The following is a 72,089-nucleotide window of genomic DNA, read 5'->3' on the forward strand; positions in this document are numbered from 1 at the left end:
TCATGATTTAAAAATCTCGTAAGAAATTGTCGTTTTAAACTTTCAGGCAAATTCTCAGGATATTAAAAATCTCGCTAGATTTTGTTAATTACAGAGGTTGGAACTAGCGTGTCATAAATCTTCATATTTGGGGCGAGAATGGATTTGTCGAGGGATGGATGATTCTTGAATCTAACCTAGTCGAGGGCTGGATGATCTAATTTGAATAGAAACTTTAAGCAAAGCATCTGGACCAATATCCAGAATGGCTTGAGATATGATTAATAGACTGGAATCTACAACCAAATTTTATTGGAATGAGAAAAAAACGCAAACATAGTGTGTGGGATATATTTTTGCTATATTGTTAGGATCTCACAATACACATCCATTTTGACTCAATCCAACCCTACAGATGAATTCAGTACGGTTGATTTAGTGGAAATCAATCTTTAAATAATGTTTGTTTCATCGTTTAAAAACCTGTTGACTCAGCCCGAATCGCACAGTCACTAAGTCAAAAATGAGTACAAACTTATTTGAACAAAACCTTGCCGAGTCATCTAGTTGACCCGACCGAGTCATGGATGAGTCAACCGAATCATGGGGCAGATGGAAGAATCATATATATATATATCATATATATTATATATAATATATTGCTAAAAAAATTTATAAAAGATACATATTTTTATATATTTTATATGAAATATAAAGTTAACATGACCCAGCAGAGTCACCGAGTTGACCTGGCCGAGTCACGGGTCATTAAGGACCAGTCAACGAGTTTTAAAACCACGGTTTGTTCAATGAAAAAATTATGTTTTCTTAGTTGGAAAAAACATGGTTCCTTTGCGTATGTCTATTTTTGCATTACATATGTCATATTACAGTCGTTCAAAAGAAGTCTCCTATTAAGCAGAGCATGTAGATCACATTTATGAGGTTATAAGATTTAACAAAAAAAGGTTTAATTATTTTATTGTAAGCACTAATATATATATATATATATAAGACTCAACCATCAAATAGTGGTCAAACACAAGCTTATGATGTGGGTTCGCTCGCTGTATAAAAACAAAAAAGTATCTTTAGGCATGTTTGGAAGTGGGAAAGATGTAGGAAAAGTGATACAAAGTAAAAATAATAATAATTGGCATGATTTTTTCAACCCTTTCAAACAAGAGAAATTTTTTCTTTGAGAAAGTTTTTTTAAAAGTACACTTTTTGATAGATAACACTCTTCCAAGGGGTGGATGAATGTTTCCAAGAATTTTTTGTAGGCCCTCTCCAGGTAGAAGTAAAGGAACTCTCTTCCTCTCCTACTATGTTTGAGACTCTCTTTGAAACCATCATCATCATCCACAACCATTCATTTTTAATTGTTGGGGGCACTAGACGGCAATGCTCGTCACAAACATCATCACCCTTTCCCTCTTTTCCTTCAACAACCCCTTCTGCTAGAATGCCTCCCTCTCAAGGGCAAAGGAGGAGATCTCCAGGCTACGCTCTGACATTCGATCAGCAAACTCTACCTCAGGGAAGGTCTTGAAAGAGATGTCTTGTCTCTCCTCCTGCCTCTTTGGTGACACCGCCACCACCACCTCGTTCCCGCTTCCCCTCTTCAACGAGAGTCCCAACCTCCCTAAGGAGTACCTTGAGTTTGTCTCAGCCCACATGCTCCCCCTGGACCACAACCCCAACATTGGCTCCAATCGCATCCTCCCGCCGATCGTGCCTACAATCAATTCATCAGCGATATCCTCACCCGCTGCATGGCACTAGGAGAAACACAAGGGAAAAGGAGATGGGTGGTTTCCATTTTATTTTTCTCATGCACATAAACAAGTGAAAATTTTTCATTTAAAAAAATTGTCATATCAAAACTTTTCATAAGCAAAATTTTCTTTTTCTATGAGAAATTTTCTTGCTTTCAAACTTAGGGCATGTTTGAAAGCAAGAAAGATGTAAGAAAAGTGATACAAGGTGGAAAAATCTTACAGTTTTTTTTATCCTTCTAAACTTGGGATACTTTTTCTCTAAAAGAGTTTTTCTAAAAAGTATCTTTTTTATAGAAAACATTCTTCTAGGTCGATGGAAAAATGTTTCTTAATAAGAGAAAATGGTGATTTACACTCTCCACCTGTCATCTTATAATATTTTTACCACCACCCACCATCTCATTATCACCACCACACCCACCTCTTGAAAAACTACCCTTCCCACGGTGATTTTTCACCATTCATCATCACCACCACCACTACCACCCATCATTGCCCATCTTTCGAAAAAATACGCAAGAAAATCTCCACCACCACCACCCATGATGATTTTCCACCACAACCAACCTCTCAAAAAACTACCCAATGCACCATCTATCACCACACATCATCACCCACCACCCCAAAAACAGTGCCGAAGAATCTCCACCACCACCCGCCATCACCCACATCTTAAAAAAACACCTTCTCCACCATCCATCACCACCCACCATCACCATCACCCACCTCTCAGAAAATGGTGCCAGAGAAGCTCCACCACCACCCACCTCTTGGAAAAGTGCATCGGAGAAGCTCTACACCACCCCCCTCCCCTCTCTCATTTTTTTAAGATTTTTTATTTTATTTTTCTCATGCTATTCAAACAAGTGAAAATTTTTCATTTTTAGAAAAATTAGCATATCAAAACTTCTCATATGAGACATTTTTTTCCTATGAGAGTTATCTTGCTTCCAAACGTACCCTTAGTGATGCAATGCACAAAAGCGCCAGTAAAGTTTGGGTCCTTTAGTGGCACTTTTTGCATGCCACTAATTGACCATTAGTGGTGCACAACAAGTGCCACTAAAGCCTCTAAACCTTTAGTGTTCCTTTTGCCTCCCACTAAAACTCTTTTTTTTAACTTGCAGGTCTCATTGATCGCACGCACGAGTTTGATGTTACACCCTTCATATATATATATATATATATATTATGACGAGAACCCTCACCAAAGGCCGAATCACTTAAGGAGCCTGCTCCTGCGAGGTAAACCCTGGGTGGGGTCACCACACATCCAACCAAAAGAAGGTTCAACATCTACAAACAACGTCTAGTTTTTCAAGGTTTTGAAAACGTCTAATTTTTTTTGTCTGAGGAGCAAGTTTTTATGAAGAAGAATCAGGAGGCTGAATTGATGAAGAGATTTCACCAAAACAGAAAAAGTTTACATCAGATCGGGGATCAGACAGTTTTAATCATTTAACTTCTGAAGGTGCCAGGAAAGGCCCAAGCCAGGTAAGATCCTCCTTTGCGCATTGCAGTTTAGCCTCGTGCCAACAAAATCGATTGGATAGTGGTCTCTAAACACTATTAGTTCCCGCCACCACGCATAGATCAGCCACTAAATATCAAACTTTCCTTCATTTTCTAGATGTTATCTAGTCTTCTTGTAAAGCATATTTCTCGCTAAGTAACTTATAAGAACAAATGTATATACTCTAATGGATAAAACACTTATAAATTGGAAAAGGAGAGCTATCCGATCATAGATTTTGGACCTTCTTTTGGTTGAACTCTCTCTCTCTCTCTCTCTCTCTCTCTATATATATATATATATATATATATATAGAGAGAGAGAGAGAGAGAGAGTCACGAGAATATGAGAACTGAAAATATGAGGACTAATGTGTGCACCGTGATTTTCATGGATTTTTTTTGTTCTTTTCTCTAGAATTTAACTGTATGTATGTAATCTACATGCTTGGTTTTATAAGAACAGGCTCTTGAATCATCCAATTTTGATGCATAAATGAGATTTTTTTAAGGTTTTAAAATCAATGGCTCATAATCTTCATAAATATTCAAGCATTAAAAAATCATACTTTTTTCATCAAAAATACATGATCCAATGGTTGATTCCTTTCAAATTCACCATGCCAAGCACATCCACACGGTTGGATTTGCAAAAAAAAGTGTTGAACTAATTCTCATATTCTAGTCTCTCTCTCTCTCTCTCTCTCTCTCTCTCTCTATATATATATATATATATATATATATATAATATGAGAACTAATGTATGAACCATGATTTCGTAAATTTTTGTTTCTTTTCTCTTGAATCTAACCATATAGATGTGATCTACATGCTTGGTTTTATAAAAACTTGTTATTGAATCATCCGATTTGGTTGCATAAACGAGAATTTTTTAAGGCTTTAAAATCAATGGCTCATAATCTTCATAAATATCCAAGCATTCAAAAATCATATTTTTTCATTGAAAATACAAGCACATCCACACGGTTGGATTTGCAAAAAAAAGTGTTGGAAATTTTCATATTTTCAGTTATCATATTTTGGTTCTCATATTTCAGTGATTATATATATATATATAATCGATAGAATATGAGAACTAATATGAGCATTTTCAAAATTTTTTTGTAAATCCAACTATGTGGATATGCTTGGCATAGTGAATTTGCTAAAAATCAACTATTGGATCATGTATTAAAAATGTGATTTTTGAATGCTTGAATATTTATGATGATTATGAGTCATTGATTTTATGGCCTTAAAAAAAATCTTGTTTATGCATCATAATCAGATGATTCAAGAGGTGGTTCTTATAAAACCAAGTATATAGATCACAACAGTACGTTTAGATTCAAGAGAAAAGAACAAAAAATCTATTAAAATCGCTATTCACATATTAATTCTCATATGGTAGTGACACAGTCTATATATATAGTCATTAGAATATGAAAACTAAAATATGAGAACTAGAATATGATAACTAAAAATATGGGCATTTCCAGCACTTTTTTTTTTGCAATTCTAACCTTGTGGATGTGCTTGTCATGATGAATTTGCTAGGAATCAACCATTAGATAGTGTATTTTTGATGAAAAATGTGATTTTTGAATGCTTGAATATTTATGAAAAATATGAGTCATTGATTTTAAAGCTTTAAAAAAATCTCATTTATGCATCAAAATCTGATGATTCAAGAGAGTGTTCTTATAAAATCAAGCATGTAGATAACATCTCCATGGTTAGATTGATGAGAAAAGAATAAAAAACTCATGAAAATTATGGTTCACACATCCGTTCTCATATTCTAGTGACTATATATAGAGAGTGTGTATGTGGTAGCTGCAAAATTCTTAGGTGTGTATGCAACTTTAAGGGCCCTTATAGTCATTAGAATATGAAAACTAAAATATGAGAAGTAGAATATGATAACTAAAAATATGGGCATTTCCGACACCTTTTTTTTTGCAATTCTAACCATGTGGATGTGCTTGGCATGAAGAATCTGCTAGGAATCAACCATTGGATAGTATAGTTTTGATGGAAAAATATGATTTTTGAATGCTTGAATATTCATGAAGAATATGAGCCATTGATTTTAAAGCTTTAAAAAAATCTCAATTATGCATCAAAATCCGATGATTCAAGAGAGTGTTTTTTATAAAAACCGAGCATGTAGATAACATCCACATGGTTAGATTCATGAGAAAAGAACAAAAAAAACATGAAAATTATGGTTCACACATCTGTTCTCATATTCTAGTGACTATATATATATATAGTGTGTGTGTGTGGTAGTTGCACAATCCTCCTGTGCAACTCTAAGGGCCATTCATCACGCTTGTGATGGACAGCCATAAAAAAAAGGAAAAAAATGCACAAAATCGCATGTTTTTCTGCTTTTTTACTTTTAGCATAGGTCAAAAGTCTGTCGCTAAAGGCCCCAACAAAAAAATGGAGGCTTTAGTGACAGATTTTTTTACCGTGGCTCAAGTTTTTGGAACTTTAGCAGTGACAAAAAAACTTCACAAAAACAGTTGTTTTTGCACATTTTTACTCAATTTTGTGCTGACCATACATCAAGGCCGTGATAGACGGCACATATAGTTGCATTGGTAGCTGCACAACTAGCACTTTTTTTCTCCCTCTAATGGAAAAACCCTCCCAAACCTCTACAATGGACGTTTTATTTAATTTTTGGTGTTTTTTTTTTAAATTTTGTTCATACAGATGTGATCTATATGCTTGTTTTTATAAGGATTAGTTGATGAAGCATTTGATTTAGATGTATTTTATAAGTTTCAAAATTAACGGTGTACAATTTTCATAAATTTTTGAGGCTCCAAATATCATTTTTTTAATCCAAAATTCATGTCAATTTATAGTAAATCAATCATGCTGTATGGTCAGAATTTTAAAAAAACATAAAAAAATTTATTGAAAAGGTTTGGGAGGGTTTTCATTCCCCCCCCCCACACACACACACACACATATATATATATATATATATATATATATATATATATATATATATATATATATATATATATATATATATATATATATATATATATATATATATATATATATATATATATATATATATATATATATATATATATAAGAATGGATAAGATACAACTGACATGATGTCTGCTAGTTTGATCTATGATGGCCAGGCTCAACAAAACAAGTCTACACCCCAAAATATAAGGGCACCTGGTTTATGCATTTAGGGATATGAGAGAGAGAGAGAGAGAGCATCCAAACGCCCCCCCTCTCTCCACTTGTAAATCCAGCCAAAGCAGTCTGTCCCATTCCGTTCATTGACGTTCCTTGTTATCACATGCCTATATGTTGGGATAAGGTGATATTCCCGGAACCAAATACGGTCATGCTTAGCATCATACCCCACTGTAGGGGTGGCAAAATCTGACACGACCTGCCAACCCGCTTCTTAGGCGGGTTCGGGTTTGGCTTAAACGGGTTCGTGTCGTAAACAGGTTGACCCGCCTAACCCGTTTATTAAACGGGTCGGGTCCGTGTTAGGGGTATGCCAACCCGCCAACCTGGCTGACCCGTTTAATAAACGGGTTAGGCGGGTGGGTCAACCCGTTTACCCGAACTTGACCTGCCAACCCGTTTACCCGACCCGCCCATCAACCCGTTTATCCGTTTACCCGACCTGACCCGTTTATTAAATGGGTTAACCGTGTTGTGTCGGGTTACCCGTTTAATAAAAGGTCAGGTTCGTGTTGAGGTATGCTAACCCACCGACACGACCCGCCAACCCGACCCGATTGCCACCCCTACCCTATTGTCAAACCCACCCCAAAAATCTCATTGTTTGGTTAAATCTGACCTTATTGGCTGATTTGATAGGAATTGACTTTAAAACATATTTTGTCCATGAAAAACTTCAATTTTCATATCATCAAAATTTGACAATTTTTATAGCTGTTGATTGTTGAATGGTCAGAAAATCCTCCATGTGTTGATTTAAATGTCAAACTTTACTAATTTTTACTAATTTCACCCTGTAGATCACATATTTGATGGGAACAACGTGCAACAATGAAATCTCAAGGTCGGTAATATCGTTAGGCATAAGGTGATTGACGACTGGATCCCGTCTCCATATTCTGCCTGGCTAGGGAGCAGCCGTGAGAGTCCGGTAGCTCCAGTAGTCTCATGATCAAATCCCAGTGAAGCGTCTCAATTTTAGAGCTTCGCACAAAAAAAAAAAAAGATATTTCCAATAATCTTGAATTGGGGTTACCTGGTTGGCAAATCTGTAGCTGGTGAGGCCCATATATAAGGGCTTCGCTTATCTAGTAGGGGCAGTCGATGGGAGTCTCAAGTTTAAAACCCATGGGTGGCGTCAAGGTCAAAACTGGGTGTAGTCATTTATCTAATTAGTTGCATTAATTTTATGACAACTATAAAGATAATTAGTTGGCCACATTAAAACTTGTTAATTTATTAATTTTATTAAAAAATAATTTATTAACTTAAAAAAATGGTATTCTAAAAATTAATTTATTAATTTTATTAAAAATAACTTACAAATGGGTTTGGGCAAGGGGGGGGGGGGGGGGGGGGTCCTGGCCCGCTTCACATTGGCTCATTGGGTCAATCAGCCGGGTCATGGGCTGCTCTTCAAACCCGAGCCAGTTATGAACCGGGTCAAAGTCTGGCTCGTTAGTAAACAGGTTCTCCGCGACAGGCTGCACTTAAAGACTGGTGGGCGGAGCTCTAAACGGGGCCGGGCCGGGCCCGGGCCGGCCTGTCCGATGCCCACCCCTACTTTTAGCTAAATAATGGTTTTCAGCATTCCGATTTTAAAAAGAATGTCTAAAGGTCGTCAACCTAACCTAACCTAACACATTCATGCATGTTTGACTAAATGAATTAATAATGTATTCTACTAAATAAAAATAATGAAACTTTAGGGACTATAAAAAATATTTACTTTATCATGGCTCTAAACTCAAATGCTGTCGTTGAACTGCTTTTTAAAGATACGAAGGAGGGACATTGGTGAGCAAAGTATCTTCTTTATAAGCTTTTTAAAAATGACACTGAGGTCATGTAAGGTTGAAGTGTCTTTTTAAAGTTGTTAAAATATCTGCCTATCAAAAACAACAACAACAACAACAACTACTCCTTCATCCCAAAACAATTGGGGTCAGCGATATGAACCAAAAAAGAAATTCATTTTGGGTCTTCCACATGAATCCTTTTCCTCCAATCATTTCTATCCAACGCCATGTCCTCGGTGAGGTTCAAAGCATTCATATCCTTTCCTATCATCTCCATCCAAGTCTTCCTAGGCCTACCCCTACCTCTTTTAACTAATATATTTTCCCATTTCTCCAACCTTCTAACTGGAGCATCATTAGGCCTTCGCCGAATATGTCCAAACCACCGTAAACGATTCTCTTGCATCTTATTCTCAATGGGTGCAACACCTACCTTCTTACGTATCTCTTCGTTCCGAATCTTATCTTTTATTTTATTTCCACACATCCATCTAAGCATCCGCATCTCAGCTACACTCATTTTTTGAATATGATGTCTCTTGGCAGCCCAACATTCCGTACCATATAGTAAAGCGGGTCTAATAGTCGTCCTATAAAATTTTCCCTTCAACCGCAATGGCATTCTACGATCGCACAGCACTCCAGTAGCACTTTTCCATTTCATCCACCCAACCTTTATCCTATGATTTACATCTCCCTCAATTTCTCCATACTTTTGAATGATGGATCCCAAATATTTGAAATAATCATTCACCGGTATATCTTGCTCACCAAGCTTCACTACACTCCCATCACTACTTCGTTGCTTACTAAACCGACATTCCATATATTCAGTCTTACTCTTACTCAACTTAAAACCTCTAGCTTCCAATGTCTGTCTCCATAATTCTAACTTAGCATTAACCCCAGCTCTAGACTCATCAATCAAAACAATATCATCAGCAAACAACATACACCACGGTACATTTTCTTGAATTGATCTCGTAAGCTCATCCATCACTATCGCAAATAGGAAAGGGCTTAAAGCAGATCCTTGATGTAACCCAACCGTTATCGGAAAATTGGTTGTCACCCCTCCACAAGTGCGGACATTGGTTACTACTCTTTCATACATATCTTTAATTATACTAATGTACTTGAGAGAAACACCTTTCTTCATCATTGTCCACCAGAGAACGTCCCTAGGTACTCTATCGTATGCCTTCTCTAAATCAATAAAAACCATATGCAAATCTTTGTTCCTCTCTCTATATCTTTCAATAAGTTGTCTAAGAAGATGTATAGCTTCCATAGTTGATCTTCCAGACATAAAACCAAATTGATTCTCCGATATCATGACAACCTTCCTCAACCTAGACTCAATCACCCTCTCCCAAAGTTTCATAGTATGACTCATGAGTTTTATACCACGATAGTTTGTGCAATCTTGTATATCACCCTTATTCTTATATAAAGGCACCAAAGTACTCTTCCTCCACTCATTAGGCATCTTATTTGTTCGCCAAATCAAGTTAAAAAGATTTGTCAACCATTCTAAACCTTTCTCTCCCAAGCATTTCCAAGCCTCGATAGGTATACCATCTGGGCCAACTGCCCTTCTTGATTTCATTTACTTCAAAGCCTCTGCAATTTCTTTCTTTTGAATCTTGCGCATGAAGTCACGATTTATCTCATGAAAAGGAATGGAGAAGTCTCCAAGATCTTGAGCATGACTATCATTAAATAGCTTATCAAAATAATCTTTCCATCTCTCCTTAATCTCCTCATCTTTGACTAAAACCCTTTGCGTTTCATCTTTGATACATCTAACCATACCCAAATCCTTTGATTTCCTATCTCTCATCTTTGCAAGCCTATAAATATCCTTCTCGCCTTCTTTGGTATCCAACTTGTCATAAACCTCCTTATATACCTTAGCCCTCGCGTTTCGAACAACTTTTTTAGCTTCCTTCTTTGCTATCATATACTTCTCCAAATTCTCATTATCACGACTCTTACTTAGATTTCTATAACACTCTCTTTTAACCTTAATAGCTAATTTGACATCCTCGTTCCACCATGATGTATCCTTACCTAGTGGTGCACCGCCTTTAGACTCACCCAATACCTCCTTAGCTACTTTTCTCATACCACCCGCTATCTTATTCCACATTGATTCTGAATCCTCCTCGAGACACCAATCAACTTCCTTAACTACCTGCTCTACAAACATTCCTTGTTTAGCTCCTTTCAGTGCCCACCACTTAATTCTAGGATCTATCCTATGTCTATCCCTTTTGCGGCATTGTCTAATTCTAAGATCTAAAATTAAGACTCTATGTTGTGTAGCTACACTTTCTCCTGGTATAACCTTACAATCGATGCAACAACCCCTATCTCTCTTTCTAAGTAGGAAAAAATCTATCTGACTCGTATTAACCCCACTTTTAAATGTTACTAGGTGAGACTCCCTCTTCCTAAACCAAGTATTTGCTAAGATCATATCATAGGACAAACAAAAATCTAAAATCCTTTCTCCACTTTCATTTCTTTCTCCTATACCATAGCCTCCATGGATATTCTCAAATCCATCCCTACTAATGCCTACATGTCCATTAAGGTCACCGCCGATGAAAAGCTTTTCTCCATAAGATGTCTCTTGTACTACTCCATCTAAATCTTCCCAAAATTGATGCTTAATGGAATCATCTAAACCTACTTGAGGTGCATAAACACTAATAATATTAATAATATCTGTACCTAATACTAATTTAATAAGTAAAATTCTATCACCCTTCCTACGGACCTCAACTACATTATCTATAAACTGACGACTCATAACAATCCCTACTCCATTCCTATTCCTATTTATTCCTGTATACCAAATCTTATATCCCCAAGGTTCTATCACTTTAGCTTTCTCACCTACCCATTTGGTCTCTTGAAGACATAAAATATCAATATTTCTCCTACACATAACATCTACTAACTCTACCAACTTACCAGTTAAAGACCCTATGTTCCAAGTGGCTAACCTAATTTTATGGTCTTGGACTAACTTCTTTACCCCCACCCGTCCAACAAAGTGAGGGAACCCTTGCCTATTTGACACCACACCCGGGCGCCGGTGTGACGCGTCGCTTCTGGGCGACGACCTAGCAACCCTTGCACATTTATCACTGCCTCCGGGCCTAGAGAGTACAGCGCGTCGCTCAGTAGGGAACGCCCCAACGAAATTCTCATATTGGTTCATTTTCATAGGATATGACAAAGTTTTTATGCTGGCTGTCACAGGCCTACCGCAACCCTCCTCCTTTATCCGGGCTTGGGACCGGCAGTGTATAAAAACAATTTGTTAAAATATTTTGTCATAACAGTTCCATTACCCACAAAAGAGAGATTAGTATTTGGTTATGTCAGGTTGAATAATAGCCGAAATCTAATCCATAAAACTTTTTTTTGAAAGGCAAGCTGGGGTTAGGCGGACCCCTACCCAAACAACAGCCGCCCCATGTGGCAGAGGGATTCGATCCTGGGCCTTCTGATTGACACAGGACCCCTCTTACCACATGGGATATTCATATAATTTATAGGGTAAATATTGGCTACTAATGAAGGTACGAAACCGTTGAGCTAGAAATCATAGGTGCAAGTGGTATCGACTCAATCTAACCATACAGATGTATTCAACATAGTTTGTTTGCTAAGGATCGAGTTTTGGATTGTGCTTTTCTGATGAAAAAATGTGATCTTTTGAGTTATGAAATTTTGACACATTGTAGGCGGATGATTTTTGGACCCCTTTAAAAACCTAATTATTTGTCGTAATCACATTATTCAAAATAAGTTTCCTACTAAACAAACCATTTAGATCACATCCATAACATTTGATCTACAAAAAATCAGATTTTTTTCAAGAAAGAAAGTGATTTCTACTTATTAGTTTTGTACCTTCATTAATAGCCAATGTTTACCCTAATTTACATTTAAAACATAGAGCTAAAAATGCAAATAAAATAGTGGGAGTCAAGCACGATTCACATATCACAGTATAGTATACACCCTTTGTATGGATTATTTTCTTGGAACTAAGGATTGGGTCAGGTCAAAGCCCAATCGAATACGAATAAGGGCTCTGTTCCTCTGGTAGGAGCAGTTTGTACATGTTATCAATGTGATGGGACGTCGTAAGTTCGAAATCCACCGTTATATAGGTGTATTATAAAAAGTGGGGGACCTTGTTCCCTCAGCTCTGTTATAAAAAAAAATCCAATCAAGTAAAAAGAGTCACTTAAAACCTTGTTCCCTCAGACAGATGCTTTTGAATCTAAGCTTGCCCTAAGTCTCATCAGCTATGTCTAAACGAGCCACTTAAAATGTAGAGAAAAAATTATTTTTGACCTTTAAATTCAAGCAAAAATTGAGTGAGATTCAAGTTATTTTTAGGCAAAATTTAAAATTTATAATCATGTAATATATCATTGGATGTGTCTCGAAATATTGAGCGCAACGATATATTGCTTTCCAGAATTCAAGTTTTGATTGGTCCAAAAATTGCATTTTTAAAAAAAAAAAGAGCAGTTTATCGGTTCATATTTGAATTTGGATCAAACTGAATCCAAAAGATTTAATCCAAATTAATATGAATCTGAACTCTATTCAAGACTCATATTAATCTGGATTTAGTTTGGTCTAAAACCCATTTGAATTTTGGAGATGGTTTTAGATCTTGGATCTAGATCCATTTCTAAATTCATGCCCAATGATTTTTTAGCTTTGAATTCATTAAAAACTTTAAATTAGAGTTAATTAAGGTTAAGAAATCTCTCAAGTTGATTTGGCATCTTTTGAAAGCTTCTAAATAATTATTAATTATTTAATACTTAATTAATTAATTTTTATTAATTATGAAATTTAATTTTTATGGTTGTCTAGGACTTCTAAATAGAGTCCTTAAACATACCTAAGAAGGCTAAAGAAGATTTGAGAATTGACTTTTAAAAAATTGAAAACTTTGAAAAGTCAACTTAAAAGGAATTTTAAAAATTTTGTAAAGGGTGAGAGACAGAGTCCTCAAAAGAGGAAACTCCTCATCTCTAGCCCATCTAGAAAGGGCTGAAGAAGGGGAGGGCGTCACCCCCTCCCCCCCCCCCCCCCCCTCTTGGTCTATTTAAGATAAAAGAAAAGAAAAGAAAAAAAGAGAAAGAGAGGAAGAGGAGAAGCCATCTTCTCTAAACCATCCACGTTTTTCACATCTAGCCTTATTTTTCTTCGATCTACTTTTATGGTACGGGTCTCTTCTCTTGAATCGAGTGAGATATTGAATATAGATGAGTTTTACATGCATGATTTTGATAAAAAACTATAAGAAAAGAGTAGGTCTATATGTTTACTCTTAAATATACGAAAGAGGATTTATGAATCATCTTCCATGGATTCATTTTCAATTTTATTCACCTTTTCAAAAATAAAATTTTGTATATGTTTTCTTTTATGCTAAAGCAAAATTTATTTCATGACAAAAGTAGCCTGTTATGTATTTGTGTTATGATAAAAATCGATTTTCATGCATGATCCATGTTATGAACTCTTAGATGCATGTGAGCTTATGGTGAAATAATTCTTATGCATGCGGTCATCGTTAAAAATGGTGAATCTAAATATTTTTGGAGTAGTTAGTATGGTTATGTCTGTATATTTAAATTTTGAATATGGATACTTTATGTGTTAGAAGGTTTATGTTCATATGAAAGCATGCTCAGTATTCTGATACATTTATGCATGCTCATATTAGAAATTTTTGTAGTGTGAGCTTATCGGTAACCATATATATTGATCTTTTTTTTTTGTTGATAGTGAGCTCATCGGCATCTCAACCTAGAGGTGCTCGACTGACCTCTTATGGCATGGCAGACCAGCACAGGTGTAGCCTGTGCAGGGCAACTGCCAAGTTATGTTAAAAAATAATAATAATAATAACTCTATATCAGGGGCTACAGGGCAGGCCTGGTCAACAGACCAATCAAGTAGCTCGACTGGCCAGGTCTGACCAGACCTGTTACCGCCCTGTCAAGGCAGCCGGCCCAACTGAATCAGATCAGCTAGCCCAGTCTGCCAGGCTTTTCTGGAGTCCAGTCGAGCCCAGCCGAGTGGGCTCGGCTGGGCAGGATCTTCTTTTTTTTAAAAAAAAAAAGAGTTTGATCTTTTAATTTTTTTTTAGAAATCTAGGTCGGTCAACAGCCAACCGAGGGAGACTCGACTGACTACCAGGTCCTGGTAGAACATACACAAGCCCAGACTGGGCCTGTGCATAGTTTGCTAGACCCAACCGAGTGAACTCGGCTGGGCTGGTTTGGCCAGCCTGGGCTGGCAAGGCCTATGCTAGGCTCGGTCCAGCCTTTTGGATGAACTGACATAGGCCTGGCAGCCTCCTATCAGTCCCAGCTGGGTCTGATGAGACCAGACCTAGCCGATTGGGGTTGACTGGGCCTGATCTAGACCCCAGCCGACTGGGCCTGCTGGGTGTTAAGGTCCCATTTCAAACAAAAAAAAATATATACGTATTCTTTTTCAAGCTCAATGGATTTTGATGTACAGACTTTTGCTCATGTAATGAGCATTAACACATGATTAATTTTGATGCTCAATGGATTTCATGATTTGGTATTTGACTATTTTCCTACCTTATGCATGTCGTTGGCACCTACCTGAGCATGTATGATGATTTAGCAATCATGTAAATTTCTAGATTTATTATCCATGTTATGTTCATCCATATGTATGCAAGAGAATTATTTTATACACATGCCTAGATTGTTTATAACCTGTGTGTTCATGGATTAATGCATAGTTGTTCTCTATGTTTGTGCATACATGAAAGTAATATGTTTTTGCATGTAGACAGCAAAATGAGCATTCACATGTTAAATCGAATTGGTTCATGAATAAAAATATGGATGTGAAGTGGTTACATAAAAGCACATGCATGCACATGGATAGTTAACATATGCATATGAATATTGTAATTTATGTATATTTTTAGATTGACATATATGAATATGCATTGGAAAGCATGTTGACATCATTGCAAATATGACATGTTGTGATTTTTGCATATGATATATCAATGATCAAAATGGATCATCGTAGGCCTAATGAGTCTTGAGCTCTGATTGCTCTTTTTTTACTTGTTTTAATGCATCACAAAACTTATATTGATAGTGTTTCACTATATTATGTTGTTCTATTATTTTTTGTGAGTTGTGATCCCGTGATAAATCTCATATTTGGATATACGAGCTTATTTTACAAACTTTGTATGTTGAATTATAAATTAATAGACTGGTTATTAATAAAAAGATAAAGAAAGAGAATAATGTAATATATGTTCTAAGATATCCCATTATTAGAATGAGACTCTTAGAGTTGCAATTTTAGAGAACCGTGAGGATACAAAAATTTTGTGTGCATGGTTGTTATCCCTGAACCCGATATTGATGTTCTTTCTCCTAGCCACGATTTTAGTTAGAATCTGTCACTTTACCTGGGGGTAGTGTATAGACATAGTTGTTGTTTTGATATACCAAGAAAGTGACATTTGTGGATGTCGATGTCTTTTATGTCTCGACATTAGATGTAGACGTCTAATGTTCTAAAGGTTGATTCAGTCGAGAGCTAAGTTTGGAACTCACTAATAAAATAAACGGGTGTTCTAAGTTATCATGGAAACTCTATTTGACCTCAAAAATTCTTACTTGTTTGGTGTATCTGCGAGCAACAATAATAAAAAGAGAAACTTAAATTATGTACATTTAATAGTGACATGCATATGAAAAGAATACTCTAATAAAAGATAATAATTTATTTATGCATATGCATATTCCTGTTATGCATTAGATCATGCATATTTACTTGTTCTCTTACTTGTATCATATGGGTAATTGCATGATATGTGCTTTTTATTGCATGCTTACACGTCTTTAATGCATAATTAATGTTCTCTATTGATAATAATTATTCATTCTTATTTTGCAATTGTTCTTTGTTGCTTAAATGATTGTTTAAATTATGAATTTGTCATAATTATATAACTTTAAATTATTTTATGAATTTTATCTGTATTTCTTGTGCTTATTTGTTTCATTAAAGGGATTCGTATACAGAATTTTTTATATTTTCAACACTCCTACTTTTGTGTTTTTCGCAGCCTCAGATGTTCAATGAGATGACTTGCTCATGAGAGGAGCTACGTGGGGATTACATAACTGCTTGATAGGCTCTCTTGAACATCGTGGCTCTTTTCTTTTCATTTTATTTTTTTTATACACTCTGATATTTTGCAATTATCTTATGACTTTATTATTTCTTAATTAATAAAATTGATTTGTTATAGTTTGGAAGATGAGTGTAAAATCTTGTGTGGTTTTTTGAGTTTTCTAGTTATTTTAAACTATAAACACTTCGGGATTTTGAAAAAAAAAATTACAATGATTTAAAAAAAAAATCTGTACTTTTTTTTAGTGTGAGGTGAAGTCATTACCGTCCTACATCAGACCTTAGCCCCACAACTGGCAACTTTGTCCCCAAGGTAAAAGGTGATCAGGTGCTTAATACACAAATATTTGTGCAATCATCTTTTCACCCCCTTTGCTCATCAAACTTCAACCTGCAAGGGACGCCACCCCCATGGGTTTGAAACTTGTGATGTCCAGTTAAGTTAACTTAGTGACATTCATAAGCCGCTCTTACAGTATGTTTCGAGCCCTCGTGGGTTACAAACATAAATGTATATACTATAAATAATATAAAATATCAATCAAGAACGAGCCGAACGAAGAGTCACTGTGTTTTAAAACTACGATCAAGACAGTTACTGAACAACGAAAGAGACAGACCTTAGCTGCACACGTCACTCTGTTTTGTAAACAGAAAGTTAGCTGCTATTATTATCTTTGTGACATTGGTTTTCATATGGGTATCTCTTGTATTACTTAGTGATTGATATTTTGAATAATAAAATCACCTGAAACTTTTCTGAAGTAAACTGACGAACCTTGTGTCGTATGTGTTGCTTAATTCGAGATTTGGTGTTCCCAAATCAAAGTCTTGATCATGTACAAAACCCAATACCTATGATCTAGAACCACAATAGACGGTTCATAATCAGGTTTAGATGTTCAAATGGCCTTATCAAATGGGGGTGAGATCGAGCTTGAGCTTGAACTTGCATCGTGTTAGAACAAGTTAAACATGGCAAGCTTAGTTTGTTCAGCGTCCTAATTAATCAGTACCTATATATATGAGGATACAACTGGGCTCAACCAGGCTCAGGTTGGACCCGTTTGGCTGGGCCAGGGTTTAGAAACTACAGTAGGCCACCAGGTTACTGTGCTAGGATCTTATCAGTTCAATATCCAAATAGAACCGACGCATCTCTATTTTTGGTGCAGAATGATCTCTAGCCAAGGACTCAAACAGGTTGGGTAAGGATAGGGCTGTACTTGACCCAATACTATACTGGGTTCGTTAGAAGTAAGAGAAGGAGAGGTCAAGCCACAAAGAGGGTCCAGTTGTCACGCAGAGCGGCAGTAAGAGCCTTGAGAGGAGGCCAAATGTTGTGATAGAAAGGAGAAAAAGGAGAATTGAAGAAGCTAAAAAGATTGTTTTAGGCTTTAAAGTTAAAAATTTAATATTAAGAATATATATATATATATAGAGGAGTTATATGTAATTTTATTAAATAATTAAGAGTATTTTAGTCATTTTAGAGGATCGGGGCGAGAGAAAGTGTAAGTCCATCCCCACCTCCATCCCTACATAGGTTTTTATTTTTACCTTCATTCTCAGTTTCATCTCCTCCATCTCTCCACCCCAAACGGGGCGGGTTGGGCCGGTTCCTTGCCTCCCCTGGTCGAATGCCATCCCTAAAAATAGAATTCTTCCGGTTTGTTTTTTACCCTTCTATGCTCCAAGTGCAAGACAACTTCTTTTGTGGGAGGACTCTACATTTTTGGGTTGACCCATTTTTTGTACATATTTGTATATAGACTTTACGTTATATGCATTTGTCGATATCAAGAAATGTTGAGCTGCATAAAAAATGGCCTCTTGTACATATTTTTCGTCTTTATTTTCAAGAGTCTCATCCCCAGCATCTTTTCATCCAAGCAAAACAGCTGAATCGGTTCTATACAATATGACCTGATTTACTATTCGGATATAATAAAATAGGTCAGATCCAGTTTGGAGGAGGCTGAAACTCTGACAGAAGCTAAACTAAAACCTAGCACTATAGGTTTCAGGTCTAGTGGTCCACACACATGGCTCCGAGGTGTGGTTGTCGAAGCATATATCAGATGATTGTCAATTATGGTGCATGTTTGGGAGCGTTGAATTGACCGTTGTGTTGTGGTTTCCACCATATACTCTCTTGTTTTTTTGGGCGATATTTTGGCAACAGACTGAAACTGTATTTCCATCCCAGCTCCCAAACATAGCCTTAATATATTCACATGGAACATTTGGGAAACATACCATTTAAAACGTATGGCTAGACCTGTTCGCACCATTTTCAAATTCTTGAGTTAATTTAGCAAATGAAACAAGCTTTATGTTAAAAAATTATAAAATCTAATTAAGATTTCTCCCTTTTTAAGGTTTCTTAAAGACTAGGAACAACAACAACAACAACAACAACAACAACAACTACGCCTTCATCCCAAAACAATTGGGGTCAGCGATATGAACCAAAAAAGAAATTCATTTTGGGTCTTCCACATGAATCCTTTTCCTCCAATCATTTCTATCCAACGCCATGTCCTCGGTGAGGTTCAAAGCATTCATATCCTTTCCTATCATCTCCATCCAAGTCTTCCTAGGCCTACCCCGACCTCTTTTAACTAATATATTTTTCCATTTCTCCAACCTTCTAACTGGAGCATCATTAGGCCTTCGCCGAATATGTCCAAACCACCGTAAACGATTCTCTCGCATCTTATTTTCAATGGGTGCAACACCTACCTTCTTACGTATCTCTTCGTTCCGAATCTTATCTTTTATTGTATTTCCACACATCCATCTAAGCATCCGCATCTCAGCTACACTCATTTTTTGAATATGATGTCTCTTGGCAGCCCAACATTCCGTACCATATAGTAAAGCGGGTCTAATAGTCGTCCTATAAAACTTTCCCTTCAACCGCAATGGCATTCTACGATCGCACAGCACTCCAGTAGCACTTTTCCATTTCATCCACCCAACCTTTATCCTATGATTTACATCTCCATCAATTTCTCCATACTTTTGAATGATGGATCCCAAATATTTGAAATAATCATTCACCGGTATATCTTGCTCACCAAGCTTCACTACACTCCCATCACTACTTCGTTGCTTACTAAACTGACATTCCATATATTCAGTCTTACTCTTACTCAACTTAAAACCTCTAGCTTCCAATGTCTGTCTCCATAATTCTAACTTAGCATTAACCCCAGCTCTAGACTCATCAATCAAAACAATATCATCAGCAAACAACATACACCACGGTACATTTTCTTGAATTGATCTCGTAAGCTCATCCATCACTATTGCAAATAGGAAAGGGCTTAAAGCAGATCCTTGATGTAACCCAACCGTTATCGGGAAATTGGTTGTCACCCCTCCACAAGTGCGGACATTGGTTACTACTCCTTCATACATATCTTTAATTATACTAATGTACTTGAGAGAAACACCTTTCTTCATCATTGTCCACCAGAGAACGTCTCTAGGTACTCTATCGTATGCCTTCTCTAAATCAATAAAAACCATATGCAAATCTTTGTTCCTCTCTCTATATCTTTCAATAAGTTGTCTAAAGACTAGGAAATTGAAAATAAATAAAAACAGCAAGAGTAATGATTTTACCTTTGAAAAAATATTTGCTATTAATGAAGGTAAGGAACTAATGAGCTAGATATTATAGGTGCAAATTGTATCAACTCAATCTAACCACACAGATGTGTTCAGCATGGTTTGTTTGCTATGGATCAAGTCTTGGATCGTGTTTTTCTGTCGTAGAAACCTGATTTTTTGAGTTGTGAAATTTTGACACATTGCGGGCGCCACTGATTTTTGAACGTCTTTAAAAACCTAATTACTTATCATAATCACATGATTCAAAACAAGTTTTCTACTAAACAAACTATATTTGTACATCACATGTGTAACATTTGATCTTCAAAAAATTGAATTTTTTGAAGAAATCAATGATTTCTACTCATTAGTTCCTTACCTTCATTAGTATTTAATATTTAACCTTTGCTTTTTTATCATTTTTTTAAATCACTATTTTTACACTCGGACTTTTACCATATATATATATATATATATATATATATATATATATATATATATATATATATATATATATATATATATATATAAACTAGCTGAACAAACTGAACACGATGTGTTTACACTCGGACTTTTACCATGGAACAATCTCAGGCTCAGGCTCGTGTTTAGCCAAGCCGAGCTCAGATGAGCCCCAAATATAAGCAGGTTAGTGTAAAAGATTTTGTGTTTCAAACAATGGACACAGTGAGGTTTGGATTTTGGACATTGACGTTGAAATCCACCTACTCTAACCAGTTGTACCAATTTAATTTTAAAAACATATGACATACTTAAAACATATATATTTTATCTATATGAGCTTGCTCGAGCTAAGCTGAGCCAAAGCTGAGCCAAGCACACTTTTTTTTAATACTCACTTGTTTAAGCTAAATGAGTTGCTAGTGGCTCGGGTCACCAGCTACACAAACTGATCATGACTCATGAGTGAGTTTATGTCGAGCTATCAGTTTGTGTAGAGCTGAGCTGGGTTGAGCAACAAGCTGTTCAATTCATTTACCAGCCCTAGTCGCTGCTAATTTTCCTTAAACCTTGGGTTGGTTTTTACCATTTTTTATCATTTTTTTATGACAATTTCTTAATCTATGCTTTCTTATTTTGATTAAAATGGGTCAAGTCAGTAAAAAAAGGTCAATCTGACCCGATTTTTTGCCCTTGGTAGCACCTACTGATTCTAGAATTTAATGGGTTGGATTGGATATATTTCAGATATCTAAACCTAATTCCAGTTAAGATCAATTGGATAAGATGTATAAACCACATTCCTTGGGGCTATATTTCATTGGGAACTATTTATTTTTATTTTTTTGTTGTTTCTTGTCATTAATTAATAATTACATTCCAATGTGTGAGTTTTCCTTATATATTGTTATAATTTATTTATTTATTTTCTATCAAGGCATGATGTGTATATATTATAAGAACGCACGTTTTAATTACCTTTTTAATGTTCCTACGTACTTGTCCTAACGCTTCGTAAAAGTTTCTTATTTGGCGTTTCAATGCATTTCTTTGACGTTTGCTTTTCATCTCACGTGTCACGCAGCATCACTTGCTTCTTCTCATAAACATGTGATGTTCATGCTTTTGATGTTATTTTAAGATAGAATGCTATGGCCACGAGGCCCACCACCAATGGCTTGGCGCCACGTGGGAGAAGCCATCTCTCTCTCTCTCTCTCTCTCTCTCTCTACATGTGTATCCAAAAAGACAACACACGTATTATCTGAATCTTTATTTTGTACCAATATAGAAGCTTACAGATAAAACATGAGCTCAAATTTATTATGACTGGCTTTGGGCCTAACAACAAATTTAGATATGAGTTTGTAGATGGATCCAGATTGAGTACAAAGTTTGGGTTGTGCTTAAATATAACTCAATTTTTTGAACGGGTCCAGCATGAATCAAATATGACTCTTGTAATTGCTAAGAGAGAGTTTTACTATATATATATATATATATATATATATATATATATATATATATATATATATATACACACACACACACACGAGAATGAGTAACGTTGGTCAGGACTGCTGCTAAAGGTTTGGGCAGAAATTGACCATTTAGCAATGGTTGCACCGGATGCTAAATGGTTCTTTTTACAAAAAAAACAACATTTTTGCCGCAGATATTGTATGATATTATCAAACGTACGATACACTCATCTCATATATATATATATATATATATAGAGAGAGAGAGAGAGAGAGTAGGGTGTATCATTAAACACCCAAAAAATCTGACAAAAATAAGATGAATTTGCGCGTTGCTGATAGCACACACAATCAACGATGTAAATTGGGGGCTCAAACTACCATGTGTTCTAGGTGGTAGGTTCAAAATCTTTGCAGAATAAGAATCAATTTTGCGCTGGACCACTGAGAGTTTCTTTCGGTTAAGGATTGCTCCAATGAGACCTTGGTGAGAGGTTAGCATGTTCTTTCAGTTCAATAAGTTTAATAAAATATATAGTATAATATACTCCTTATTGGATTGGTTGAATCAAAGCTAGGAACCAGAACGTATACCATCGAGCATGAGAAAAAGTGACACATAAGAAATCAGAATAGAATAGTAATAATATTTCAGTTGTGCATAAACTGTTATTTCATTGGCATAATGCATTGTAGCATGTTTATTTTTGAAATATGAATGCAAACATGATTAGATATGAATTATGCTTAATTCTTATATTGTGATGTTGCATGACTTAGATGATATCTGAAAATATATCAATGCTTATTTATATGATTGAAATAATCGTGTTCACGTGTGTTGGTGATTACCTACTGAAGTTGTGGACTTATGCCTCTATTTATAATATTTCAGGTAATGAATAGGCTGATGGGTGATGACCATAGGCTTGGGGTGGCGCCAAGAGGGTCACAGTTCTTTATAATTTTGAGGAGACTTGATATTTTATTAATTGTTTATTTGATCAAGTCATGTTAACTCTGATAATATTTGGGAGTAATATTTGATTTATTTAAATACATACTATGGTTAAATTTATTTATTCTAGTCTTATGCATGTTTGTTGTGTTTGTAACCCTCCCAAGGCTTGAATCATATTTAAAAAAACAGTTTTTTTTGTGTTTCTTAAAAAAAAATTAAGAATTTTGCCGTTTGGATGTTTAACTTCAAACTTGGTTCTATGAAGCTATTAAACATCGGTGTATGCGCATGCTGGCTCCTTAGAGCTTTTTTTGGTTAAGGCAAGGCCAATGATGAAATGCTGAGTTTAATCATTTCTTATATGTAATGGTTCAATTTGATTTGTTGATGGTGATTTCGTATTGGACTTAGTACTAAAAAGCTAAGACATGCTCATGCTTGCGCTCATGCGGGTCATCTAGTACTTGGTATGGTTAGAACGAGTTCGTTGATGAGACTGTTGCATGATTACATTAAAAGAAAAAAAGTCTCTAAATTTTTTGTTTCAAAAATTGGGGTGTTACATTTAGCTGCAATGATGAAGACGAGGTCATAACAATACCTTGACCTAGATTTTTCTTGAGATAATGCATCACTCTCAAAGCAACCTCCATGTGAGGACGTCAAGGTGTTTGCATGAACCGACATCACTCTCACGCAACCTCCATGTGAGGACGTCTAGGTGTTTGCATGAACCAACTTCAGGCAAGGATTGCAAACAATATGGTTGATCTCGTGATGGTTAAATATATCAATCGTCCAACAAGATGTTGATAAACAGTTGGATTTTCTACATGATCTCCATCCAAGGCACTTAGATTTAATTTTTGCTCCATAGAAAATTCAGCTAGTTTGGCACCCAGAAGTCCCATTTCATCAATAATTTCTAGAGTGTATTTTCGTTGAGACAAACATATGTCTTCTTTCACTACAAGAAATATGTGGATTAGCGACGGTCGTAATCCATCACAAATCCATCACTGAACTGTTTAGCGACGGATAACTTTCATCACAATTTCCTAGTCGCTAATTAGCGATGGAACATATTTGCCACTACTTCCATCACTAATTTGTGATAGATTAGCGAATGTCGTGATTCATTGTAAGGTCATTGTTAATCCGTAGATATATGGTTTTGTGATAGATACACATTCATTGCTAACTCTGTCGCTATTGTAGCAATGGAATTGCAACGGATTATAATCCATCGCAAAACATCGGCCGATCCAGTTTTGTGATGGATAAATATTCATCCATAATCCGTCGTTAAATTGGAGGTCGATACTAATTAGCGACGGATAATATCCATCACAAAAAATAAAAATAAAAAATTTGTTTGAAATATAAATATCAAAAAAAAAATCTCGTTATACAATTTATATATTCTGTGTATAAAAAACAAAGTACACATAAAAATATATATATACAAAGCAGGTGAAACAAATATAAAACAAAATACAAGGTAAAAAATTGTATTGATCCACCACAATCCTTGCCAAGTTCTAATTATTTACAAGTGAACATATACAAAGAGTTTCGTTTGAAACAACAAAAAGATGTAACAAATTCAACACATGAATCTAATCATTGCCAAGATTTTGAGCTTCGTCATCTTCATTGTCTTGATTTGCCTCTTCATCCATGCATTCATCAGCTCCTCTATGCTGATTATCTTCAGCATACTACAAGAGAACTGAAATGTTAGTATTGATAAACAAAATATAATGAAATAAATTATATGCAATGCACCTAATCTAAGGCAATCAAAGTAACATGAATGAATTACACATAGACTAGTTATCAATAAAGTGAAGAACATTAACAAAATTCAGATATGTGTTCTAAGGTTGACAAAAAAAAATCATACTTATTCAATCATGAAGACATGTGTTCCAAGGTTATAAAAAAATGTCATAGTGATTCAAGCATGCATATATGGTTTATAAGGCTGTCAAATAAATGTGTTCTGTATCACAATCATAAATATATTTGTTATAAGGCAGTCAAAAACAATTCATAGTGATTCAATCATACAGATATGTGTTCTAAGGTTGTCAAAAACCTTTCATAGTGATTCAATCATGCATATATATGTTATAAGATAGTCAAACAATTTCATAGTGATGAAATCATGCTTGTATATGTGTTTTAAGGTTATCAAAAAACTTTCATAGTGATGAAATCATGCTTATATATGTGTTCTAAGGATGACAAAAAACTTTCATAGTGATTCAATCATGCATATATGTGTTATAAGGCAGTCAAAAAACTTTTATAGTGATGAAATCATGCTTATATGTGTTATAATATTGTCAAAAAACTTTCATAGTGATTCAATCATGCATATATGTGTTATAAGGCAGTCAAAAAACTTTCACGGTGATAAAATCATGCTTATATATATTATAATGTTGTCAAAAAACTCTCATAGTAATTCAATCATGCATATATGTGTTCTAAGGTTGTCAAAAAACTTTCATAGTGATTCAATCATGCATATATGTGTTATAAGGCAATCAAAAAACTTTTATAGTGATGAAATCATGCTTATATGTGTTCTAATGTTGTCAAAAAACTCTCATAGAGATGAAATCATGCATATATGTGTTATAAGGCAGTCAAACAATTCCATAACGATGAAATCATGCTTATATATGTGTTCTAAGGTTGTCAAAAAACTTTCATAGTGATTCAATCATGCATATATGTGTTCTAAGATTGTTAAAAAACTTTCATAGTGATTCAATCATGCATATATGTGTTATAAGGTAGTCAAAAAACTTTCATAGTGATGAAATCATGCTTATATGTGTTCTAAGGTTGTCAAAAAACTTTCATAGTGATTCAATCATGCATATATGTGTTATAAGGCAGTCAAAAAACTTTCATAGTGATGAAATCATGCTTATATGTGTTCTAAGGTTGTGAAAAAAAATTTATAGTAATTCAATCATACATATATAGGTTATAAGGCAGTCAAAAAACTTTCATAGTGATGAAATCATGCTTATATGTGTTCTAAGGTTGTGAAAAAACTTTTATAGTAACTCAATCATGCATATATGTGTTATAAGGCAGTTAAAAAACTTTCATATTGATGAAATCATGCTTATATGTATTCTAAGGTTGTCAAAAACTTTCATAGTGATTCAATCATGCATATATGTGTTATAAGGCAGTCAAAAAAACTTCATAGTGATGAAATCATGCATACATGTGTTCTAAGATTGTCAAAAAACTTTCACAATGATGAAATCATGCTAATATGTGTTCTAAGTTTGCCAAAAAACTTTCATAGTGATTCAATCATGCATATATATGTTATAAGGCAGTCAAAAACTTTCATAATGATGAAATCATGCTCATATGTGATGAAAGCATGCATATACTAGCTTAAAATCTAACAACATGAAACAAATGACATGAAACTTTTATACTTGACAGGCACCTACAGACGAAGTTTCTCTGTCCCAAAAAAAGTTGCACAACTCATTACGGACAATGTTGAAAATGGCTTCATATAAATAGTCACGCATTGTGTTCTTAACAAGCTTACGGACACCATCCCAAGAATTAGCAGGGTCAATCGGACGTTATGAGTAGATGCTGGCGGAAGAACTCTGAGAGCCTTGGCTGAAGAAGGCAACGACAAGTGTGGTGTTCATATTACTCCCAAACCCGAATACACGACTTTTTTTTGGTTCACTGGTTGTAGTCGCCCATGCTGCAGGATCAAAAGACGGATGCTGAGTGGAGTCATCGCTATATCGCTCTACCATCTGCTACTCGTATGACTCCTACAAAGTAATGATTACAGTATGGATTAATAATTAAGAATTATAATGTTTTTGGTAACTTATCTATTATAATATTTATTAATACAATAAATACATATCATTGTCACTCTCTCCTTCTCTGATACGAACTCTTTCGTGCTCTTACGTTTATGTGTTTTAACAAACACATCTTTACAAGGCACACTACCTCCTTTTTCTACTTCCGGTGAGGTTAAATGATTAAAAAAAATAATTAAAAAGTATACAACAATACTTATAAATTTGAAAATATATATTGATGAGTTACCATTTTCTTCAAGTGGCTCCCAAAAGTCCTAGATCCATCTGTGTGTGGATGGGCATCAGGCATCTTTGCTCAGTTTGTGCAGCCTTTGCTGAGCGGTTTTGAAATTCATGGCTCGCCCACTTGTCCCACATTGCATCTCAATAATCTGACCTGATAGTTGGAAGGTCATGGCCCTTCCACTGCAGTGGATTATCTATCCCAGCAAATACTTTTATTGTTGCAATCTTCATATTGTGCAACATGTATGCAAATCGACTGACAGCCACTTTCTGCCACACTCGTCTCGCGTTCTGCTCCTCATTTGCAGTCGCAAAGCGATTCAAAACCTACAAATAATTTCAGAAAGTTAGTACACATGACTATAACAAAAAATTAAATATGAAACACATTAGCTATGATAAATGATTGTATATCATGAATGAGGATCACAAACTGTCCAACACCTCCTTCGGGTACTCTTTTCATTGAGTGATTAGTCCTAGAAGATGTTGAACTAGTGACTGCCTAATTTCTCGTATTACTTTTTGTGGCTCAAACCTCATGCTGCACATGAATTGGTACACATTAATAATTGAATATCGATTTACACTATTTATAAGATAAGTATTAGATAAGTGAAAATGAAATACTTATGATCGACTATCGATATACACTATTTGAATGAGTCATCGTGTGTCAGACTGTGAAGACCCTGCATCCGGCATTATCTCGTAACGTGTATGCATAGCTGGTGTGGGTGAGTCATGTGCAGGCGAAATATCATCTATAGAAAAATGAGTTAGAAATTTATACAATGCACATTTAAACTAATCAAGTATATAATTAGTTAAATGATATACCTATCGAGCAGCCCGTGAAGATGAAGGCTGAGACTGGCTACCACTGGATGCTCGACCACTGTGACCTCCACAAACCATATTCTAACAAATAAAAAATTTAGTTGGATCAGTTACACAAGTCTATATCTTCATGGACACATAATCAAATCGAAAATAACTTCATGCAAGCATGTATACAGTCACATCAAACATTGCAATACATTCAAATCATTCATATCAAAACAATGTCAAATATTTACCTGCAGCAAACACAATCCAATATCTTGCTAACTACAACTATGAATAGCCTGGTCTCTAAAATACAAACATAAGAGCATATGAGAAAGTGATGTGGTATGTATTACAAGACATATTTTACTAGCTTGAGTATGTTTCATCATCACTTGTTTGACTTTCATATTCTTCTTCTTCCTCCTCCTCATCTTCGTATGTTTTGTCTTCTTCTTCATTGGGCGCATATCCACTTGGTATATCATTTGAATCATATTTTTCTATATGTGTGTTTTCGAACAATGGAGTTGTGACATGTAAATCATTTGTGACATCGTGACCATAAGAGAAGTCATACATATTATTTGATTGATAGTAATCACCCTTTTTGGAAATCTTGCCTTCCTGTAACTCATCATACTTGGGGTATAGTTTATACTTCACCTTACAAACTATCCACCATTTATTTCTATCTCACTTCCTTGTATTTGGATATGAAGTATAGTAAACTTGTTGAGCTTGCGAGGCTAATATTAATCGTTCATATGTTCCAAACCTTGACTTATGATTCACCTCATCAATGCCTGAGTTTTGTCGACTCTTGTTGTTATGGGATCAAACCAATGACACTTGAATAAAGTTATTGTGTTATTTATGCCTAAGTACTAACACCGTAGTAGTCATGTTCATTTTTACCGTAGTTGCTACCCTTTATACGCATGCATGCCACTATTTATCGTTGACTAGTTTATACCGTAGTCTTTTGTATGAAATCGATAACCATTTACGATATACCTATTGTAACATTGCACAACTTTGGTCTAACCATTTTGTAAATCAAATATTCTTTAGTCATTAACATCACCATGGCGGACCTATAAGCATAAACAATGACTGTGATCACGACCAATTAAGTAACTTATTATTGTTTACATGGAAAGAATGTATGTCATCATCCTTACCAACTCTTTCAACTATGCCACAAACTTATTTTCACGTTGTTTCTCTACTTCTGAATCAGTGAGATGTGAAAGTTTTCTTCGTAACTCCAAATCAAATCATTTGCACTTAACAAATAATTATCTTACTAAACCATGTATGTACGTAGAGAACTTAGTATAACATATTAAGTATACTCACTCGATGTAGGGGTCGATCGCTGAGCAATTAAAGAGGAAATAAATTTGTATTGCATCTTGCTCTCGATCTTCCAAGAGTCTTGACCCGCAACTGCCAAAGGCATGCCCAAGTGGTTGAAATATCGATAGTTTGTCAGCCATAGTAAATTGTTCTCCATCATCATTATGAGATGGGCAAGTGTAATATGTTAGAATGTGAGGTTCAAAGTATATAGATGAGAAATTTGAAATCTCTTCTAAAGTGTACGCCTCACAAATAGAACCCTCCACTCTTGCTTTATTCTGAACCTTTTTTTTGAGGTCAAACATGCATTTATCAACAATATATATCTCGTAATATAATAAATTCTCAATAGCATTGAAAAAAAAATATAAAAAATATATACATTCAAAATGAGTACATCCACCGATATTGCACAGGACCATAAACCCTAAGTTCATATGGCAAATGTATGATCACATGTTCCATAACATCAAAAAATGCTTGCAGAAATATCTTCTCTAGCTGACAAATAGTAGTGACGACAGAATCTTCGAGATTCTTTATCTCAGTTACTACAACTTTCGATGCGCATATTGTTCTAAAAAATCTACTCAACTTGGATAATACTCCTCATATAGATTTGTCTAACATATCATGGAATGATAGAGGAATCAACTATTGCATAATGACATGACAATCATGGCTCTTCAACCCATATAATTGTCTCTCGTCTATCTTCGCAGCCCGAGCAATGTTAAAGATGTATCCATCTAGAAATCTCAATTGTCTCAACCATTGACATAACTACTTCACTTGATCTGGTCCGAGTACATACCTTGCCTTTAGTTTCAGTATTTTGCCATTATACTCTTTGAGTTTCAATTCTGGTCTTTTACATATTACTTTTAAATCCATACGCGCCTTTGGATTATCCTTCATTTTCCTTTGGCATTCATTACTGTATTGAATACATTATCAAACACATTTTTCTTCACATGCATTACATCCAAATTATGTCATATCAATAAGGTCGGCCAATATGGTAGTTCCTAAAATATAGATTTTTTTGTTCAATTGTGATCTTTTCCAAATTCAAGGAAGGGCGTCGGACTACGGGCAGTTGTCAGTTCATACGGAAAGTATCACAATCATCTTAAAATCTCTATGCCAGACAACTGTGTAGGTGGACCTTTCATTTTAGTTGTGTCTCCTCAGAACACATTCCTTTATCGTCGAAATGGATGGTTGCTGGGTAGAAATCGATGGTGACAATCAAACCAGCACAGCTTCCTTTCATGCGTCAATCTAAAAGATTTTGTATCATCTATGCAGTACGGACATGTCAACCTCTCATGTGTGCTTCAACCAGATAACATACCATATGCAGGGAAGTCACTGGCTGTCCATAGAACAGCAGCCTTCATATTGAAGTTTTATTTTTTGTGGGCATCGTACATGAGAACACTGTCATCCCATAGTATTTTCAGTTGATTAATCAATGGCCTAAAATATACATCAATATTTTGGCCCGGAGAGGTCAGACCAGGGATCAATAGAAACAATAAAAGATTTTGATGCTTCATACAGAAGCTTGGAGGAAGGTTGTATGGGGTAACAAATACTGGCCAACACGAGTATAGAGTTGATCTACCCCCAAATAGATTAAATCTATTTATACATAAACTGAGCCTAACATTTCTCACTTCTATTATGAACGTCTGATGAGTACGATCAAAGTGCTTCCAAGCTTCCACGTCAAAGGGATGTATGATCTTGTCTTCATCATGTTGAATTTTATTTGTATGTCATCTCTCATGTGTTGAGTTGTCCTAAAAAACATATACAATCATTGCAATCTAAGGGTGAGAGGGAAGTAGCTTGTATGATACTTACCTCATGCTACCATTGTCTCTTGTCTTTGACTTGAACCGAGGATGCCCATATAACGGACATGATATGCTATTTTTTTGATCTTTGAAATACAACATGCAGTGATTTGGACATGCATCTATCTTTTGATACTTCATACCTAGAGTGTTGACCATAACCTTCGCACGATAAAAATTTTGTGTCAATTTCTCATCTTTGGGCAACATACACTTCACAATAGAGCACAGACGGTCAAAACATGATTGACTCAAATTATACTCGGACTTCAAATTCAGTAATTGAAGAACTGCAGATAAGATAGTGTGACTCTCTCAACCATTCCAAAGTGGCTCATCAGCAACTCTAAGTAAGTCATAAAATCTACTAGCTGCATAGTTTGTTGTTGCTTCCTCTACCCAAGTTGGTACATCACTAGAACCCTTAGCAGAACCCAGTTCTGAACCTGCGGTATTATATATCAAATCCATATATGGATTATCGTGCACCACATCCACTAGTGCATCAAAATTGTTACACAATTCTTCACCATGAAGTGTCAAATTCTAATAATCACTCACAAAACCCTTCCTGTATAGGTGATGTCTAACGCCATGAGATTCTACAAATCGATTGTTCGTACACATCGTGCAGAAACACCTGATCTGACCAGTGGGATCCACTGTATTGACACTTGTCATTGTAAATTCAATAAAACTGTCAACATCGTTCATATATTCAAGCGATACCTCATTGTCAACTATCCTATGATACATCCATTCACGGTGTGTAGCAATTTTATCATATGATGTTATGGATATTATACTAACTAGTTAAAAGATAATCATATGAATGTTATGATAAAAAAAATATCTAATTTATCATGCATTGATGGTGGATGTAATGATTTGATATATATATATATATATATATATATATATATATATATATATATATATATATATATATATATATATATATATATATATATATATATATATATATATATATATATATATAATCACACACAATCATATATATATATATATATGTCATTCAATAACAAGAACTATGATGCAAACATTGATAACTTAATATTTTCATATACAAAACCATCACATCATATTTACACTCATCACAAAGATATTTAGAATGATGAAATCATATTCATCAACACGATACATTTAATTGAAACATGTTTTTATGATACAATTTCACATGGAAGGCATAATCAAATTGAAAATAACTTCATGCAAGCATGAATATAGTCACATCAAACATTGCAACACATTCAAATCATTTATATCAAAACAATGTCAAACATGTACTTGCAGCAAACGCACTCCAATATCTCTCTAACTACTACCATGACTAGCATGGAATTTTAACTCAAAAAATAAGAGCACTTCTATTTTCATACATTCAAATCATGCACAGCATGATCTCCGAACTCCATCAAAGCAGTCCTAGATATCTACAACTAAGTGAGTGTGTGAACAGTAAAGTGTTGCATCTAAGAAATTAAATAACCTGTGATGCGCCTGCATCAATTACTCACCACGGGTATTTACCCGATTTGCATGATTTTGCCTTTGCATTTTTTTTTTTGCATGGCATTTTTAGTCGCATGCGATGCTTAGCACTAAGCATCATGCAATTAGCTCAGCTACGCACCTGCAAAGCACAAATATACAAACGGAGGATTGGCCTACAGTGTCTTTTTTATCAGTGTGTCATCGATTGAAATGTTGGCTCACGGCACGATGCGGTGAGGCAAGCGGGGGATTACCATAGTCATACACTATGTGTGCGTTGGATTGCCGCAGCTCGCATGAAGCGTTAGAAGTTTGCTGGAATTCTAAAGGTGATTACTCGTCTCAACTTAGCGACCCCAGGTCAAGTGAGGCCACCCGCTGAGTTTAAGCATATCAATAAGCGGAGGAAAAGAAACTTACAAGGATTCTCCTAGTAATGACAAGTGAACGGGAAATAGCTCAGCTTAAGAATCGGTAGGCTTTGCCTACCAAATTGTATTTTGTAGAACCGTCTTCACCAACGGACTGGACCCAAGTCCCCTGGAAGGGGGCGCTAGTGAGGGTGAGAGCCCACTCATGTCCGAACCCTGTCACACCATGAGGCGCTATGAATGAATGAGGTTGTGTGGGGGTCGTCAACACATGGCACACGGCGGCATCGGTGCTCGAGGGTCATCGACGGTGGCACACGGCGGCGGTGGTTATCGGGGTCGGCAGCAACGACACACTTTGTCGAAGAGGGTGAGAGCCCAGTCGTGTCTGGACCCTGTCGCACCATGAGGCGTTGACAACGAATTGGGTTGTTTGGGGGTTGTCGGCACACGACACACAATGGTATCGGTGCTCGGGGGTCGACGGTGGCGGCACACGGCGGCGAGAGATAGAGTGACGGAAGAAGGAGGATGTGAAGGAGAAAGTGGCGGGCGACGGCTGACGGTCGATGGGTGGCGGGCGACGAGCGAAGGGTGATAGGCGACATAATAAAGCAAAAGGAGAAAAGAAAGGGGCTCGCATTAGGGTTTTACGGGTTATTTAGCGATGGAAAAATTATGTTGCCAATGTTGTCGCTAATTTGCGATGAAGTAGCGACGAAAAAATGGTTTTGCTCATTCATCGTAAAATTGTGACAGAGTGTGAGATGGAATTTGCTCATCGCAAATTAGCGACAGCATTGGGGACAAAATTTTTCTATCGCAAATTCCGTAACTAATTCAAATTTTAGGGATGGATAGTTTTCGCTTGCTAATCCGTTGTAACGTTGCGACGAATTATTTTTGTCGCTAAATAATATTTTTCTTATAGTGTTTGGAGCAGGCGACTTCAATTCCAAGAAATTACTTGAGAACTGTTAGATCCTTCATATGAAATTTGAGATTCAAATAGTTCTGTAAATGAGCAATAATGTCTTCATCATTCTCAACGATAATGATTTCATCAACGTATACTAAGATGGTACATGATAACACCTTATGTGTTGATAGCAAGTGCAACACGATCAACAACAGTAGGGACATAGACACGAGCCTCACTATGTTTTTCTTCTTGATGAACTAAAGAGTATGCTTTAGCTACAACCAAAAGTGGGTCCATTAACAAAATTTGCCCACGAACAACATTGAATGTGTCATTTAATCCCATGAAGAATTGGATGACTTTCTCATTTTGTTATTGATCAACAACTGATTTTATGACTCCACTAGTATACCTTGGAGGAGGGATGTAAGCTGCCAACTCATCCCAATAACTTTTTAACTTAGTGAAATAGACGATGACAATATTAATCTCTTGTTGGTGTTGACTTATGGCACTTGGAATCTGATATGTTCAAAGGGCATGGCTTTGAGTAAACCGTTCTTTGAGGTTTGACTAGACCTCTTCAATGGTAGATGTCGTATATCACACTTTTTACCAGATATCTAGAAATTGAGTTTAGAATCCATGACAGGATCATGTGATTGCATCCCATGCATAGAAGATATTTTGGGCCGAAATCTCAAGTTGAGGGATTGAACCATCAATAAATCCAAGCTTGTTTTTGGCACTTAGTGCTATGATCATAGCTCGACTCAATGTAAAGTAATTGTCATCGTTAAGTAATTGGGACATTGGGACAACCCCTAGCGATGAACATAGAAGGGACTTGAGACATCGGACAATGTACCCATACCTTATGATGTATCTGATGAAGGTTGTCCCCTGACATGAAGGCTCCTCGACTTGACTGAACTTGTAGATCTGAACTACGTCAGGGGAGGTGAGGTTGACTAGCTGCAAAGATATGCAGCTGAGATGTGTCAATGATGATGAGTTGCGAGACTGTGCAACAGAATGAACTGACACCGTTGAATGAACCAAGGAGTGCCACCAACAACGTGAAGATGCACTCAGTTACAACACCGATCATAGGGAAGCGGCAGATGACCTTGTTATGCTGCAGTGATGAATAAGAAAGCAACAGACGATACTAGTGAAGGTGCACTCAGCTGCAACACCGATCACAGAAAGTCCAACGATCAACAACAACTGAATCCATGACAGTAGCACACTAGAGCTACCAGCATGTAACAACACAAAGCTCGGACAACAACAGTCGACTGGTGACAGCAGCAACCTAGATCACTCCAAGCACAACAGTCACAATCTGCAGAAGGCACAGATCTTGAATATAGGCACTCTAAGATGTTGCTCACATAAACAACCTCACATTCTGCGGAAAATGCAGTTCTGAACACGATAAAAAAAACAGGTTACAAAGAAGTCAAATCTGCATCGAAGTGCAGACCCAGGAACACCAAGACCGATTATCAGATTCTCAACCCACGAACACAGAGCCCAGATTATCAGAGTAGGCCTGATACCATGTGAAGTTGCAGACCTCGATATACTAATGGAGTTGCAGATCCAAGGGGAATGCAGCAGAAGAAGAAAACAAGAAAACGGAAAATAACTTTTTCTATCTTTGAGAGGGCACTCACTCACCCTTTTATAGTTACAGTTCCACACTTTATGGAATAAGATTACAGCATGCAAACTCATGATTCATGGGATGAGAATGAGAAAAAAGGAAAGAAAGGAAAAAGAATAACGTACAACATAAGAAGTGTCAAATGGGATCACGATAACGTTCATGGCAACGTTAGAGTCTTGTCAAATGCATTACCGTGCACATGTTCATGATATCTAACCATTTTCATGGATAACGATATTGTTAACAGAATGGCATTATTGTGACTAGACAATCTACCCACCGGGCCGTCGAAGATAACTCAAATGGTAAAAATGTTGATATCAAATATGTTTATCAATATTGAAAATAAAATTAACGGGGATCATAAATATATTGATAATTTTTAAACATTATAAAAAGTTTTTTGTATTTTTCTACTAAACGTAAAGAGAAAGAATAATGAATAACCCAGAAGTAACTACTAGCAAACTGCTTACATGATGCAGATGGAAGAAGATTCACGTACCACCAAAATCCAACTACAACAAGATGTAGAAGGATTAGCAGAGTTATTGAGCATAAAATTTCTCAGTATGGCAAGACTAGAAGAATAGGCCCACAAGGTTAATGATTGAAGGCAGAATAGTGGATCATTGATCTAGAAACAATGATATACGACAGTTGACATGTATTTCTCATCTCGTGAACATACCTCTCTGCCTATGGTTGTAAGCACCTTCTCTCTTTGGATGATGCTAAAAACAAAAGGCCCTGACAATTATGCATGGGAATGCATAAATATTTTTTTTTATGAGAAATGAGAAAAGAGAGGGAGGATCATGGCCAAACAGGGGTCATATGCATGGGCCAACCCCATGCATAATTAAAGTTTTCCAATTTTTTGGCTATTAGAGTGAGAGAGAGTTCTCTCATTTCGGGAAGCAGATCAAGTCATGTTGAACATGAGCGTCTTTGCTCATGCCAACATCGTGGCCGTCCGTTTTGAAAAGTTAAAAAGTCAATAGAACAGTTATGTGCTACGTGGCATTCATCCAAAATGCAAACAGACGGCCATGATGTTGGCATGAGCAAAAAACTCATGTTCAGCATGACTTGAACTGCTTCCCACATTTTGCGATCATAAAAAGATGAGAGAGAGAAGTTATAAATAGTAACTATTTAATTTTTGAAAAAATTACATGTAGCATGAAAGTAACACTTTTTTTTATGAAAACTTTATACAAATTCCCTTACAAGTTTTTTAATTATATTTTCAACTCACATGACAAGAATATCGAATAAGGAAAAGTTGACTAGAATGTCAAATAAGAAAAAGTTATAAAGCATCCAATTTTTTGCACCTATTACCCTTGCTCATGCTTTTATAATATCTAAGATAAGATAAGATTTAGGATTATGATAGAATAGGATTAAGATTTACGATAGGGTTTGTCTTAAGATTTTACCTTGGTTAATAGATTGCAATAAAAATAGGTCTATGTTAGAAACACAATATTAGACTCACCATCACAAAAAAATTGCTACAAGGATTTTCTATGGAAAATTTTGTAATAAAAAGACCATTATATATGGCTACTAGAATATGTTAACCAAAAATATGTGAACTAGGCATTTTTTATGTTTTTTTCATAAATTGAATTGTGCTAATGTGTTCGGTGTACTCCATTTGCTATGAATTGTTTGTTCGATCATGGTTTTTTTTGCAAAAAAAAAATATTATTTTCAAATATTTTAATATTTACAAAAATTTTGAGCTATTGATTTTCAAACCTTAAAAGATCTTTTTAATCCTAACCACGTCATATATTTAGAGATAATGCATGGCTACTTTCAAACTATCAGCGGGTCACTCTAGTGGTACCTTAATTAGGTAGATCAATTGTTTGTAGGGTCCAGTGTGTCTTTTTCGTTAAGCATAGGAAGTGACTATTATAGGGTGGTAGACCATTCTAGCTAGAACTAGGTTCTAACAAGAGAGAGAGAGAGGTGAAGAGGATGCTGATTGTTGATGTTTATTACATGAGAGAATTCTTATTTATAGGTTCTAATTCTAAACAAAGGATATGGACCTCGCTATATCGAATCCAAACATTGATCTAACTCATAACCCCAATTACAAATGTAACGCTTCGAGAGTTTTAACTATTTGTAAAATACGCAAAAAATTAAAACTTTTTTTTCTTATTAAAATCATCAACAAAAATATTTTTAACTTAGGTTCAAAACCTCAGGCGGGTTACATTTCACATAATAATGAGTACACTGAATTTAATGTGGATAATCCTTTGCATTCAAAATACTGCAATCCAATAAACAATAACATTTTTAATAACATATATCTACAATTCAGTGCTCGATAAAGGAAAATGATTGGCTCTTGACGCTGCCTCAGCATCCTGTATCCGCTATACATCATATGAAATCTTATGAAAAGGGTTAGACTCATGAAAGTCTGGTAGATCTATATCAAAACACATGTTTAGTGTACAAAGCTAATACAGATAGCACATTTAATGATAACATAATTCATATGATGTACATCAATCATGGTATACATATGTGATACATTTCACTCAGAAAAACATAATGCATTCATTTGCAAAGTAACTAAGTAGACTTGATGTGTCATTCACTAACATGTTTAATATGTTCAATCATAATTTCATACTAGGATCCATAGTTGATAAGAAAATGAAGAATCAAAGATATATGCAATATATCATACTAAACCATCTATTATAATCACATGAGTAAGCGCAAACAGACATCCTTGATCTGGTATATCATAATTTACTTTCAGTATTCATCCGTAGAGATTCATCGTATCTTCAAAAAACAAGTTCTACTTTAGATCAGAGAGTTTCTGCCATAGTCGGATTACTTGGACTTTGGCAATGCACTTTCTCAGAAGGATTTAACGTCCTAATAGGTTTCCTGATCTTGCACAATGCACCTACTTACAGAGATTTACAGCCCTAGTCAGATCACCCAATCTTGGTCATGCATACCCGCACGAAGATTCTTTTTGAAACAGTTCATCAACAATTCTATTGCCATATATACATAAACACAATTAGTCGCTCATAGGGTCAATGTCCATCAATTCAAGCGCAAGCATATATATATTCAATTAACCAAACACAAGATTATTTTCCACCACTTTGGGGCACCAACACATATTAATTCAAATGACTATATACAAGGTCATGAGCCACCTATTTGGGCTCGATCAATCAGTCAATCTCATATTAAAAGAAACTATCACATATTTTATTTTTATCATGATGTAATTCAATCATTTCATATATGCATCACATCATATATCATATCATCTAGCAGCATATCATAACATCATATTTTATAATATTCATACGCTCATAATTTAAACCTCAAAGCTTGCACACAAAAATTCAAAATATGTGTATTCAATACATTGAATCAATTACATTTCATAACATGCATATACAATTCTGAACATGTGTATTTTATAATACGAGACACCTAAACCTTAACACATGTGAATATATACCTATATTCGTAAAACCATGCATGTGAATATATATACATATTTTAATCATAAAACAATGCTTTACTTAATTTAAATCACATATTAGAATCACATATATGCTAGAGTTAGTATAAATTTAGCCTACCTCAAAGTTTGTGAGGATAGACACGAAGCAAAAATCCCAAAAATACCCTTGAGGATTTTCCTTTGAATTATGTGATGTGGATTGTGCTCGTCGATGGTTCGGGTGCGAGCGCCTATGCCTTAGGTTTTAGGTCGTGAGTGTGAAAATGCTCATGTGATCTAACTCCACTAAGTGGGTACGATGGTGGTCAGCGAGCAGTGTCAACTGTAATACCCATAATCTTTTTTATATTTATTTAAATAAATAAAGATGATTTTGCTTAATTGTGGTTTTTTATTTATTTAAATATGCATTTGAGATATAATTTACCTGTGAATATTAACTTGAAATTTGATCTTAAGTGAATTGGAATTTTAATTAAAGTTAATACAAAGTTTGAATTTATTTCAAAATTAATTTCATGCAAATTCGAATTCAAATTTTCATTAAGCATGAATTTGGATTTGGATTTTATTATAGGTAAATTTGAATTGGGCATGTGGATTTGGATCCAAATTAGGTTTGAAAACTTGTTGGATTTGGATTAGGTATGAAATCTAAAATTTTAAATGGATCTAAAATCCAAATTAAAAACTAAAGAAAATAAGCTAAATTAAAATAATTTATTTAATTCATTTAATATAAAAGGCAGCCCAAGAGGGTGGGACGCCCCTAAGTTGGCCCAATCCTTTAGACTAAAAATTTTACTTCCTAAAACTAGAAAACCACATAGAATTCTATATAGAAAAAAGAAAAGGAAAAAAATCAAAACTTACAATTTTTTTAACAAGGCTTAAGAAAGGAAGCCTTGAGTCAAATTCGATTTTCTTTTGTGTAATTAAGGTAAGAAAATGGCAAATTTTGAGATTGAGTTAGCATTTTGAAAAGAAGGAAAGACCCAAGAAGGGGGGTGACCCACCCTCTTTCCATATAGATATAGGCAACTAAGGCAAGCCCTTAGCCTTGCTTTAGCTGGTCCCACTTGCTCATAAGAGAGGGATCCCGAGAGGGGCGTCACACCCTTATTACATTCTCTCTCTCAAATCTTCTTCTTCTTCGGTAATATCTGCATATTTTTTAATTTTTAACTTTTAAATTCAAGCAAAATTCAAGAGTTTAATTAGAACTAAGACTCTAGTTAGATCTATTATGAGTTGTAGATCTTGCAGAAGATCCGATTTGATGATTTTGAATTTGGGATGGTTCAAAAAATGTATTTTTGGGTTTTCAAACTTGGATTGGATCCAAGATTTGATTTTTCAAAATTCATTGAGTCATGTTTTGTACCCAACCCAGGGTCCTTGTAGGGCCTAGTAGGTCATGCCCAGACTAGTGGGGCACCAAGTGTCAACATGGGGGCCCATAAGGGTTGTGGAGCTGACCAGGGTTATTTTTATGGATTTTAGATAGGTTATATATGGATCCAAACCTTAGTATTTTGATCTAATATAAATTTAGAATAATTAATGGATTTTGGATATATGGGATATGGATTTAAACCATATTAACTTAATCAAAAATGGGTTTGGATTACCTTTTGGGTCTGAACTCTTAATTAAGAAATTTGGATTGGACTTGATTTAGTCTTTTGATCCAATCTCAAACATATTAGACTCATAGGGTGGGACGGCCCTAGGCGGGACCCACTTGGAACTAAATAATTAAGTTAAAATTAATTAATTAAACATCAGGAGAGGGTGAGACATACCCACCTCTTAATTAACTTAATTAGTGGTTAATTAGTTGAGGAAAAGTCAAATTTGATGAGTTTTATAATGACTAAGAGTTTTAAATCAAAAGAGAAAGTTAGAAAGAGATAAAAACCAAAGAGATTTTAAACTTATTGGACTCTCTCCAAAGACACATGGTTTTGGGAAAGAAAGTCCAAACCCAATAGGGAATAAGGGAGGTGTGGGCATGTATAAAACCATCCACACATATTCCATATCTCTCAAAACTATCTCTAATTTTCTCTCTCATCTTAAACCTTCATCATCTCTATCTCCTCTATCTTTTTCTTCCTTTCTCCATCTTCATACCTAGGGCTGAGTGTTGGCAGCCATTAGAGCACCCTTACAAAGGTAGTGAAGCTTCGCATCAATATCGATCACCCAACAATTTTCTTATTTACGCGATTAAGGTAGGATTATCTCACTCATAGTTGTAAATCGAATGCAAGTGCATAGATCATGCACCTTGCCAATTCTACGGGCTGGTCCATGGTGGATTAGACTTAGAATGAGTTAAAAAATTATTTTAAAATTATTTTTTAATCAATATCATGCTTTGAAAAACACATTTTTGGTAAAACTATGCCCGAACGCCCAAACTAGAAAATCGAGTAGTGTAAAACACATAGTTTTGTGTTTCTACGTGATTTAAGATTGGTATGTCATTATTTTCAGCATGATCAAATAAATATTTGTTTTATTTCATGTGTTTATAGTATAAATCATGATTTTGCAAGTTTATCTCATGTGTTTTATGATGAGTTATATGGATAATTTAAGATCTGATACATGTTTATGATCATGTGATGTTTTCTTTGAGCTTATGTGATGTGTAGGTACTGTGTATATGGTCGTTTTATGGTTGAAAATTAATATTACATGTTGAAGCTTGTGATTTTTTCATATTTAACATGTTTTATATTATGATGCACCTTGTGTCTTGATTTTCCTAACTGACTTGTTATGGTAAAAAAATTATAGCTCCTAAACTGAACTATTTATAGACAAATCTTTTTATGGGAACCTTCTAGACATCTAAAAGGTGTCTCAAAAAAAATTGGGTCCCAGTTATGGTACGAATTTGAGGGTTATAGTTATTGAAACACTAGAGAAAAATTATGTCTTGGGTAAAGAGCAAACTTCGATTGTCGGTTTTGCAAAAAAATCCAATAAATCAATGGTTTGTTGATTATGGCTAATTGTTTTTTCTATGTTATGATTGTTATAATGAATTTATGAAAAATAATAGAAAATTAGATTCGTCATCTGTGAATCTCATAATCTCAATAAGTCAGATGAAATTCAAAATTCTGTAAAAAATCTAGATCTGGAACTGTTCCAAACAGGGTCTGGTCTAAAAAATTTATATGATAGAGTTTTCAGTGAAATTAGATTCATTTGAATGCTAACAAGTATAGGTATTATCAAAAAAATTGAGAGGTCGAGATTTCTCCCAGATTGAGTCTGGTGACTGTTTCTTTATGAAGCAAAATTTTGTTATATTCTGACAGAATTGAAAAACAATTTATGGTCTGTGAATTACTATGAATAAATAAAATTAGTTTTCTTTGAGCTATCACTTGAATATGAGGTCTAACAACCTATGGTATGCCTGTAAATTTTTTAGGACCATGATATGCTCGGTAGGATGGTCTAACAGTCCCTGAAATACTACTAAAATTAGGATATATATGCAGTCCTTGGTGTGAGACGTCATGTCTTGTGAACTTGCCTTGTTCTAAATAATATGTTTGCTTATGATATGAAATATTAATCATGTATTTTCTAATATATGATGTTTTTTTGTTTATGTTGTATGCAAGCATGTTTATGATTTATGCATGATGACATATAAGACTGCATGTTAGCATATAAGTTTTGAGCATCATAAATGGGTCATGTAATATGCATTGGCATATATTGATATTTTATATTATTCATGTTTCATGCTATGTTGAAATGAGTCTCATGAATCATGTAGAGTAGTATGTGACATGAGATATGTTGTAAGTCATGTAAGACATGGATTTACTAGACTCGTGAGTGAGCCAGGTTTAGTGAAACTATGGATGTTAGTGAGCACCAAGTTAAATATGTGATTGACATGTTGATACATACTTAAGCCTCAAGGAGGCATTGTTGGCTCAAGAATACCCAAATGGGGTATGATCGTGAGTTTGATCTTGAATGGCTACAAATGACTCGTGTTGTATTATTTTCCTCGAAGGGAGACTGGGCTAACAGAGTTTTTGTGCTTAGAGCACTTAAACAACCTTAAATAAAGAACACCTAGTAGCTCATTCAAACCATGACTACTTTAAAGATGGTGGTCGGTACACACGGCTAAAAAAAGTGCTCTTAATGCTTTTGGAGAGCAAAGGTATCTCCATGGGTTATCTATCCTCAAACATAGGGACTCGAGCTACCAAAATAGCCTAGGTAGGTAGTCCATGGCTTTGCAGAGTAGGAATCAGAATTTTACACGATTCACTATAGGTTCTCACTGTCACAGATTGCTCCGGTAAAAGCTTGTATACTCTTTGAATATTTTGGGTAATTAAAATACATAGAATTATAAACCTCCAAAATAATTGTTGAGTGAGAGTTAAATATTGGTAGTGTACCCCCGAAAAAAAAAGGGAAACAATATAACAATACATTTAAAATGTTCACAAGTATATCCATGTCATGAGTTATGTATGCTTATGCATTCTCCGCATATTTTTATGATTATATGCATATATAGTGAACATTGGCATCATTGGTTTTGTATGTAGCTATGATCTGGATTTCTAACGGGTATCTTACTTATGGGTAAGATTCGTTAATTTTAAATGCTTGTGTGCCTAGTGCTAATGTAAAATCTTGAGTCCTACTGTGAATGTTTGTATACTATGAGATTATCATATTATAACTGCTTTTAGATTATGGAAAGATGTATGATATATGTGTTTCATTCTTTTTATGACTATGCTTTGTGATGTTTCTTATTGAGATCGTTGTTAATAGCCCTACTTTTAATATTTTCAGGTAACGAGTAACCTAGCTGGTGATGACAAGAGGCTCGGGGTGGTGCCAAGAGAGTTACATTTTTTTAGGCTTCTGGGAGGACTTGATTTATTTTCATTAGTTGTGATTTGAACATTTCATTTAACTTGTAAACTATGATTAAGTGAGACTAGCACTTTGAATTATTTCAATTCAATTAATGGTTTGATTAAGTTACTTTTAGTCTTACACATGTGAGTTGGGAACCGTAACCTGCTCGAGGCTTGAACCACATTTAAAAGAGCTTTTGTTGTACTTCTTGAAAATTGCGTAAAGAAGATTTTAAAAAAAACTAAAATTTTGGTAAAAAAATTGAGGCATTATAGCTCTCTTTCTCTCCCTCCTCCCCCACACCTCACACAGGCTGGTCCAGCAGACATTGTAGATGTACCTTAAAGGTGACCAGCTACTACGTGAAGGTGCTTTGATCTTGTACGCATCCGAGAGACAAAGGGCCACAAACATGAGCATTGTACGAACTAGGTGTATCGAACACATAGGCTTGAGTCGGTCTAGATGCATGGGTTATGCATATGATTATTCCAAGACCTAAGCCAAGGGCAGTTCAAACCTTATAAGGATGGTTTTCATTTCAAAAAATTTGTTTTTGGTGAATCCATGTAACCATATTGGTTTTTTGAGAAAAACTATTTTGACAAGAAAAAGAGAAAACAAGTTTGAAGCCTTAAAGAAAAAAATTGTTTTGGGGAGGATTAGGATCTGTAAGTGTTAGATCTCTATTATTTATAGCATATTTAACGTGTGAATGTTGGATTTATATGATGCAAGCATGAGTTATAAGTTCTAAAAAATTTGTTATGCTCAAATCCATGTTTAAACCATGCAAAAACAAAACAAAAATATAGAGGGATTTAGGCAAAATCATTGTGGGGATTTTGATATTAGCATGTTAGTTAGTTAATCTCATGTTAGATATATCATTTACCATAAAAATATATCTATAAAATTGATGTATCAATGCCTTGATGGTTTTCATGATGTGTTTAGACAAATTTTGGTTTTTGAAAAAAAAACAAGAAAGAAAATATTTTTTTGTATGTTTATGAATATGTCGACTCTTGCTAGCACATTAAAGTCATAATATGTGCTTATGGTGTACTATTGAATGTGCTTAAGCATTTGTAATCATGTTTGGTTATGAGTTAGTAGCTTTCATAACTATATTTCTTGATTGTACATGAATCTTGAAACTTATAGTCATGTTGTTCACGTTTTTAGCCCAACCAGTTTTAAAAAAAATTTGTATCTCTTAGCATCTGAATCCAAAAAATGAATATAAATATACAAGTATGTTCTACACATCTAGGGTTGGAATCTTCTTTCTTGTCATTTGATCAATTTTGAGGGTGAAATGTTCATTGCAATATAGTACAATTTTTTTGTCATGGTTGCAGGATTATTTTGACCCCGCAGGATTATTTTGACCCATCATTTTGTAAAATATAAAAACCTATTCAAAATGACCCAAATTAAATTATGAAAAATCTAGGTGGAAAACAATGTATAGTAAAAGACTTTGTCAAAATAGTCACTATAAATCCCAAAAAAAATCCCAAGTTGGAAAAAATTGTAGTTTACATAATCTATCCTGTAATTTCTCTAGACAAGAGTCTGTTGCAGAATTTTTATAGATTTATGGTAAACGATTTTGAGACTGTGCTTTTGGAGTTTTGTTGCTAACATGTTTGGGCAACTCCACTAAAAATTTGCAAGACAAAATTGTTCCTTTGATTTTTCCAAAATTGGGTAGACCAGAGTCGAACTTCTCTGAGTTCTTGTTTCAAAGCCTAACATTTTGCCATATTGTCTATTATGATGGTTGATAGTGAAGGCTTATTATGGGATGTTTGTAGCATGTTAAATTAATGTATATCATGATAATTGTATGCATGTGAGCCTATGGGCAAATGAATGCATGATAGAAATGCAATGGTGCAAAATGTAGCTTGTAAATGAGGCTATTGAAAATATATGTTAGATATGTGGTGATATACTTTGCAGGTCCATGTTATAGTTTTGTCATCATGCATCAAGTATGTGTTATGAGGCATGTATGCAACTCATGAGAGGGCTCGGGTTCAATGGAATCCACGAGTGCTTATTAGACACAAAGTACAACAAAAAGAAACATAATAAAACATGCATATAATCACATTAGTCTCAAAGAGGCAAAGCTCAAAGTTACCCGGAGGTGGGGTATATACTGCAAGCTATATGAATGAGTTAGTAAACGGCCTTGTATTATGAAAGTATTCTAGAGTGGAGTTTAGGCTAGGGAGTCCATGTGCTAAGAGCACTTGAATTTAAGTTATGAACCAAATTTTAAATAACACCTAGTGATCAATTCCAACCAAAGGACCACCTTGGAGAGGGTAGTGGTACACTCCACCGGTCGATCATTTTTTATTTTGGAGAGCAAACTGTCTTCGTTGGTCTTTAGTCGTAAATCATAGAAGGGGTTGGACTATTGCATGGCCTAAGTGGTATGTTTTGAATCTTTCATAGTAAGAATTGATTTGATATGAAGCACTAGGAGTTCTTTAAGTCCCGAACCATTCTAGTAGAAAACTTTAAGGAGAGTTTGAAGGTTCTTCTAATTAATGAGAATAATAAATCACATGACATAACAAATACTTCATTGGATTTATTGAATTGAAGTTAGAATCCCTGAGTGTATACCCTTTAAATTGAGGAAAGAAAAACAAAATACTAGAATATAGACTCACTGACATTAATACAATCTTAGAGTGCATAAATTGGTGAATATGAAATACGTGCTTATTTAAGACTTGTAAAGTTTGAATTTAATTAGGTACTAATTTGGATTTGTCTCGTGAATTAAGTTCTTTATATCCAATTGTGTGTAATTAAGTTTATTGTACCTCGCCCAAAGTTTGAATTAGTTTCAAATCTAACTCTTTCGTATATTTTTAAATAGATAAATTGAATTTAAAAAAAAAAGTCCTTTAAAAGTTTGGGTTAAATTTTGTGGCGTTACATGCAGTGTTGTGAGAGGCGTACGCCTCAGTACCTAAAGCATACACCTCAGAGGCGAGGCGCACGCTCAAGGTACTGAGGCACACACTCAGTACCTGAAGCGTACTGGAATGTATGGCGCCTCCTCTAACAGACTCATGGTACAGATCTTCGTCCTCCAATGCATAATTTGGTACACTCTCATCCTCTTCCTCTTTGAGTATCGCAGCATGCGGCTTCTCATCGGCGAGCAGTTCTTAGAAAACGTTGCGAGCATCATCTCATTCAAGGTTGATTCTAACGTTGTCTCCATGTCCGACCCCGATCAGTTAATGGCAGACGCAGAGATCGGTGATGAATCTGATGATGGCAAGATTCGATATGGACTCAAGTTTGGTCTTGATGCAAACGGATCCAGACCTCAGATGTCCCTTTGTGTGAAAACCAACATTTCCCACAGTGGCTGCAACAAAACGCAGAGAGCGTTTTCCACAATTCGCAATCCAGGTGTGACTCTTTTGCACTTTTCAATTCAATCTATTCTCTCAGTAAATAAGGTCAAAGTGGTTCAAAGAGATGTGTTGCATGATAGTTATTGGTCTATTAGGTTGGAGCCCACTTTCCTCCCACCGGCTGCTTTTTGTTGCAGCCACCACCAGGAAATGCTGGTTTTCCCTGTTTCATGTGAGAGTATCGTCTTTATTTTATTTTTTTTATGATTTTGTACTAAAATAACTAAAAGCAAATTAATAGTTTTTATTTAAAATTTTCATTGTTTTATTAATATTATATATTTTATTATTTTAATCATGAAGCTTAGGCTTCAACGCCTTGGGGCTTACACCTCGCTTCATAACATGTTAAACGCCTCGCTTAGCCTCATCGCATTTAACAACCTTAGTTACATGTCACGATGAAAGTAGCTGCTACCGATGCAAAACAGCAGTGGCAGAGCAGGCAAGACAAGCGACAAGGCTTGATGGAGCAACGGGCGGCTCCCAAAAGTTGCACGGTCATGGGGTGATCCTCCATGAAAACAGCCACACGAGGACGTCTCCGACAAAAAGGAAAGAAGGTGTGTGGCGGCCTGCGGCCTCTCCGATAGAGACAACTAAGGAGAGAGGTGGCAGTGCCCCTGCGCTTCCGGTCAGAACAGAGGAGAGCGGGTGGCATCGCCCCTGCTCTTCCACTCAGAATAGAGAAGGAGAGTGGGTAGGGCTTGGGTGAGGCCGACCGACTGAGGCAGCAGGTGTGTCGGGCTTGGGCCTGCTACCTCCTGGCAACACAGCAGGAAGAAGGGGAGTAGGCGGTGGATCCGACGATGGTGATGACCACTGCCCACGAACACCGGGAAGAAGGTACCCGCGGCAACAAACGGCGAGGGTGGTGTCGCAGGGTGCATCAGCCTTGCAGAGATGTAGGTGGAGGTGGAAGGCACTGCTGGTTGGTGTTTCGGGCTGGAGGCGCCAGCAGTGGCTGCCGGCTGGAGTGGCGTTATGCTGAGCCAAGCTCCATTCCAGCAGGGGGTGGTCACTTCGGCCACCCTGCGTTCAGGTAGGCAGAAGGCTGCAATTGATGGTGCATCTCGGTGGCTTTCAAACAGGGAAGGGAAGCTCGAAGGGTGCGACAGTGGGGAGAGGCGACCTGGCAATGGTGGACGTCCAACGATGGCCCTCACCACCACTTGCAGCAAGGAGGAGGTCAGATGACCTCCGGTGGCTTTCCAAAACCAGAGGAGGGTGAGGGCTGTGTGTGTGTGTGAGAGAGAGAGAGAGAGAGAGAGAGAGAGAGAGCATGGTATTGGGGAGTTTTATAAGGTATGTGATAAAAAATTAAGGAGGGAAATAAAATTTTTGGTGGGAAAGTGGTTTGAAAATCGGAGGAAAAAACAAATAGAATTCCTTTTGGAATTTTGAAAGAAAGGGGTGTGATGGGCTTAGGGTATTTGGATCGAAATTCCACCAGATCCACATCCACCCACCAAAAGGATCAACACATACCCAACTACATTCGAGATTGTCAATACAACCCGATTTAAACGGAGATCCACTTAGTATGGATCCAAGGTCTTGAAAATCCATATGGATCCATTCGGATCTTCACCTCAATCCCGACTTAAAACCCCTTTCTAACTTGGATTGGGTTACCGAATGGATCCAAACAACAATTACATGGGTTGATCAATTTGGATCTCCCCCAAGATCCAAACATAAATAAATTTTTAATTTAGATTGGATCCAAATCTCAATCATGTAGACTTGATCAATTTGAATCTCTCTCGTGATCCTAAAAGAATGGTTTTAAGATCCAATGGATCATGTGGGTTCCAATTGGGTATTTTGAACTTAAGTTCGTGTGGTTTGATCTTCTTGGATACTCCATCTAGACCCAAATCCCACTACCTCATTCCAAACACTCATAAATTTCTAATTTAATTGTCAGATAATTTTTCAATTAAATATTTAAATAAATGCAATTGCTAAATACCAAAAAATCACTAATTTTCATAGAATCAACAATCAAATACTTATGAATAAATGCTAAGATATTATCAATAATTACTTAATAATTTATCGATCGATAATGGCTAATTAATTTCAACAAATGCCAGAAAAATCTTTTATATTTATTTTAAATCCCAAAAAATTTGTAGGTATTACGTCCTACCCCCTCTTAAAAGAATTTTATCATCAAAATTTTTATCATCAGGACTACTTAGAATAAGTTGGGGCACTTTTCCTTCATACTAGATTCAGGTCAAACACAGGGCAATACAGGAACATGCTATGTGTGTTATCCTAAAATAAATACCAATCAAGTGCTAACTACGCATCCCCAAACTAACATGCAAGTGGGTGTGATACCCGACATCCTGAAAGTTATATGCAAGTAGGTGTGATACCGGGCATCTCGAATATAATGAACAAGTGGGTGGGAACCCAACATCCCAAAAATAATATATAAGCGGGTGTGATACATGACATTCCGAAAATAATATGGAAGTATCCTAAAAATAATATGCAAGTGGGTGTGAACCCGACATCTCAAAAATAATATGCAAGTGAGTGCGAACCCATAATCCCAAAAATAATATGTGTGTGTGATACTCAGCAACAAAGTATCTTGTACCTATTCGCCATCTATAGTGTTATTGTTATTGTCGAACCTCCTTGGCTGCCCACTTCTTGTCATCAGCCTTCTTCGTATGGCATTGCTCAGCATGATGACCCCACTCTTTACAATAGAAACAAGCACCCATGTCACAAGGGCACGGTTGTCCGACGTGGTGACAGTGGCACTTCGAGCATCATTGATCATGATCCGGTTGGGACTTGTCCCATCATGTTGCCTCTACTTCTTGAATGACTACCAGAAAACAATTGTTTGCGGCCCCCACCCTTCCCAATGGATTGCTTAGTTGGTCCTCCCTTGGAGCGCTCCAACTCCTCATTGAGTAGGGTTAGTGTTGCTATGGCATCATAGAAGGTTGAAGGCATGTTGGTCATCACTCGATAGCGGAGTCCTTCCTTGAGTCCCTGAGTGTACTTATTAGCTTTCTCGGTCATAAAAGAAGAGTTGCGGGCAATACCATTCCAAGTTTTGAAATTTAGTAGTATATCCACCGAACTCATACTCCTTTGGCTCAACTTCAAAAATTCAACCTTCTTTTTGTCTCGAGCATGAAGGGAAAAGTAAGCCTTCAAAAAAATTCTTCCAAACACTTCCCATGGGATAACATCAGTTCTTGGAAATTTGATTTTTCGAGTTGTGTCCCACCATTTTCGGGTCCTTCAATTTGTATGTGTCGAAGTTGGTTTTCTTGTCCAATACCTAGAAAGCTCAATCAATTTCTTCAATCCAGTTCTCAATCAATTCTAGATCAGATTTTCTAGAGAATGTTGGGGGATCCAATTTGAGGAACTTCTCATACATAACCCCGCCTGGTTACGGTTTGCCTCTATGGTTGCATCAATCACCCTCTGGTTTTGCACTTGACTCCACATGGCTTCAGCCAAGAGGTTAAGGGATTCCATGATGAATCCTTGTTGGTCTGCCCACTTGTTCGTTAAATCCCCATTGGTTCAGCGAGTCATCTTAAATTTTAATGATTTGAGTTTGTGGTTTGCAATATAATTTAAACAAGTCATTATTCAACCATCTTAAAAATAATTTTCTAAGTGTTTGATGCCTATAAAGCCTACAAAATCACATTATCTATGGCATATATATATATATATATATATATATATATATATATATATATATATATATATATATATATATATATATATATATATATATATATACATTAACTTAAAACTGAAAATACTTATAGAGTGATGTTAATTATTGGATATGCCATGATCCAATTATTTTCATCCCATTTTGATACCATGTGTAATGCCCCAAGATTTTTAACCACTTGTAAAACATATAAAAATTTAAAACTTTTCTTTTCTTATTAAAATCATCACGAAAACCTTTTTAACTTAGGTTCAAAACCTTGGGTGAGTTAAATTTCACACAATAACAATTATATTGAATTTAATGTAGATAACCTTTTGCATTCAAAATATTGCAACTCAATAAATGATAATATTTTTAATAACATGAATGTATAATTCAATGTTCAGGAAAGGAAAATGATTGGCTCTCGATGTTACATCAGCATCCCACATTCACTACACAACTATACATCACATGAAATCCCATGAAAATGTAAGAATCATTAAAGTTTGGTAGGTCTATACAAAAACACATATTCAATGTACGAAGCTAATATATATAACACATTTACTAATAACATAATTCATCAAGTCAGATATCCATGATGTACATCAATCATAGTGCATATACGTGATATATTTCACTCGGAAAAAACATAATGCATTCATTTGTAAAGTAACTAACTAGGCATGATGTATCATTCACTAACATGTTTAACATGTTCAATCATAATCTCATGATAGGGTCCACAGTTGATAAAGAAATGATACATCAAGGACACATGCAACATATCATTCTAAACCTTCTATCATAAGAAGCATGAGCAAGTACAAATATACATCCTCCATCTGGTATATCAGAATTTACTTTCAATATTCTTCTTTAGAGATTTATCGTATTCTTAAAAAATAAATTTTACTCTAAATCACCTAGTCTTAAAAATGTATTTTACTTAGAGTTTTTGTCCTAGTCAGATTACTTAGTCTTGGACAATGCACTTTCTCATAAGAATTTAACATCCTAGTGGATTTCTTAATCTTGAACAATGCACTTTCTCATAAAAATTTACCACCCTAATCAGATCACACTGTCTTGATCATGAATAACCTCACAAAAAATCTTTTTGAAACATTTTCTCAACGATTCTATTGTCATATATGCATAAATACAATTAGCCACTTATAGGGTCAATAGCTCACCCCCACAGAGAGTTACCACTTAAGCAAGAGGTGACGCCTATGAGATTTGAACCTAGACTCAACCAATTATTTCACAGAATGAGGATTTTTAAGATGCGCTATTTGACACATCGAGTGGACGTGCCGGAGTGGTTATCGGGCATGACTAGAAATCATGTGGGCTTTGCCCGCGCAGGTTCGAATCCTGCCGTCCACGATTATTTTGTGTTAGTTTTTCTAAGTTCCTTTAAATTGTGGCAGGGAAAATGCTTTTCTGACACAGAGATATGCCTTAACAAATAAGCCAAATAGTTTTTTTGCTGCCACCTTTAAATCTCTGGAAGTTTTCTTCCAACATCTCCTTATCTCTTCGTCATGTTGTAGAGTGGCATCATGTCATCCTGGAAGCTTGAGCTTTTAGTTCGCCGCTGTATCACTCTAGCATATTTAACTAACATGGTATCTTGATCTAACGTAAGTTCTCTTCAAAATCATGTTCACCTTCTCTGTTAACATCTTTGACAATACTTTTTTTTTTGTTTTGTTTTTTTAGACAGAAAGCTAGGGTTTAGGCAGACCCCTACCAGTTATACAACCATATACCGTTTGATTGATGCACGCCATTCGTTTGTAAAAAGTATCTCAATATCTGGGCACTGTCATATTGATGGATATTTATGTTAAATTTGGTGAGATTGATTGTGCACATCGTCAATTCTGGTGAGAGATGTTATACCATCAGATTTCAGTTTAGCACATTACCATGTTTGATGGGTATGTTGAGTTTGGTGAGATTGATTGTGCACATGGTTTGTTTGATGAAATTCTGATGAGAGATGGACAATAGGGGACTCTTAAGCAAGGGGCACCCTGTCTGTTCATACACAAAACGTAGGGGCATAGGTTTGGAGGGTTCTTCTTACAGACAGGTTGATTGACCTGTATTCCAAGTGTGGTGGGGTAGATACCGCATTCCTAAAGAGTCCTGACAGGCACTTGGTCAGTTGGAATGCCATGATCATGTGTATGGTAGTTATACTGTCACCCAACGCCGCCATTGAAACTCTTTATTGAGATGAGAAGGGTAGAAATTAAACCTGATGGCATCGCTTGTCTTGGTGTTTCAGTGGCCTGCAATCATGCTGCTTTGGTTGGTTTTGCTTGTCTATACTATGCCTCTGTGAACCAGGTGGTTCCAGAGTTAAAGCATTATATGGATGCATAGCTGATGTATTAGGCCGTGCAAGCTTGCTTAGAGAAGCAGAAGATATGGATGAACCAATGTTTACCTTGTTGTATACAAATGGTATGGCCAAAGGCGTAGCTAGGGGGGGGGGGGGGCGCAGGACTGGGCTGTAGCCCAGTCCTGCCTCCCGAAACAGTTAATTTTTTTTTTTAAAGCCCAATCCTAGCCCAGCCCTGATTCCATATGAAATAGATTTTTATCCATTTTTGTAGCCCAGCCCTGACTGCAGCAAATAGTTTGATTTGTCCATATGAAATAGATTTTTATTAATAATTATAGCCATTTTTTATTTTATCTCAAAAAAAAATTCGGGGACGCTGCCCCCGAAACCCAGACTCACACAAATTTTTTTTTTTGCTACACCCGTGTTTGCTCCCCCCCCCCCTCACATAAATCCTAGCTACGCCACTTATGGCCTCCTTTGAGATTCTTAAGTTGGAGGTGGTTCTTTTTGTTGCATCCGGCTGCCTCTTCTTTCCCCCAGTGTGCATGTAGCTTTTTCTTGTTATATTAGTGCTTGTCAGCACATACTGTGACCCAAGGAGTCATACCAAAAATATCTAGCAGCTCATTACTAAGTATACAGCAAACTATAGTGTAGTAGAAACTAGAAAGCACTTTATGGAAAAAAAAATAGTACACATATTCTCCGATTCTGTATGCTATATATTACATCCCCATAAGGCTTCATATTGTATATTTCTTCCCAAATTTGGGCATGAAAATGATGATCACCATTTACTGTCTATAAAATTTCCCAAATATTGTAAGATAAAATTTTCACGTATTCTTGTTATTATTGAATGTAAATGACTGCACAATTATTCTCAACTTTATTTGGTACTCAGCGCACATAGTTATGAAGCTAATTTGATCTTGTATTTGCATGAAATTGCTTTGATTGAACACACTGTGGAGGTTTATCAAGAAGCCTTTAAGAATTTACCATTATTTGTCATTTAGAAAAAATGGATGGATGCCTTTGTTGAGAAACTCTTTCAATTCTTATTATCAAAACTTTTAAGTATGTCCTTAATGCACTGGAGACATGACCGAAACTCAAATTAGAGACAAATAATAGGGCAAGCCTTTATGGGTAAAAGAATTGTTGAACCATTCAGATGAAGTCATTGTTACTCAAAATTCCTTACAAGCTCTGCACATTATTATACTAGATTGAGAAACAAACTTATATATGCATGCTATGAGCTGCACAGTTCACATGGCTTATAGCATGTCATGAGATCTAGGAACGAATAAGCCCCATCAGTCTTCTGGATCTCTTCCTATTTATAGAAGTAAAAATATGTCTTACATCAAGCTGCCTAACAAAATGCTTGCTTAACGATTTCATCACATCATCTAACCCAGCATTATGTGAGTGATGACCACACACACACACATAAATATATATATATATATATATATATATATATATAGAGAGAGAGAGAGAGAGAGAATATGGTGATTGTGTACCATGGTACCATATGGTGGTATACACCAAATGTGAGATCTTACATTATGGATGTGTTTAACATGGTTTATTTTCTGTGTTAAAAGATCTTATCATGTTTAATACATCACAAATGCCATTTTTGAGATGATAAAAAATTAGTGGCTCACAATTCATGAAAATAAAGGTGGTTTGAAAATGGGATTGAGGATCATGTTTGGGTGAACTTTAACACATGAAAATAGTAAAAGAGCATGCTAAACATGGTTCAAAGGTTAGATTTTGCTTTTGGAGCTTAGATCTATATAAGTAAGGGTGGCAAAACCTGACCCAACCCGACCTGCCAACCCGCCTCTTAGCCGGGTTCGGGTTTGGCTTAAATGGGTTCGTGTCGTAAACGGGTCGACCCGCCTAACCCGTTTATTAGACGGGTCGGGTTTCTGTTAAGGGTATGCCAACCTGGCTGGCCCGTTTAATAAATGGGTTAGGCGGGCGGGTCAACCCGTTTACCCGAACCCGACCACCCGCAACCCGTATGTATTTAATTATCTAACCCTAATTTCCTAAAGTGTAAAGACATCAGTCCTTCCTACCCAGCCGCAGCCGAGAGCCAAAGAGTCGGAGACCTCTTGTCTGAGTCCTCTTCACCTCGTTGCCATCATGATTCACTGTACAGGCGCACACCACCACCCTCTTCTCTCCTCCCTCTTGTTCCTCCTCTTGGTTTGGCACCACCCTCATTCGCTCCCTCCTTCATTAGCTCCCTCTTGTCCTTGCCCCCTTTCTTCTCCCGCCTCACCTTCTCATCTTTTTTCCTAAATCCTTTCAATTTGGGTTGAAACTTCCAATGGAAAAGATGATAGCTTCTACTCTGAGCGATACAGCTTCAAGGTAGACCAAACGCTTTCTCCTTTGGTGACCAAACCCATTTTTTTCTCAAGTCCCTTATGCTATTTTTGTGTGTTCCCTCTAGGTACTTGAGTTGGATGGGAGGAGAAATGGAAGATGGTATGGATACAATAGGTAGTGATTCTACGGCAGCATCCCATCAATGGGAATTGATGGAATCCAAGCACCAACAACTAAGATTGAGCCCCAACGACAACAACCATAATCTGGATTACCATGACTGTCTCGGATTGCTTCCAAAGGCCGGCCTTCGAAGCAAAGCCTTCCAAGCAAACAACTGAAGCCCTTTCTTCCAGGCAGTACCATACTTTCTATATAAAATTCATAGGCGCAAGCTTTATTTCGTCAATTTGACCCCATGGAAGCAGTCAGCGTATTCCATTTAGTAGGGAATGTACCTTAAGTAAACGAGTGCCCGTGTCGTGTAAACGGGTCGCATTGACCCGATCCGTTTATTAAACAGGTTAACCGGGTCGTGTCGGGTTACCCGTTTAATAAATGGGTCGGGTTCGTGTTGAGGTATGCTGACCCGCCAACCCAGCAACCCGACCGGCCAACCAGATTGCCACCCCTAGTCAATACCCATTAATTCAAGCACAAGCATATATACATTTAACACATACTAATTCAACACATTTCATAATATTCATAATTTAAACCTCATCCTAAAAAAAATCCAAAACATGTGTATTTAATACAAAATCAATTATATTTAATAACATGCATATTTAATTCTAAATATATGTATTTCATGATGTGAAGCAGATAAACCTTAACACATGTGAATATATACCTATATTTTTAAAACCATACATGTAAACATATATGTATATTTTATTCACAAAACAATGCAATTGAGCATCAATTTTACTTAATTTAAATCATACATTAGAATCACATAAATATTGGAGTTAATATAAATTTACCTTACCTGAAAGTTTGTGAGGTGACACACAAAGCAAAAAATCCAAAAATACCCTTAAGGATTTTCCTTCGACTGTGGCATGGGTTGCGCTCGTTGATAATTTGGGTATGAGCGTGTGTGCTTTGGGTTTCAAATTGCGAGTAAGGAAATGCTTGTGTGGTCTAACTCCACCAAACAGGTCCGATGGGGGTCAGCTAGCAGAGTCGAGTGTGACGAAGGTGGCAGCAACCACCACAAAATGGCTGTGATGGAGCAAGCAAGACAAGTGGCAAGGGTTGACGGAGCAACGGTCGGCTTCGAAAAGTGGCACGGTCAAGGGGTGGTCCTCCGTGGAAACTGACACTTAAGGATGTCTCTAGCAGAAAGGAAAGAAGGATGTGGGTGGTGGCATGGCCCCTCTCCGGTAGAGACAATGAAGGAGAGAGGTGGCGATGCCGCTGCTGTTCCAATCAGAACAGAGGAGAGTGGGTGGCGGTCTGCCCCCTCTCCAGTAGAGACAACGAAGGAGAGAGGTGGCAGCACCCCAGCTATTCCGGTTAGAATAGAGAAGGAGAGTGGGTTGGGCTCATGTGAGGCCGACCAACTCGAGCAGCAATTAGGTCAAGCTTGGGCCTGCTACCTCCTGGCAACGCGACGGAAAGAAGGGGAGCAAGTGGTGGCTCTGGTGATGGTCACTGCTCACAGACACCAGGAAGAAAGTATCGACAACAACAAACGACGAGGGTCGTGCCGTGGGGTGGGTCAGCCTTGCAAAGACGCATGTGGAGGTGGGAGGCACTGCAGATGGTGTTTTGAGTTGGAGGGGCCGACAGTGGCGTTAAGCTGAGTCGAGCTTCGTTCCAGTAGGGGGTGGTCACTCCGTCGACCCTACGTTCATGTAGGGAGAAGGCCACAACTGATGGTGCATCCCGGCGGCTTCCAAACAAGGAAGGGATGCTCGGAGGTGCAACAGTATGGAGAGTCAATTGGACAGGCGACTCGACTATGGTGGACATTTGATAGTAGCACCGGAAGGAGAAGGAGGAGGTGATGGTGGTGGTGGCCCTCACCACCACCTATGGCAAGGAGGAGGTCTGATGACCTTCGATGGCTTTATAAAACCAAGAGGAGGGCGAGAGTTGCAGGAGAGAGAGAGAGAGAGAGAGGCAGATGGGAAAAGCAGGGGGTTCTAATTATGGGGGGAAGTAAAAATTTTGGTGGGAAAGCGGTTTGAAATTGGGAGGGGAAAAAGATTCGAAATCCTTTTAGAATTTTGAAAGAAAGGGGAGTGAAGGGTTTAGGGTATTTGGATCCCATTGGATCCAAATTCCACCCATATCAACATCCAACCCCCAAAAAGGATCAACCCATACCCAACTACATTCGGGTTGGTCAATACAACCCGATTAAAACAGAGATCCACCTAGTATGGATTTGATGTCTCAAAAACCCATATGGATCCATTCGGATCTTTGCCTCAGTCCTTACTTAAAACCCCTTACTAACTTGGATTGGGTTACCAAATGGATCCAAACCCCAATTACACAGGTTGATCAATTTAGATCTCCCTCAAGATCCAAACCTAAATAAATTTCTAATTTAGATCTCCTCTCCCTGACACCCCGATTTCCCCTTTTTCTTCTCCCACGAACCCCTCCGCCTGCGGCCTCGGTAGGAGGGCGGGTGGCTTCCGGCAAGGGGGGTTCACCCTCCCCCCCCGCCTGAAAACTTAGAAGTTTAGTCTTAGGTATATACTTAAATAATTTTTTTAAGTTTAGTTTTTAGAAAAGAGACCTGCCTAGGGTGGGATGTCCCACCCTAGTGGGCTCTCTTACAAAAAATTAAGAAAAAAAAATGAAACTTATTAAATTTTAAATAGGAACCTAAGATAAGACATTTCACAAACAATCAACTAATCCTATGGTTTTGGAAAAAAGTGTTAGTTTAGAATCCTCTCCTTTCACATTTTTTAGAGAGTTCACATTCGAGAGAATATTTTTTTAATAAAGAACTATACTTTTCATTGTGAAAAGTCAACATCCATATAAAAGAAGACCACAACACGTTCCCCCCTTTCTATTTGGCTTGCATTCTCTCCCTTCAATTTTCTACCCCCCCCCCCTCCCCTTGCTCTTTTCTTCTTCTTCTTCTCCCTAAAAGAGGGATGGCCTCCAGTGAAGAATGAGGCGAAGATGCAAGAGAATGACCAGCCAAAGGATCTGGCCGACCCGCATGTCTCGAATTTTGGTTTTTCGACTATTTTCAAGGTAGGGATTATAACCTGATACACTTAGACTAGAACTCGTATGCACGAGCATACTTCAAATTTAAACTCGTGTTTAGAACCCGTATACCAGTCCTAGTATGACGGCTGATATCGGTTTAGATTTGATGAGCACCAAAATCGGTTTGAGTAAAACCTTGATTTCAGTGTGGTAATGTGTTTCCCATGTACGGTTTGGGAAAACTCGATATCAGGCCGAATTGGGTTCAACCATGATGCAAACTAGATTTTTTTTCATATCTATTCAAATTTTGGAAAAAAAGGCCTTGAGTTAATAAAATTAATGTCCTATCGAAGGACCCTATTTTTTTATACAGTTCTCGGAAAGGATTGAGTCAATGTTGTTGTTTTTTTTGTAAATTTATTGAGTGATCAAGTAAATGAGAAGAATATCATATTAAGGGTTTTTGTGGAAACTTCTTGTACTTTTGGAAATGGGTTGCTTTTTCCTTAAATGCCAACAGATATGTTGATCAATAGGATAGTGGGTTGAGGTTGCATCTAAATGATTTTGTGTCATGTCATTTTAGTCTCTACCCTTTCAACCTTTAAAAAAAGAGTGGAACAAAAACAATAACAGTAAATAAAAAAAATACATAAATATATATATATATAGGCCCTAAGAGCAATGAATGCCAAGTCTAGTCATGCCAGTGTCGAACCATCGACAGGAACTGATCCATTTATTGAATCACTCAAGCGTGAATGGCTTAAGAAAGTTCATATTAGACCTTGGCCTAGCAGGGTATGATCGGTTTCAATAAATTTATATTATATATGAGAAAAAGAGAAAAAAAAACATCTGCTTTGATTAAGTCATGGATGCACCATATATGCGCAACAGACTGGGGTCAACCTAACACCATATCACATAAGAGCTCGGTGGCCAACAAGGAGTGACGTTGTTGTCTCACCTTAGTCGGACTGCATTGCGGTCTTGCCCATAGCATATTGCAACTCAGTTGCAGTCTTGGGAAACATTTGTTTTATAATTTGCTATTAAGGTGTTTGCATAAGAACTAAAAATAATAATAAAAATAATAGTATGAGTGGGTCGTTGCTTACTTGTTCAATTAACACCACCTTTGTGAATGAGAAAATCCAACCTCTATCTGGTAAAGTGTTCATGACTTTCTCTTTGTGAGGAGTCTACGATTTTGGGATAATAGGTCAGTTACGAGGTTAAATTGTTGTGGTTACCTAGTCAATATGCAAGTAATTTTGTATTGTTAATATAAGAATTTTATTTAGACATGTATGATATGATGTTAATTAGAAATTGTGAAAGCTTCAATTTGGTTTGCTTGATTCTCACCAAAAAGGACTTTACCCGCTATTATGCATAACTGACCTGACACCCGACCAGTAAATCGTTCATATCTCCTTCATTTGGAGAAGTTTTTATGAACAATTTGCTGTATTGGAAAGATAACAAAATCTCACAGATTTTTTAAAATTTTTAGATCTGTTCTCCAATTGAGCACTGAACCATGATAGTTGTAACAAAAAAATATAGGTGTTCACTAAAGTAGTCGTATCTTCCTCATTCAAAGAAATTTGTATGAATGGTTTGTGGCATCAGAAAGTTGACAGAATTATCTACAATCTATCAAAATTTTAGCTATGTCCACAGACTTTGCATTTTTTTGTGATAGTTGTAACTGTCAGACAAAATTGAAGTTCGATGGGTTCTGAACCGGCTAAAGGCCCAGTTAGCGAATAAGTGTGATCCTTATACGGTATTTGATTATGTTTTGCAATCGTATTATGCTGCAAATCTACTATCAGAATAATTTTTTACAGGTATTAAGTGTTCATCATAGGCACAAATTGAATGAAATAATTATGCATTGATTGAATGAAATGATTATTGAATTGGCTATGTCATCATTTGCTTTTGAATTGAGCAAAATAAATATGTACTGAAAGTGCATGTCGATACTTAACTTGTATGACCGCTACATGTTCATAAATGAATGTAAAGTTAAAGAAATGCATTGACACATAAGTATTGTCTCGCATCTGAGGCGTGTGCATCCATGGGCCTTGAAGGGGTCGAATTATGTAAATATGGCTGAATGGAGTGTTGTATTAAATCAATGGATTTTAAAATTTCAACATGTAATACTAAATATTGATGCTTATAAGGAGAGGGTGAGTGATACTAGTTTGACTTCATAGATACCGTATTTGAGTACGAAAGTTTGCTCCTCCCCAGCCACGAAGATAGGGGGACCCTCCACATTAGACTGCAGCATAGAGAAATAAAATCTCATGAGTAAAGTCTGATGCATCAGAATGGTGGTGTGGGGAGCTTCTTTCGCTCTTGTCGTCCCGCACTCGGCACTGGTGAATGATGCACAACCAGGTCAAATCCATAATTGTTTAAAAACACTACTTTTGTTATTCCCTTGATCCATGTTATTGTTTGTTTTAGTACCCACAAGACTAAGAACTAAAATGTAAATTGATTGTGCATTTAGTTAGGCATGTCATGCATCATTTAAAAAGAAAATCTAATTAAAGATGACAATGCTACTCATGCATAAATGGTTGATAATTCTGCAATGGTAAGGGCATGCAATTATAACTGCTTATGTATAAGATTTTAATGATATTCTTATGATAAAATGTGATGATATGCATAATTGAATGAATAATTTTTAGATTATTGTGTGAGTTCATTTAAAAATATAATTATATCCATTGCTTTTGATTTACTTGAGATAGATGTTTACCTATTTGAATATACAATAGTATGTCTCATGAATATTGGTTACAGTTTACTTATATTGGTAATATCTACTAGGCTTTCATGAGTCTGACCCGTTTTATGGGTTTCAGGTGAAGTATGATATACAACTACAAAGCGGATGCAGAACGCTTGGGCGACGTCTAGAGCCAGTCTTTTCCTTTCCTAAGGATAGTTTTGAAAAATAATTTTGTTATTTTAGATTGAAAAGATTCTGATATAAATTTCAAATTATTGAAACTGAGTTAAATTTTATTAGTGAATGTTATTCACATTTTAATTCAGTTATGGTGATTGATCATACTGTAACTCACCCAGAATGTTTAACTTAAAGAAAATTTTGTTTTCGCTATTTAAAAAAAAAAATCTCTTAAAATTTGGGGTTCAAATTTTAGGGTGTTATAGGATCCAAATCTCATTCATGTAGGTTTGATCAATTTGAATCTCTCTCATGGTCCTAACATAATAGTTTTAAGATCCAGTGGATCCTGTGGGTTCCAATTGGGTATTTTAAACTTAAGTTTATGTGGTTTGATCTTCTTGGATCCCTCATCGAGACTCAGATCCAACTACCTCATTCTAAACGCTCATAAATTCTTAATTTATTTGTCAGATAATTGTCCAATTAAATGTTTAACTTAACATAATTATTAAATACCAGAAATTCACTAATTTATATAGAAACAATGCTCAAATATTTATGAATAAATGCTAAAATATTATCGATAATTACTTAATAATGTATCTATTGGTAATGGCTAATTAATTCCAACAAATGCCAAAAAAAACTCTTTTTATTTATTTTAAATCCAAAAATTTTTGCAAGTATTGCAAAAAAGTTTCACTTAGTCTAGTCTATAATGCTATTTTCATAATTAGGGTCATAACAAGTGTGTGTTTTTTATTTACATGGAGAAACCACCTCTAGGATCAGTGACCTATATATGTTGGCTTTGCCTATCATAGTTAAGGTCGTTGTCCTCATAACTTAAAACTAAGTGGGGTTACCCCTTGGCCCTAGGGAGTAGCCACGCTTCAGCTTGCGCAAGGGGTGACACCCATGAGACTTGAACCTAGACCACCTACTTAGCATCCTACGTCACATCCTACTATGCCAAACCCGTTTAGGGTGGTGTATTTGCCTAGTTAAGCAAAGGAAGTTACTTTTAAAGGATGACAATCCATCCTTCTCAAGTGTGGAGGTTTATTGGCTAGCTAGGGTTTTGGATTGTCCCACTCTAGGATGTGTTGTTATTCTCTTCATGGTTGGATGTCGTCATGATGTATACTAGACCGATGTTGAGGGTCATGTGATCTTTATTTTACGAAAAATAATTGTATTGTACGAGTAATTTGACTTGATTCCCTAAATACCCTATAAATTTTTATATTCTCCCGATATTCAAACTTGCAAATATTCAACATTGTTAGAACCCTTTTACTCTTCACAAGTTCAAATTGAGGCTTTTTTTGTGACAAATTTTATCGTCTGTCGGCTAGGTCCAACTCTCACTTAAATACATAATCACATATTTTTTTATGTGTATTTAGACCTCACAAACTTGCATAAATTTATTTATGATTTTTTTATAAAACTAAAACCATGAAAAACGCAAATATATGAACTTTCATATATAATAAAAAATTTGCGCATAAAAAAATTATGAAACACCTCTCGCAAATTGCATACTATTTATATATCTTGAAATCTCATAAATTTGTATATGAAACTCCACTTAACTAGAACCAACAAAATCGCAAATATGTTATATATTTGCAAAATTTTATTATAAGCAAAATTTCTTAATAGTTGTTATTTTGTCAAATCATATATATACTCACTTTTGTTCGAGGGTTTCTTCTTCTCTTTTATGTCTGCAAAGAACTTCTCTGCAGAACCCTTGCGGTGATTTTTGCATTCCGAAGAGGTTGTAGTATCATCCTTGTAATCAACTTTCTTATCCACAGGTTCGAAAGGTGACTTCCATATAATATATACTTGTGTATCTCCATGCATATTTCGGAGGAGGTTGCATCATCATCTTTGTGATCGACTTTCATTTAGCGTTTACTATAATTACTATTTTTTATAAAAATATATATTATTGTAGATGATTTATGATTGCTTGTTTGTTCTTTAGTTAATATTTGTTGTACTTGTGTTGGTGTGCACAAGCATTAAAAGGGATAAAGTATACTATCGTAGTTGTTGTGGGCAGTCAATGATGGCATCTCAATGGGCTAAATTATACTACCATAGGTCTGATTACACTAGTAAGAAATCTATAGTGGTCGCAAAAAATATTACCTTTAAGGAATTTACAGCTTTGATAACTTGTAAAACCAGACAAGCGGCTTTGAGCCTCCGATATAGTTATTCTCTAAACAACCAAGAAATGTAGATAGATATTGATGAGGTTAATGATATAGAATCAATGTTATTTAGTGGTGATGTTTACTTGAAAGTATGCAAAGTTAATAAAGGAGCAGTTAAAGGAGTAGTTGATTAATGGAATGATGTGAATCCCATAGAGAACATGCATTTATCTGAGGCACCATATATCGATTTGAGTACTTTGTCGATTATCCAGCTATCCCAAATAGTTGATGATATTGATTTTGTACATGATAAACAAATTACTGCAAAAGATATGAAACCATGTGAGCAAAGAAGTGTTAGTGATCTTCATTACAATAATTTGTATGACATGTAGCCTTCTCGAGCATACGACAATATTGGGTACAAGTTATAATTTTGATTTAATTTATGGTTGAGATGTAGGTGTGATGATGAATGTGATATTTTGATGGTTAATCTTGAATATTGAAACTTCAAGAACGATACATGCATTAAAGAAAATGAAGTGACATATATAATGAATTTTGATATAGTTGGTGCAACTGAACAGTCAATTAATGATAGCAGTGATCATGTTGACAATGTAAAATCAGATGATATCGATGATAATAAATATACGATGTCGATAGAAGAGGTTGAAAGTGATGAAAACAATGCACTAATGTCATTGGAGAATGCGAACCCTTGTTCTCATTAAATGGGTTCTCATACAATGAAGAGCATTTAAAAATCATTAAAGTGGAGATATCTGATTTGTATTAGCAATTGTGTAATGAAAGGCTTAATGATTGTGAATAATTTTAATGGCTATCAACACAGTCAAATGATCAAGATATTGCTTTGGGTAAAAGGTTTAATGATCGTCAACACTACCATGAGTTTTTTAAAGATAATATGATCAAGAATAACTATAAATCCAAATTTTTAAAGAGATGCAACATTAGAGTCACTATTGTATGCACCAAGAAGAACACTCATATGACAGTTGATTGTCTCTAAAAGATCCATTGCACAAAAGTACGCATAGTGGGTTTTTTTCAAGTGAAGAGGTATGATAGTGAGCATACATGTGGTGGATCACTGAGCAGCCTTAAAGTAGAAAAAGTGTCTTCAAAGTAAATTTTAGTTGTTATTCACTAATGCATGCACGATAACCCAAAAATAACTCTAAGAAAAATCATGAATGACATCAACCGTGATAAAGGTGTGGAGGTTACTTACAAATAAGCATGGCGTGAACGAGAACACACTAAGGTTGTATTATACAGTTCATTCAAACAATCCTTCAAGATGCTTTTTGCATATTTGGATCATTTGATGAATGATAACCGAGGATTACTAGGGTATATTAAGACCGATCGAATAAATCAATTTAAGTATATATTCTTATCATTATGGCCACACATCGATGAGTTTTTTAAATGATGCCCTACAGTTCTTATGGTCGATGACACATTCCTAAAAGGAAGATACATGGGTATAATGTTGTCGGCTCATAGTATTGATCTTTATAGTGATATATTTTTTGTAGCATTTACAATTGTTAATAAAGAGTCCAAAGATTCTTGTATATGGTTTTTATAGGTATTAAAGCACAAATTCATGCACTTGAACGAGTTTAGAGTGAGGCATATTGGCAGTTATCTTAAATAAACATCAAATATTAAAGTATGTTGTCCCTCACACATGACCTAAATGTCATGTTGAATTTTTTATTAAGCATTTGACAGAGAACTTTTTGAAGAAATTTGGTTCACCACACTCTGCACTTCAGTGGAGTGCAGCTCGAGCAGTCATGAAATAACAATAAAATTATTTTCTTGACAAAGTTAAGAAACAAAACACAAACAAATACAATTACGTTGCCACTGACGTGGATCTGAAATATTGGGCTAACTGTCACTTAAAAAAAATGGTTTGGTAACATCTAATATAGCAAAGAACTTTAATTTATGAATTTTCATCATACGTGACAAGCCCTTAATTCTATTTATTGGAAAGCTTCATCTATACTGATGAAACTGTCTCAGAAATCAAATATTGCAGGACAGTATATAATAGGCATTCTGGTGCTGAAGGTAAAAGAAAAGCTAGAGGAACTAAAGAAAAAGATATAACAAATATGTGTGCAAGTAGTGTATTCCCTTTGACAACGGTACAAAACCTGCAACTAATCTTACGGTTACAATGTTGATCTTTAGAGGCGTTTGCACCCTTATGAAGAGTGGCTAGTTAGCAAAATTTCTCACAGACATGCAATCACATGAATTTTGCATGAGGGCAACCTACTAGAGGATTAATGTAACAAGTGATTCAAAGTTGAATTATATCAAGCTACATATAATCATTATCCATTTTTTTTTATAACGGATAATGTCCTAAACATTGCCCTACCTACTCTTGTAGTTGTCTATCCCTTAAAAGTAGTTTGCAAAGCAAGGCAACATAAAGTTAGTAGATAGAGAATAGAACATGGGGATGTTATTCCAAACAAGTGCAGTGTATGTGGTGAGGTAAGTCACAACAAACCACACTATGAATAATAGTATGCATATATATCCAATATTCTTTAATAAATTGATTATTTATGTGTATATACCATATTTTTTAATTAATTACTTTTTTATATGTATATCCAATATTTTTTAATTAATTGCATCATTATGTGTATATCAAGGTAGTTCGGGATGTATGACCGTACACATTCTTACAAAAGAAAGAGATTCAAAGAGCTCCGAGTTTCAAAGTGCAAGGAAAAAATGATTGTACATGAGGTATAAGCAATATCCTAAATCATGTGTATATATTTGATATTAATCATATACAATCTATTTTGTTGTTAAGAATATGTTAATGACAAAGGAAAAGCTACAGAAGAGAACAACCTAGAGCCGAAAGAGTTTGAGTTTGACAAATAAGCTCTCTTGGTAAGTGACATAAATGTTAGTTTTGCACATTAATTTGTTTGCTTTTTTATTATGTTTGCACATAATTTTGTTTGTTTTTTTGTTGCCACTGAATTTATTATTTAGCATCTAGCAAGATTTGTAGAAAGACTTCAAGTGACTCACAACGAGGGCAAAGAAAGAGACAACTTGCTAAATACCCTTTACCTTACCTTACCTCATATTTCTATGTGAGTTGCAAAATGATATTTATATTATTTTACTACCGATTAATACAATTTAATTGGTAAACACTTTTTGTTCACAACGAATGATCGCAACAAAAGGGCAACAAGGTAGGGAATTGACTGCTTGGAGAGCAACAACTTGCCATATCATTTCCTTGATGCTGACAATGCATGTTTCTATGTAGCTTTACATACTTACAAATAAATTTTCAGGTGCACAATGTTGTTACACTATATTTATGTTGCAACTCTTAATTCTTTTCAACTGGGGCAACAAACACTGGGTTTTTTGAGAAATGAACATGAAGGAAAATGACTTTAGGTTGTATAATTCTATGCCGAACACATATTTAGCAGATAAAAACTTTAAACAAATAGTATGATAACATAACTTACTCATTTTTTTATGTATATTTGGTATCTTATGTTTGTGTAAATTTGTTATCTTTTTTTCATGCATATGTGTTGCATGTATATTTTTTTTAGCATAATTTGGGTTTGACTGTTATAAAGTTTGGATGATGCAGAGGATGGAGGGTATTCCTCAACAGAAGAATGAGTAATTACTTTGCATTTGTTTTTTAACTAATTTCATACATATACATATTTTTTCACTAGGCATTTTCTCGTTTTGTAGGTATGATTGTGATATATTTGTCATATAGTATATGCAGTACTTGGGCAAAAACTGGAGATCGAACCTCATGCAAATATATATTTATGTCACTTGTTCACTAGTTTGAGATGTTAACTGTAGTTAGTTGTTTGCTAATAATTTTTTAGTAAGATGTCACAAATATAAAGAAGCATACGTTCAAGTTCTACAAGCACATGAAGGAAAGAGCTTCCAAGGTTATGAAAGACAATGAAAAAGTAGAGACATCAGTTAGAGAGGTGTCAGAAGAGTCAGTCCAACTAGCTGAATTGTGAACAATTATGCACCTTTGTAATAGATCAAGTTAAACTTACATTTAATGGGATATATCAAGTTAAACTTTGATTATAACTTTGTAATGAAGTCAATGTATTGAATATAATTTTGTAATTGTTAAACTTTAAGTTATTTTATTTCGTGCAAACCAACTCTATTTAGTTCTATATTAATCATATTGACTTGTCTATACATGGAGAAACAATTCAACAAAACTGTCATTTTTTTGCTGATTAGTAGGATTTTCGCAAATATACTTCACAAGATTTTCAAAAGTATATGCGAACAAGTATGATATACACAAATGAGTTGAAAATAGTTGCTGAAAGGGAAGCAGGGTGAAGACCACTAGTTGGGGAGAAAACACGAAAAAAGGCCTTAGATTATGTAAAAATAAGTCAGTTAGAGATCACTACAAGTTTATATATGATTCGAGAAATTCATAAACAATAAAAAATATCACACATTTGTCATATTTTTACAAATATAAAAAATATAATATTTGCGATATCTGAAGATTCACAAATAACTTCATGCCATAGCATGCAATATATGCAAAAATGTAAGCTCTTTTCAAAATTAGTTTTAGTATTTCACACATAAATTTATGTTATTTTAGGATATATGCGAAATAATATGTTATTTGCGAGAAGGTGATTCACAAACTTTTTATGCAAAATTTTTTTATTATATAATAAAGAGTCAGATATTTGCGATTTTGGTGGTTTCAATTTCATCAAAAATTCATAAATAAATTTATGCGAGTTTGTGAGGTGTAATTTCACATAAAAAAACATGTGATTCTGTATTTAAGTGGGAGATAGACCTAGCCGACATGCAATATAATTTCACCATAAAAGGCTGCAATTCATAGTTGCAAAGGGTAAAAAGGTCCTAATGATGTTAGATATTTGTAATTTTGGACATCGAGAGAATATAAAAAATTCTAGGGTATTTATATAATCAAGTCAAATTACCCGTATAGTACGGTCATTTTCTATTTGTTTTATTATGGTTAGTTTCAATATGGGATTTTTGGTAGTTATAATGGCCTTGTTTTGCAGCGTCAAATTGGTCTTGCTATCATATAGGTCTTGGTAGTTCTTGGCAATTCTTGGTCTCAATGTGGTGTCATGTTCTATATAGAAATTCTACTATAAAAATGTAAATGCAATAATGCTAATAGGGTTATTTTTCATCATTCACATAACTATGTAATAATTGTTAATATATTCATGAATACATTTTCTTTTCCTTATAAAAAATTAAGATTTATTATGATAGAAACACAAATTTTTTTCTTTCATTTTTTTCCACAGGGAAAGCTGAGATTAGGCATACCCTTACCAGTTATACAACCATACCATTGGGAATCAAACTTGCAACATCCCAACACACGGTGGAATGCACTAACTGTTCGTGGCGATGCATCCCGTTGGTAGAAATACAAATTTCAATATGTTTTTATTGTTTATGTGTACTTTATATTTCCATGTATGATTTTCTACATATTTTATCCACATCCCACTAAGTTTTTTAGATTTTCTTGAACAATGTTTTCAAAAATAAGCTGTGGTTTTCTTGGGCGTACCATGATGTTGCAGGGATAGAAGGCCTGCAAGTTTGAGATCTACTAGGATCCATGTCACAAATATATTCAGCATTTTAAAAATATTGTGATATTTTCAAAGGATGGTATAATACCAAGAACTATGGTATTTTCAAATATCACCTACTTAGAGAATATGACATTCTTATTTAAATATATGAACACAACAAAATGTTTTTTTTGTAGTATCTCTACATTACATAATTTTTATTTATATGTTATATAGAGAAAGGTTTAAGTACCTACTATGTTGAAATTTATTGTAAACCGGCTCTTTGACCATGTTTATTTTTGTTTTATTTTTAATCATTGGATTGGATAATTTTAACATTTTGTTTGTTAATTTTGGTTGAGTTATTATAAAAGTTGTTAAAGTAGAAAAATAGTCCATTGTTAAGTAGTAGTAGTATAAAGCAGTGTTGTGAGAGGCGTACGCCTCAGTACCTGAGGCGTACGCCTTAGAGGCGAAGCGCAAAAAAAAAAAATACTGAAGCGCTAGATGAAGCGTTTGTGGGTTCGAAGCGCACGCTTCACATGAGTGAAGCGTGTGCCTCGCTTCGAGTTTCGCTTCGATTATAAGGCGTACGCCTCATGTACAACCCCAAAAATAGGATTACGAAAGGTTTCTCTCTTTCTTTTAATGCTTTAAACCTTCATCCCCTCCCCCCCACCCGCCGCATCCCCTCATTTCCCTTTTCCTGCCTCCCCCAACCCTCTGTAAAAATTGCACAGGGGAGGGAGGGCTTTGTCAGCCTGCACCTGCCTCCTCCTCTCCTCTCCTCGTTTCTCGCTCCCAGCGCCAACTACCTTGCATCCACGCCTCACAGGGGAGCCGACGCTGCCTCCTTCCTCGTGTGAGTAATACAATCTCTTTGAACTTTTTTATTAGTTAAACCTTTTCTTGATTCCAGTCAGAATTTTTTAATGAATCTTTACTTCAGCGCTCTTCAGTTGTTTGTTTTGCACAGTTTGAACCAAAACCCCCATTTGTGTCTATTGACATTGGAATTCCCGTAGGTAGATTTGGTGTCTCCTTAACATGCTTCTCAACCACCCCCAAGGCATGGGGATTACCTGCATGACCTTCAGGTGGAATACTTACTCGCCTCACCTTATTGGGTGGTGATCATACAAGATGACCTGAGGAATTTCTCTTTGCAAATATTGAAGGATTACGAGTCTCAACCTTACTAGCAGGTCTGGGAAGCAGTGCTGGACCTGTTGGTTTTGTAGGCAAAGGAACAGAAGAAAAGTACCTATTGGAAAATAGACCAACACATATTTTAAAAATCTTTATTAATAAAAATGTCACATATATGACATAAATTAGACCAATATGCACCTATGCTCCAGTGCCTGCTGTGCAGAAATTCTAGCTTTTGGATCATAAGTGAACATCTTAGAAAGCAGATCCAGTGCATCTTCACTTGCCATTCGCAATAATACACATAATGGTTTAGCAGGAACATGTTGATATTCAATATAGTCAGGAAGGAAAGTCATGTCCTGCCACTGAGAAAGACTTGGAGTGCCAAATACTGCAAATATTTTACCAAGCTGATCCATGTCAGTTTGACTCTCTACAAGATTTATCATAGCTTAGAAAAACATATAGTATATAAGAAGAAAAGTTTCCTTTTCAAAGACATAAATATTAAATGCTTCATGCTTCTGTTCACATCCACTCTTGTCATGCTTTTCATTCACTTAAGAGCTTCTGTGTGCTCCTGATTTTCTTTACTCTCCTTTGTGTGTCTTCTAGTAATTTTAGCATATTGACTAAGTATATTTTGGCAGATAAAGGTCACAGTCATGGGTTAGTATGCACTCTGATTTTAAATTTTTAGAATTCAGCTATATGACATAAGATGAATGAGTTATTATGGGCAAAAATGGGATTGTTATATACATGATGGACATATGGGCTCAGCACCCATCTTAGTGAAAGT

The 72,089-nt window shown here is 35.7% G+C and overlaps 1 non-coding gene across 1 annotated transcript; it reads left to right on the top strand.

Moving 5' to 3' along the window:
• The first annotated feature begins 52,695 nt into the window (after positions 1 to 52,695).
• On the top strand, positions 52,696 to 52,777 carry TRNAS-AGA (transfer RNA serine (anticodon AGA)). Its single transcript has one exon. It is a non-coding gene; the product is annotated as a tRNA-Ser (tRNA).
• The last annotated feature ends 19,312 nt before the right edge of the window (positions 52,778 to 72,089 follow it).

This window comes from Nuphar pumila, chromosome 6 (assembly GCF_984573655.1).
Source record: "Nuphar pumila chromosome 6, dmNupPumi1.hap1.1, whole genome shotgun sequence".
In the NCBI taxonomy this organism is placed as follows: domain Eukaryota; kingdom Viridiplantae; phylum Streptophyta; class Magnoliopsida; order Nymphaeales; family Nymphaeaceae; genus Nuphar; species Nuphar pumila.